At 37.3% G+C, this 60,948-nt stretch overlaps 1 protein-coding gene across 3 annotated transcripts; it reads right to left on the bottom strand.

Moving 5' to 3' along the window:
* Nucleotides 1-470: 470 nt before the first annotated feature.
* Nucleotides 471-16,175, bottom strand: AADAT (aminoadipate aminotransferase). Of its 3 annotated transcripts, XM_032187263.1 has the most exons (14): nucleotides 16,144-16,175; nucleotides 15,072-15,140; nucleotides 13,276-13,444; nucleotides 12,183-12,315; nucleotides 11,508-11,582; nucleotides 10,123-10,332; nucleotides 9,554-9,619; nucleotides 8,717-8,799; nucleotides 7,421-7,517; nucleotides 6,547-6,608; nucleotides 4,161-4,225; nucleotides 2,584-2,690; nucleotides 1,833-1,934; nucleotides 471-646 (listed from the first exon to the last, which is right to left on the bottom strand). In XM_032187263.1, the coding sequence occupies exons 2-14, from the start codon at nucleotides 15,136-15,138 to the stop codon at nucleotides 608-610; spliced, it is 1,275 nt and encodes a 424-aa protein (XP_032043154.1). In that variant the 5' UTR covers nucleotides 15,139-15,140; nucleotides 16,144-16,175; the 3' UTR covers nucleotides 471-607. The 3 variants fall into 3 exon arrangements, with proteins under 3 accessions (XP_032043154.1, XP_032043155.1, XP_032043156.1); XM_032187264.1 differs by lacking the exon at nucleotides 1,833-1,934; XM_032187265.1 differs by lacking the exons at nucleotides 7,421-7,517; nucleotides 8,717-8,799.
* Between the last annotated feature and the right edge of the window lie 44,773 nt (nucleotides 16,176-60,948).

The raw sequence follows: 60,948 nt of genomic DNA, 5'->3' as shown, positions 1-60,948 counted from the left end.
CTTACACCTTGATTTTGTCAGTTTCAAATTTAAAACATCCTTACATCATTTTTATCTGACAAAACTTTAGTAAAAGTAAATATTGATCTTCAAATCTTCAAAACCAGATACTGTACAGCGAGCCAAGAAGGAAAGTGGCACACAAAAACAATTCCAACTTAAGGTGTTGCAGGAATGTATCAGCTAGGATTAAGAAATAATGCTTAAGACCACCTCAGGTGTAACTTCCTAAGTAACTGATTTCCCTGCTTCCCAACCCAAACAGAAAACAAAAGCAAAAAAACAAAAACAAACAAACAAAAAAACAACAAATAAAATCTAACAGTACTATGGATTTGACAGGAAAAAAAAAAAACAGAACATTTTGTTCTTAACTATATAAAATGCTTTTGAATTGGAATAAAGTTAGTAATGTAATGTCCTGTCAAAAAAAGGCAAATTATTTCAGCTAAAAAATAGAAATAAAAATGAAAGAATGAAAAGCAATCCAAAGGAAACAACCACAGTGTTGTACTTGTTTTTAAAGTATTCTGATGAAATACAAGTGTTAACAAGTATTTTCTGGAGATATTTTTGATTGCTGTATGAGCTCTGTTCAGCTTTTCCATCAAGCTTCTTTTATAAGGTCAGCCAGTCTCCTGAAAGCCTGCAATGATACAAAGATAGTTCTCATTCATATTCCAGCATTACTTAAATAAACAGTAAATCTGTAAAGCTACTAAAACTACCCTAACAATATATGAACTCACAGTTTTATACTGCCAAATTCTGCTGATATTCTGTTTTACTTTTTTAACAATGCATATGGGCCTTGAATCATATTGTGACTAGATAAAGCTTCTACTAATCTGCTAGAAAATAAAAGGTAGGGCTTTCTGAAAAAAAAAAAAAAAAGACTATGTATAGTGATATTCAATGATTATGCAGAGTTCACCTGCAGCTAATGAGTTGTACTTTTAATATAACTAGTGATCCTTAGAAGTGTATCTCTTTTAAGGCAGTATAAGAGCCTAGAGGCTCCAAAGGTAAGAGAAAAAGAACAGTTTAGTGGGGAAACATGCAGTACAATGTCAGCAAGATACAATCTGACTGTCAGTAGTATGGTTATGAATTACTTTCATCAAGAAGAAGGAATAAATACAGAAGAAGAAAGAAAAGGAAAATAGAAACACCCTTCTGTTACAAGTGTTTGTAACTGAATGAAAATGAAACTCCAAATACTGAACTTGCAAGCACCTGAATCAAAGGAGTATTAAATCTGCACAAATAAATATATCCTAGTCTTTCTCTCCACTGATTTTACAGATAGAGCCAAATAACATCCAAAACATTTGTAAAATACATAGATTCCTGAGAAATGAAATGCAACATGTATGTGAATTGTAGGAAAGAAAAACAATATTCTTTCGTGTGAAGGACTGACAACATATACAAAAAAGGTAATTCAGTCTCAAGAATGGACAACCTGGAAAATAAAGAAACATGATGCTTCCTAGTGCTAAGACAAACAGCAAAACTTACTCTGACTTCATTAAAGCCTTTCTGAATAATATCTGGGTTGATTAAGTGTGAGAATCTGCATGTATAAGATACATAGAAAAAAATCAAGTGGTCATAAAAATTTAGTACCTTTCAGGCAATTTCCACATAAGTATCTTGCATAAGAAGTACTGCTTTAGAAGTACTGGCTTACTGTATAAGTACTAAAACAACTACATTAGGCAAATAAGAATATGCATAAGAAGTAAGTACTTAAAAATAAGGGAACATCGTTAATGTGAGAAACTGTTCTTGAAAAGAAAGTAAAAAAAAATAAAAATCCTCTCACTTACCAGATCCATCTGGGCTGGAGAAGATAGAGAGAAGGAAGCTCTGACATAAGAACTAGGCTCTGAACTATTGATATTGAATGCTCTTCCAGGAACAAGTAACACCTAAGTAAAAGTGATTAGACACCTAGGTACAACCACTTGTATGGTTTTAAAACAGTATATTATATTAAATTTTAGAAGGCTCACTGTTGAAACACCGATATCAGAACGTGGCTAAATATATTCTGCCTCTTCAAAACAGGAAGCTAAAAATATGGAAACTGGCATCAGACTTTCATAAAAAAAAACAAAACAAAACAAAAAAAAACCAACAGAGAGCTCTTAGGCTGGTTGGTAACAAGGTCTGGCTTGTTATCACGTTTAGATGTACCAGTGTGGTGAGATCTAGTTTACTCAGTGCACGGTGTGATTGTAGAAACAAAATCACACTTAATTTCTCTTATTAAGAAGATATATTTCTGTATTAATGATGGCTGCCCACTATGTTAGTATTATATATATATCATATATATTATATATATAGTTATATATGATTTAAATTTAAGCTGATTAAATATCAACATTTGAATACAGACAAGAAAATACTTTATTGAGTCACTACATTATTTGACAGTTGTGACTCAGAGACAGTGATGATTGGGCACTCAAGTTCCTTTACTTTTATGTGTGTGCATATGTGCAGATAGATATGGTAAATTTATTTTATCCTTTCCTCATTTAACATCATAAACCATTAAGCCATAAATCATACTTCTTTCTGCAAGGCTTTTTCCATGATCAACTGCTCTGTATCAGAAACTCCCTTAATTTTGATCCATAAGAACATGCCAGCAGCAGGAGGATACCATTCTGCCAAGCCTATAGAAAGAAAAAAGAACTGAATCAAAAAAAGAAACTTCTGCTCCACCTGTAATAAATACATTATAGATTCAGGGATGCGGATCTGTTGCTCCAATGAACTCAAAGGGAATTTGGCCACAGATCCAGAATGCCACTTGCTAAATTTATGATAATAATGAAATCTGTGTGCGCTTACTGCACTCATGCTGGTATTTTCAGAACTTTTTGCGAAAGAGATTACTTTGAATTTTGAAAAACCCAACTATTAAGAAATTAAATTTCTTGATTACATTGAGATCAAGTAAACACCCTCTCCAAGCAATCTAAAATATTTTTTCTGGTGCAGTTTATTCTAGTACTACAGTGACTATCAATGTAATTTAAGTGTAGCAAAGCAGAAAAATGTTTTCCTTTAAATTGGTTATAGATTTTTGCCCAAAGAACATGGGAGTCTAGGAATTATGAGGAGGATGAGAGGGCTTAGAGAGGGTTTATGTTTTAAATCGTATATGCAGACTTACTGTGTACCTTTGTTTACCTAGTAACAATTCTTTACCTGTTTTAGGATGTGTTTTTTGAAAAAAATACTTATTTGACTTATCATCTTCATCTCTTCCTTGATGTATTTAACCATTACGTATCTACAAAATAAAGGTCTGTTTTCTGTAATAATACGGCTCCTGTTTCTAAAAAAATGTGAAGACCCTATAATCTTACATATGAGTATATTTTCACAACACACCATAAGAGAACACGGTGCTATCATACTGTTTTGATATTTGGGAAACTGGGACAAAGGGGGTCCAAATTCAATAACCCATGATCATACAGATCCACGTAGAAAAAGAGGAAATACTTATCTAAAAAACATGAATTAGCAAGAGTAAGTACATTAGTGACATATGGTATTCAAGTACCTAGGTCCCACGGAAGTGTCTCAGCTAAGTGGGCAGTTCTTAAATAATTATTGCTGTTTCTACTTCAGACTGACTAAACGCGGTAAGTCACTAAAGGTAATTGCATTGGTGTTGATAAGTTTCTTTCTGTGCTCTGATCAACCACAGAAGTGGACATCTAAAATTCATTTCTGAAAGAAGGACCATCACTAGTACTGTATCAGTTGTTTGTATCTTCTTTTAAATTTAGGCCACTGAATCTGGGTATTTCAAACGGAGATTTTAAAGACAGAAATTTTAAACACTAGTATAAAAATACAGTGGAGTGAAATACATGCTTTTTGTAAAACTGCTTTATACAGTAATGCAGTGAGCTTTTTACTCATCTTCATCTCGTCCCCCACCAGAAAAGCATGAAAACAGCAGCTTTAGATAATTTGTCCTAAGCTTAATATTTAATGTCATTGATTTGCTTATAGTGCTTACCTATCACTTCAGTCAAGAGATGACCTTTACTGATTTTTCTTGAACACGAAGATGATAAATAGCTAGAGAAAAAGTCTAAGTAATTAGCTGTGTTGCACTCACTGACCTTTTAACCACTTGTCAGCAGCAACAAGCATTGCATCCCGCTGGGTCTTGTAGAACTCCACAACTCTGAAAGTAAATTATCAATTCCAAGTCATGATCCCATAGTGCTTCAGAGTCTATTTGTTTCCAAAAGCAGAAACAAGGCTTTTCTACTTTAACAAATAAAATGCACACTTGGTGGAAATATGAGTATATCCTAGATCAGCACAATACAATAATGTGTATATGAAACTTTGTATATGTATCAGAAAGGTCTTGAATGCTTCAGTGTCTCTCCAGCAATGCACAGATCAATCGGATAAAGGACGTGCCTTTGTAGTTGCTTCTTAATATTTACAGGTCAGGGAAAATTCAGTACTAAACAATACATGATATCCATTCTATCATATCAGTGGATACAAGCCGTGTTAGCAATGGTAATCGCACAAAAGAAGCATGTAGAAGAAAATGAAAGACGTGTACATCTGTAAAGGCACATACTTGATATTGGTGCATTTGGGTTGAATTTCTGTAATAGGTACACAAGGAAACGATATTTCATAAAGTAAAAAGCAAATCACATGATAAACTTGTCATGACTATCTGACAGCTTCCCCTTTGAAGCTATTGCCTTTACACTTTAACTAAAACTTCCAAATAATTCAATGTCTTACTTGGGAAAATGACCTGAACCTAAGTTCCAATAGGGACAAGTCTTGTACAGTTACTACTTCTGTTGGCATAAAATTAGAGAGCTGTGATTCTGCAATGGTAGACACGAAAAATGTTTGATACAGATTTCATAAATCTGGTGTAAAGGGGTTTCCTTCCCTGGGGATAAACTGTACTTAGTAATTTTATATGTACATTTTTGATACTCTTTGAACCCGGAGCTTTGATTTCTGCATGTATTTTATTGAACCTGATAGACAAACAACATGTATCTCAAGGACACGGATTATATCAATTGCCACACTCTGCAAGAAATGGTAAATCTTCTGCAATTTTTACTGCATCATAAATTCTGTCGTAACTTCTCTACCTTTTTGTGATGTTCTTTCACTTTCATATTGGAATGAAATTATAAGCATGAGACAAGACTTCCATAGAAATTTAACTGCTCCAAACCACAGCCTAGCTACTAGTCAGGAACATGATCTGACAAGTCAACTGACCCCAATGAAATCACAAGGAAATTGTACTCAGTTGTTGGGCCTAATCAATAAGTCACCTGACAGTGGGGTCTAGAAGGTTATAAAGGGCTGTAGCTAGCCTACTATAACACTGCTTTCATTAGGTCAAGAGGAAGAACAGCTTTCTGGGTTGAATAAGGTTGCCTCACTGTTGGGAAGAAGGTAAGTGAAAAGATGTTTAAGATGTATCTTCTAGTTGCTGAAAGTAGAGCTGAAGCGTGGCCCAAGTTCCCCTACAAAATCTATCATTATGCTCTTATTTCTTATACATATCCCATGGAACCTAAAACAAGGCAAAGCTAGGGCTGTTTTTTTTTCTTTTTTTTTCTTTTTAGCTAGTGGTAGTTACAGTATAGTTAACAGTTAGATGCTCAGGGCACAGAAGTGGCTGTTGCAGTCAGACATAAGAAACTTTTTCATGCTTTTCTCACATTCCAGTTACAAGGCTTTAAGATGCATAACATACTACCCCTTGATGCAGAAACCTGGAGTTCTAAGGGTATTTAAGTATTTTTGAAATATATTTGAAATATATATTTGAAATGAAGTATGGATACTCCCAGGAAAACAACTGAAAAATAAATGCTTGTTGGTCACTGTAAGAAATGCCTCACTGAGTTAGACCCTGAACCCTCTGTCACCAAATATGGTGATAGAGGAAATGTTTAGTGAGTCTAGGTGAACCTTGATGTTTTCTGTAGTGCTTTCTGTTCTTATTTCTCCAGCATCCCCAATAATTGGATTAAGGCTGTTAGAGGATGAATCACTGAGCTAGGGAGGGAAGAATTCCCATATAGAAGCCATGCTGACTCCTGTGTAAGACTATCTTAGTGATCTTAGTCTCTGTTATAGACGCTATCTAGCAGTGATGATATCTTCATTTACTGCCCTGTAGCTCCCAGGATCCTCTTCAGTTCTTTTCAGATTGGAGTTGCATAGTTGCTATGCTAGGGGACCAACAGATTTCCAGCCTGTAGTGGTAGTTTGCATGCCTTGACCTGCATTTCTGCAGTTTGTTCACAGAGTTCCTTCAGCACTTTCATAGGAATACTGCCAGTCTTGCTGACCTGGCTTACCCCATTGGCCTAGGACTGCTCATCTGTTTACCTCAAACTGATACATCTCCTCTGGCCTGTTCGCTGTAAGGAGTATTTTGTGTAGGTAACAAGAAGCAGCATGACAGATGATGGGATTCAGCACGTGACATGATCCTACCTGTCTATATGCTCCAAAAAGCCCTTTTCTCCCCATTGCTGAAGAAGCTGTGATATCATAATCTAAAGAAATAAAGCACACCATCAATACCATATTTTAAACAGGACTTTTCCACAATCATCAAAAGACATGTAGTCATATCTTATTCAGAATTCCACATGGGCAAGCAATTGCATGCGTGGTCTCTTGGAGTCCTTTACAGACAGATGTAGCAGCAGCAACAGACAGTTTTATTCCATGTTACATCTGTCTCCAAGGTTCCTTAAGTATTTAGATGCTGGGGCAGGAGGAAGAAAGTCAAGTGGAGAGCTAAAGGAAGGCAATGTGTGTTGCTTTACAGGAGTTTCTTCCACCCCATCAGTCTCTCTGCTTCAATACTGCCTCTATGATGAATTAGCAGAGCTAGAAGATGAAGGTCATATCTAGATGTGCTTGATGTCTCTCTCCTTTACTTATTACTAATTATAAAAGGGCTGTAGATGGCTGACTGTGTTGTGATGCCTGTGTGCTGCCAGTAGTCTTTTAGCTACTGACTAATGAAAAATGGAGGGGGGAGTACTTCCAATGTATGCTTTATGTTGAGGTTTTTCAAGTGAACCTACTGTCAAGAGAAAATTTAAATCTTGGTTCTTGAAATCTGATGGCTAAGGGCATGTTAGCTGAAGCAGTGGTGCTTTCCATGCACTAAGATACCCTCAAGGCCTGGTTGTAATTTCTTTGGTGGTCTCTCTTCTTTGGCAAAAATGACAATGCAGGTTTTTATAACTAAAACTGACAACTGCAGAGCAGCTATAAAATGTTTGTTCTTGGTTTCCTGTACCATGAAGTATGTTATCTTTTCTCAATACAATTCAGTTAGCAGTTTAGTACTTGCCTGTGTGAAAGTGCTGGTGTGCATTGTTGAAACCTGAATGTGTAGAATAACTCTGTCGATAAGAGGCTTAGGACCTGTCAGAAAACCTATTCTCAACCTAGAAGAAATAAAAAAAAAAATACTACAGGAAATGCAATATGCTAATCTTTGTGTAAGTTATTGTTTAACTTATAACTGGAAAACCTGTAACCATTTCACTTACACTGTAAGGATCTTTTATGCATTTATATCTTCATACTGCTGTAAGTCCCAGCTTTAACCAACTTGTGAGCTAAGTATTGGTCATGAGAAAAAATAAATAAAAATGGCTTTTAATGCTTACAGTTGCTTCCTGGTTCTGGGACTTCAGGACCTATCCCAAATTTGTAGGATTTTCTCTGCAACCATAAGGATTACATGAATCAAAGGGAAGGAAAGGTGGATTATTCACATAACTGAAATCACGAATGCTCATGTTTTATGGAAAAACAGATAGGAACTAACAAACAGGCTTGCTCTTTTTGCTTGCTTTCAGCACTGCAGAATAAACAGAATCTACACTGATAAACTAGGCTCTTATTCATTTCAAGGCTTATGACCCATCTTTACTCAGATTGTCTGGAGCAGTTATTTGAAGAAAAATAGAATCAGTAAGCTCAGATGTGTTGTTGACAAAGATAAGATTGCATCATGCCTTTTTGTAGTTTCACTTCTCAAAGTGTAATCACACTTAGCATCATGTTGTCTCCCCGCTTCCTTGGGGATGGAGTTACAATCCACTAGCTGCCAGTGCAGAATTCACATTATTTCATGTCTATCAGAATAGTAAGCAGAAGTGAGTTAAAAATCAAACAAGTCAATCTGTGTAATTGAAAACAGCCAGCCTAATTTTTCAGATGGAGACAATCGGTAAGAACTGAAGAGATCAGTATAATGCTATGCTTGTTAAGAATGATGCCATCATTTCTCTTTTATATTGGAAGCGCAGGGAGTCTGCAGGAATGGTAAGAGAAGAAATGGAAAAAATTTCTTAGGAGTTGCAGGAACAGAGCTGTAGCCCAGCATCTTGGTCTTTCTGCCTGTATGGTGCCTGGAAGACTGGGCTGCCTGGGTCAAATGGCCTATCAGTATCAGGAGGGAAACTGAATTTGAAGTAAAATAACTGTGAAGATATTACAAGAAAAGCGAGCAAGCTGAAGAAAAGTACTTTCGAGAAAAAAGTACTAGATAAAAAAGTTGACATGTCTGATCATGTCAGAGGTAGTATTAGTATTAGGACTTAACACACAATGCTGAGCGGTCTGGAGCTGGCCTTACCCAGATGAGAGAATTTTAGAGAAAGAGTCAGTCCTGATAACTCGGCCATCCAAATCCATTGAGAGGAAAGTTGGAGCCCATGGCTTGGAAGAAAAAAAAAATATTGAAGTTGCTAGTATGAATTATGGAAGAATTACTTTCTTTGCTAAGAAGACATAATTATTTCTTAAAAATTTTGCTAGCAAATATTTTAGATGGATATTCAAAGGACAAAATGCAGTAACTTGCTTGCAAATGATTGTTTAGATGAGCTGTCTGAGATGTGATAACTTTCTATGAAAGTCATCAAGAATCAATGTTGTCACTTCTTGATGCTTAGCCCATTGCTCTGCATACAAGTGTTCAGTTCAAGTTTTGGTATGGTGCCATAAGTAGGGGAGATAAATAATGGATTCTCTGACAAGGTGTTTTGGGAAATCTCCCTTGGAGTCTCTAAAAGGCAAAGGGGTAGAAATTAGCTGCACTAGATTGGAAGTAGGTGGTCTTCCATTGAATGGAGAAGTGACTGGGCTGAAAGGAACATTAAGAGGCTGCTATTTTTACAAGGCTGCCTCAGTGGCATATTTGTTCTGCTCTGCGGGAAAAGCCTTTGCCACTTTCTTAATACTGAAAGAAATTCTGTCCTTTTTAAAGCTTAAGGAATTTAAACCACCATGATTAACTGGCTGATGCAATAAAATACCATAAAGGGGACAAATACTCAAACTAGTAATAGACTGCTAGGCCTGCAACTAATTTGGAAGGACATGAAAAAGAGCATGCAGGAAGATTCATGGCTCAAACCTTAGTTCTGCTTGGGACAAAAAAATGCGCTACTTAGTATAAAAGACAGATTACCTTTTCAAACTGAAGGAAGTAGTAAGGATCATCTTCTATTATAAGGAAATCATATTTTCTTGCAAGCTAAAGAAAGAAATTAATACAGAGAAAAGATTGATTAAAATGTCAAGACTGTAAATTCAGTTATTTGTATACTGTGGGTCTATTACCAGGACCACACCATGATCCCACGCATTCACTATGTACAAGGTCCAGAAGGTTTTACATGCCCAGTCTGGAGCAATTTAAACAGTAGACATAGTACTTGCAGTGGAAGGACAGGTATGTAACTGAAGGTCTACTCCATGTAGTGTTTAAACTGTACAGTACACTTGCAGTAAACACACTCTGAAGCCCATGGCAAAAGTAGCAGTCAGCAATGGGCTACTACTGAAAAAAAAATTACCTAATGCATAGTCTACTTCTGCAGAATTGTCATGAAAGATTTTACTTTGAATCAAGTTATGGGAAGAATGTCCACTAGAGCAATAATGAGCCCAATGCCACACATGAGGTATCCTTAACTGAAACAAGACTGACATTTATCCATTTCTACCAACAAGTTTCATAAAGCCCCAGCTATGTACCTGGTAGATCTCCTTCTTGCGCTCTGCAGTCAGAGAGTTGCCAGTTGGGTTGCAGCCATTCGGAATAGTATATAGGAATTTTGGGAGACTGTGACGATGACTTTTTATATCTTCTGGACTCCAAGCAGATAGAATTTCTTTTAGAGCGTTTGGAATAATGCCATGTTGGTCACTAGGAACGTTAATAATGTTACAACCCAAAGGTCTCAGCTGTTGATAGGAGGAACAAAACTGTTATAATACTGTAATTCTTAAGTCTTTCTTCTGTCATTTTATCATAGAAGCTTTATAATACCAGTCTTTATATCTATCTCAAACTCTGCTTCCTTGTGATTCCAAGGAAAGCTTGCCTCAGCTTGCTGTGCAGCTTGTCAAACTTGGTGTGTAACTCTTAATTTGCTCTGTTAAGCCACCTGAGGAAAAGCAGGTAACTAATGTGTAATTGGTCCTCTTCTATAGGAGATGTCATGATTTTGCAAGCAGAAAGGTATTTCAGGAGTTGTGCTCTCATACTCTCAACACAGAGTAAGTACTGAAACTTCATTTCCTGCTGACAATTTGCATTCTACTTAAGTGGAAGTGCCAGAACTGTAAGCTACTCCCCACTGACAAAGGGCAAAGAATCTGTTCTCAGTAGATATATTCAGCAATACAAGGGAAAAGATGCTACTGTAATGACATGTTGACAGCAGTATGAAAAGATATAGGAAATACACTAACAAAAAAGTACACTGTCTCCCCTCTGTGGAATTTGAGTTTGTACCATGTAGCTAAGCATTTCAATGTAAAAATTGAAGTTGCTGCCAAAGTATCTTTGATTAGCCAAACATGTTCTCAAATTTAGCATAGTCAACAATATCAAAATTCCTGTTGATGCAAAGGGAAACTAGACTGGAGTGGTATATCATCCATCCTAACTTCTCTTACAGTTCTTATGCATTTTTAGTTGATGTTAAATTATGTACTGATTATTTTTTCAGAGGTAAACTTATTTTTGTACAGTTATTAATATTTTAAAACTCATGGATGTTCCATGCCTATTCCAACTTATGGGACTTACAGGTACAGTATCAGTGTAAACAGACTATAAAATACTTCAGTTATAAACATGCTGACATGTTGAAATTACCTACTTATAAATTTGTTTCCAACTGAGTAGGCTGTGACAGCTTTCTTCCCAATCTCAAACATGACCTTTGTCCTAGGATTTAGAAAAGGATATTTTGTCCTGGCAATAGTTTTTATAAATTAATGTTTATGAACTTAATCAGACTGACAGTAAAAACTCAATTCTTAAATGTTTTTGCAGTAAATACAGGTCAAATAAGCCTGCAGATGTAATATATTGCTGTTCAAATTCATAGCTTTGTTGCTTAAATACTTACAGCTGCTAGTGTCCCAGCATATGTAGGTGCATCCAAAAGGATGTTGTCTCCAGGATTAATGAGCATTTCAAATACCTGTGAAAGAAAACAGTGTATTTTGGAAAGATTTTACATGTACTTCATAGTTCCAACTTTAGTGGGATTATAAATCTTGATTACATTTCAGTAATTCCCTAACAATTTAACTAAGCTGTGTAGAAAACAGATGAAGAATCTGCTTTCGAAACCAAATCAAGCAAGGTAATCAGTTAGGGAATAACAATTTGCAATGAAAGCAGTTCTCTATACAAATGAAATGGTGCTTCAGTTACAGAAAGGATCAACTAAGCAGCAGTGGACTGAAAAGGCTAAGTATTTAAGTCTAACACAATTATAATTGAGCTACAGCAAAGCAAATAATGCATCAATTACTGCACTGCTTGAGTAATGTGAAATGTTATACTAGATTTTCTGACAGACTTCTTGGTTTTTCCAAACTCAGGTATTTTTGATATGAGACTGCCCAATGTTCTTTATGGTCTATTATCTTGTGTTGATAATATGCTGAGATGTGCATTTAACAAACTACTCTGTGTATTGTTATATACTGACACTTAATGCTGAGTATAACTGAACTGATAGAAGAAAAAACATCTCTTTGAAAGTACTTCTTACATATGGAGTTTTTGGTCTTACTTTGCACAAGCCTTCCTGGCTGCCAGTTGTGACACACACTTCCATTTGTCCTTGCTCAGGACTATAGTTGGCTGTTGGTGGATTGTGTAGATTTCTCTGAAAGTTCTTTAACCAAGACAACAGTTCTGGAATCCTGAAACATGAATAAGATAAGGTGCATCTACTATCTTATATAGGCCAAAGATGGGCTGCTCCTCTAAATCAGTGTCAAATCTTGCACAGTTCAGAGTCTGATTTAACCATCACTTGCTTTATCAAATGATGAAATATACTTTTTTATGGAAGAGCAGAAGAGATGAATGGTTATGGTCTACAGACCAAACTACCTTGGTAGAAATGACTTAGCAATGATGAAATACGGATGGAGGCTAAACAGCATCTTTTCCTAGGAATGGTTTTTCCATACTCAAATGTGGCAATGTGACAAAGCTTGCAACGCTTCTGGAAACAGGCTGTAGGTAGTAAGAAACCTGGAAATGGGCTCTTCAAAAATGCCTTAGGGTTCTGCAGGATGTTCATAACTGTCTGCATACTTAAGTTGTGACTTTTCCTAATATTAAAGTGAACACATTACTCTATGTCCTGTGTGCCTATGTAGGTACATAAGTATTTTTGCAAGTGTCAAAAACCTAATTTGGTGCTAGCTGTTAGTTTGAGTGCTAAACTAACTTAATATAAGCATTGTTTATACTAAAAATGTCAATACTATAAATACTTCAATTCAACTACCACAAGAAGTATGGGTTGACTTCTTTAATACATGGTACCAAGTAAGAGCAAAACAAACACTTCAAGATGTAGAAACTGTGCACTGCAGTGCAGTATCATTTAATGAGTATCTTATTGCAAAATGAGTTCTTTTAGTGATTTAGGATTTGGATTCTCAAACACCAGCAGCAAGAAAATGCTCTGGCTTATGAATTTTGAATATTAAAAAATTATTCATCTACTCAGAAATTTCCACTGAAATGTAAATACTGAGGAAAACTGAAAAGTTAAAGCTGTTTTTGTGAAGATCAATTAATACAATAAAAAAGGATTTAATGACCCTTTGATTCCAGTATCTTTAAGTGCAAGCAGCCTTCATAGATACCCTGCTGAGGCGGAGTACTGAAGAGCCCTCTTCATCAAATCTTCCCCAATCTCAACAGCATTTCCATGTCCAATGGCAACAGTAGCCTTCTTAAATGGAAAAACATTAGGGTTTGGTGCCCCTCCAGCCAGAGAGATGAGAGATGGAGGAGACCTTTGCATCAATTCAGCTAGAGTAAAAGGAAAAAAACTTGATTACAATCTGATTATTGCAAGAGCTGCTCACACAATTTAGTTAGTATCTAATAACAGACTATAGAAGTTTGTTCTGTTTTTCACTTCATTGTTTAACAATTCATGAATTGAGAAAGATGGTAACTCATTTTAACCTCTCCTTTCTCTGTGGTTTAAAAAGATGGGGGGGGGGGAGGAACAACACCAAAATTCTCTTTAAAGTAAAAATAGTTTTTTCTTGCCTCATCTAGACTGTTTTTATGTTATTAGAAAACCTTTTTGACTGATACCTCTAAGCTTGCGGAATTTAAAATCTTAATGTCCTTCTGTTTAGACTGATTTTGAATGACTTTTATGTTCTGCCTCATTTTAGTTAACATGGCAGTACACTGCTACCAGTGTACTACATCTATGATGACAGTGTTTCCATAAGGGAGTGGGAATTGTTCTGGCAGCACAGCTTTAGTGGCAGAGGCACTGTGTAAATAAGGCAGTATGAAGAAAATGTTGACAATTCTTGCTTTAAAGTCAATTTCACAATCATTCAGATCCAATCTATGCTCTGCTTGCAGCAGAGACTGGACTGCATTTGGCAATTGCACTTGACTGCGTTCAGTCTAAGAGCTCAGAGTATGGCATTCACGCTGGCTTGATGCTTTTACATCAGATATGAGGGGAAAGAGGATACCAAATCTGGTGTTGAGCTTCCTGATATCAGGTTTATTCTTTACTACTTATTAGCAAACTTGAGCAGGGGGAGTTAATTCTTATCAGTTCAGCAGTATGATTCAAGTCTCTGACTTGTGGTTTTATAAGAAGATTTAATTTATCAAAACTGCAGTGCTGATGTCTTTTTATACAAGCCATGCTACTTAATATTTGTGTTATCACGCGTATCAATGTATCACTTAAAAGGTGAATAGAGAGTAACTAGAGTGAATTAGTTGACTTAGCTGTACCTGCATTAAATAATTTAAGCAGAGCAGTAAATGCCAACCCCTTGCCAGGAGAGGAAATTGACCCCTGAAGGCTTAACTACTGATATATGTCTCATGCTCTGATTCTGTCAGGTCCCCATAGGTTTCAACTGAGTAAGCAAGTAGGCAGTTAACCTTTTCTATTTGTCACCCAGAAGACTATGTAACACAGTAGCCTAAAGATAGCAGTGTAACATAGAAAAGGAAAATGTAGTAACAATGAGCTGGGGTTGGGGAATCTATTAGTAGGATACAGGAAAGTTCGGTGGAGACATGCTGGGACTGAATTTCAAGACATTAGCAGTTTTGTTCCTGGGCAATGAGTGTAAATTGAGTAACAAGCTCTGCCAAAAGCTTTGCTTCAGAAGCAGTAGCAGAGACTTTCAGGCACATGTTTAAGTGACAGAACAATGCTATTTCTTCTGTCCAGATGGGTTTCTGAAATGGTTTGAGGCAATTTACTTTTCTTTACGCCTGTCTAACATCTCCAGTTTAAAAAGAGCAGTTAGCTGGCCTTGCAAATACTTGTCAGCTTATAGCACAATATTCTCTTAAGCCGTTTCAAGCTGTTAGCCACGATAACTCAGAAAAGTCCAGAACGCAAAGATATTCTTCCAGAGTCCCTACAAAGAAGGTGTATACTCACTCAGAAGTCTTATTGGAGATTCCTTTCTTGCTGCACTCACAGTCGTGATAAACCGAGAATAATTCATATCTGTGGGGAAAGCAGATAGTTGGACATAACGCTGGGAGGAAAGTGCTTCTGGTATGGACATCTGCCACAAGTGAAGCCTCCAATTTGCCATCTCCATAGCTGTGGCCTTTTGTAAATCAATTGTCAATTCATCCATGTTGAAATCAGTGTTGGATTTCTGTTTGGAATTATTTTTTTTTCCCTTTATGCCCAGTGGTTACTGGGAGGCTGTGACGTGAGGCTGGCACAGGGAGATTAGGCCATGTGCTGCTGGTCAGATAGCAGCACTGTGGCATTGATCTGGGAATTTGGTGCTTGGCTACTGAACAGAAAGTCTTTCCCCTCCCTTTACTTTCCATGTATTTTAAAGACCAGCTTACAAATGTATAAGTGTTGACAAGACCTTCAACACCCATCAGCTTTTTGAAAATGAGAATCCAGCTGAATAAAGCTGGATTCAGTATTGCGTTTAATGTGCTTTAATGATTGCAAGCCAGCATAGAGTCACAACACTTCTCAAGCTGGAGGTGGTTGTCCTCAGGAAGGGTAATTCAGGATGTCTTTTAGACTGCTACAGACGTGTGTGTTCCTCCCTTTTGCTGGCGCCAGATTCAGCTGATAGCAGAAAGCATTCCTGCAGGGGGCTTCACGGCCCGCTCTCGCGGGTAAGCTATCGGCTTTCTAGGGAAGCATAGCAAGCGAGTGAAGGGCGGAAAGATCTTGTGATTTTCAACAATATTTCAAAGCGTGCTTTCACCGAGCTCGCAGAAAAACAACTCTGTAGCAACCCGAACAACATCTTTGTGATTAGAAACGGCCCGTCAGGCAAGAATGGTTAAAGAAGTCACGCTTTGTGCAAACACCGCTTCCAACCTCACCCCCAGCAGCAGCAGCACACCCTCCCTGCGCAGCCGCTTGTGCCTTAGCTTGGGGCACGGCTCCGGCGCCCCCCCCACTCCCATTTCGCGGCTCGGGGGCGGCACCGTCGACCCCCGTCCCCCTCCCCGCTGGGGCAGGCACCTACCGGCGGGACGGGGACGGGGACAGGGCCGGGGCTGGCACCGGGCGGGTGGCGGCGGCGGCTGCCCGCGGTGCTGGGCATGTGCGGGACCGCCCGGGGGCGGGACGGGGCTGGAGGGGGCCGGAGGCGGCATCGGGGCATGGGGGGAGGAGGGAGAGGGCAGGGAGCGGGGGGGTCTGTCTGGGGCCGGGAGGTGTTGGTGAACGTGGAGCCCCGGGGGCAGACTGCTGCCGCTGGTCGCTGCGGCCTCTCCTGGGGCTGCACGGCGAGAAGGAACGCGATGTGTTAAAACACGGCAGAAAGGGTTTCCTTCTCCAACCAGTTCATGCTCTATTTCACTTATGTTAAAGTGTCTTCTGGTAAAAGGGAGGGCGACAGATCAGAACTTGAAGCAGGACATGTAAAAGTAAATTCCTCCCTCCCCTCCAGTTAAGCAGGATCTCAACAGGTGCTGCACACCGATCCTGCACCGTGTGTAGCTACTGCTACAGAGAGGCTCAGAAACACAGCCTCATCTAGTCACAGCTTTGGGCGTTGCTCTTCAGCACGGTCTGCAAGCACTAATGCTGCTGAGCGTGTAATGGAAGAGAAGGAACTAGCTCTAAATTATGGTCTGAAGAACCAATGCCAAAGACATGTGAGATCAGGCATGCTTTGTAATGTGCAGGTCTACCTGCTTAACTTGGAGGCAAGAGTAAAAATGTTGAAAGAGGTGAGTACTGGGGCATCTGATGCTTTAAATCAGTATATCAGCAGGCCTTAAGGTGCCCTGTGTTTAAAACGTGTTTTAGCTGGCACCTCCCAAAACGTGCTCTAGGGGAGGCTGAGATGTGTGTGAAATATCCCTAGCCAAAAGAAGGTGCCATTGCAAGATACCATTTTTCCTCCTTTTGGGGTGACTTCCTAGTGTTTGGATCAACTGACAGGCTTCCTAATTAGATGGAGTAGAGTGATATATAAATGTGGTTCCCTCCTAGTTTCTGTAAAGTGGGTGAGGAAGTGTTGTTTGCTTAACTGGTATGTGAATGCCGTCACACTGAAAATCATTTCTGATTTTGATGGCCTGAAGATTTCATGTTCAAGTTTGGGTAATTCCTTTCTAATAGTATGAAAGAGTAAAGACAAAAATAAAGGAAAAGGACATATAACTATAAATTAACATATAGATTGACAACCTGTAAGAAAATGAAAGGGTATATCAATTACTACTTTAAGCAACCCCGAACAGAATGACACCAGACCTCTGTGGGGAGCTGGCTGTGAAAAGACTAATTTAATCTGAGCTACTTGTTGTGTAATCTTGTTGTTCTGTTTCCAGGCTGTCAGTGGTGCAGTTCATGGTGCAGACCAAAGCCCAGAGAAGTCCAAATAAAGACTTCCATTGGTTTCTGTGGGCTTTGTTTGGTTGCTTAGTCAATTACAGTATCATCATACTGAGACAAATAAAAGTTATGTGTACAAATGTTTGGATGCTTATCCCCTCTGAATTCATCTGGCAGATCTCTGCATTGCTGTTGGTATTCCTTAGCAACCACAGATCAAGTGCTCCGTTTTCCTACTGTGTAAGAATAGTAATTTCCTTGCTGTCTTTGTGTCTTACATGCACACAGAGAACAATGGCTATTTGGTGCAAGTCTTAAGGAATTGGCTCCACATCAGTTAGGCCCCCAAATGGATGTTTCTAGTGGGCAACATATCCTGTCCTCCTAACTGTACTCTGCATCTCCCCAGGATCACTACATGCTGAGGCTTAACTAGGTCCAGTTACACTTTTTTTTTTTTTTTTTAAAAAAGGGTGGGGAGACAGGACACAACCTAAAGCATTTTGAGTTGAGAACAAGGATGTTTGGTAAATAATGTTATTGCAATTTCTTCCCTAAGGATTTAAGTACCAACGGTATTCCTTTTAAGAGGACAAAGAAGGGAGCTGCTTTGAGACAAACACCAAAATTCAGCGAAAATGCTGTCTTTTCAAACATACCAATTTTACTATAAAGTGTAAAAAAACATAAGCTGAGGTTTCTGTAGCTTCTTAAAAACGCATGCAGTTTTAAAGCACTTATATTCTATTCTGGTTTGTGGCTTATTTGAAGTGATAACGTCATATATGTTGAAAATGATTCTGTGAAATTCTGTGAAAAATAGTGCCTACAGAGGATTTCATCAGCGATAAAGCTTCGGGAAGCTTTAAAACCTGTGTTGGCATTCACAGTGACACAAACGTTGCCCTCGGAACCCTGGTGTGTGGGCTCGCACCGACCGCCACTGACCATGAGATGGCGCATAGGCACTTCATTTCCAGATCGTGAACTCCAACTAAATAAAAATTTCAGATAAAATCATATTGGCATATTTTATTTGATTGTAATTGCTTCACTGCGGGCGGTCTCTACCACTCGAAATTGAGTCCCACCTGAACAGCTTTGCTGTCTGCATTTCAATTAATGGGTTAATTTTTGGCCAATAATGCTTATTGCAAGATGGACACAATAGAATTAGAAAGTACAGAGTGAAGGTGAAAATTCTACTATGATGAATTGGTATAGCTGCTTGTGTAAAAATCACATATGACCAGAAAATGGTGAAATGCGGGAACAGCCATTTTAAATATCAGAAATGAATTGTTACTGCCAAAAGCTTCCTTCCACAGGGAAAATGCTGACTTTAGCAATGCTTCTGCATTGCAGAAAGGCCTGTATACAGCAAACTGTCAGGTGCCTGGTAGCTACTCTTGTAGCTTCACACCAGCACAAAAGATCAGGAAGATTTCTTCAGCAGTGCACAACAGTAAATCCAGGATGTGAACAGCTCTTGACACAGTTATTACAAAGATCAGGGATACCTCTCTTTCCTGTGGGAAGTTAAAGTTACTGGGAGAGTAACCTCTGCCTGGAGGGAACTCATGGAGGAGATGTGACATGTTGTCCTTTGGCTTGCAGATTACTTGGGTAATTTCCCTACTATTTCTCGGACTTCACCATAAGCTCTTGAGAAAGTAACCTTTTTATTCTTCCTTATGTAGTGCCTATACAGTGGGACCCTGATTTTCCTGGCACCTAACCGAAGCTACTGTGTTTTTAGTATAACACTGTGATTTGCTCCTCTGCCTCTCTTTTGAAGCAACCCCATTGTAAAACTTAAAGTATCTTTTATCCAGGTTTTGAGAACTCAGTGCATCCTAAAAATGGGAAGGGACTTAGTTATAAATCCTACTGCCTATTCAAATGCTATTGAACAGTAGCCTAGGCTCACCTGTATGCTATTACTGCCAGTTTACCTCCTTACAGTTAGGAGGACTTTATTATTGTCTCAGTGTGCTTTCTGTTTGTGCTCATTTTGCTATATTTTCTTTTTTTTTTTTTTTTTTTTAACTGCTGGCTCCTTATTACACTCCACAGGCTGTCAGATGGAAGTAACAGGACATCCATGGTATTCAAAATATTCATAGCAGCTGTCAAATTATACTGTCTTAGTAAGACTCAAGGTTCTGCAGATTGACAGCTGGGGCTTGTCTGTTTCAAGCAGCCCTCTGTGCTTGAAAGGTCATTGCACCCAGTTGTGAAGCAGTCTTACTCTTGGACTACTGATCTATTTTTCTGTACTGGGGCTGTTTTTGTTGCTTCCATCTTTGCCTTTTTCTAGGCAAGCAGAGGAGAAAGCACATTCTAGAGGCAGTTCTAGATATTCTAGTACAGATTCTAGAGAAGCTGGCTTTCACAGTAAGGTCTTCAAAAGGACTTGCTTGTTCTAGAATGTATTTCTCTGATTGGATGTCTAATAAAATTCAATGGTTTTCCTAGGCATGCAATGGACACTTCTGTGCTTAAAAGAGGAGAAAAAAGACGGGTGATATTTTTCAGATCACTTTGCCCATGTTGTATAAACTGAAATTGAACAGAACAACAATCAATAATGCATCCAGCTAATACATTGCAATATAAATGAAATGAATCATAAGAAATGAAATGACTTTGCCTGACAATCTTGAGATAAATGCTGTTCCATAAAACCTCAGTCTTGTCAATTTGAATCTATATTATGGTGAAACAGCTGCTGATGTGAACTCTATTGTGTAAATCTCCCAGAAAGTAGATATTCCGTATTGCTTGTGACATATGGCATTCCCTGGGTTAAGCCTTTATTGCATGTTTTCATTTAGTAGTGAAAATTTTTCTAAGATCATATGTTTTCTTTTGAATCAAGCAAGAGTGGCATGGAATAAGGAGTGATCCTAAAGGCAGGAATGAGATTGTGGAAAAGCAATATTGTTGCTTCATTCTTTTCATTGCCTGGAGAAAAGATATTTTGTAGGTGTGGTAGTAACTGTTGTGTTGTATTTGTGTTTCGAAGTTTGTCTATTCTAGTCACCACTGAGTACTCTTCTTTCACATATTTAGTCTAGTCTTCTTCAGACTGCCAAAGGTACCTTTTCATTGCTGTTTATTCTTGATAAAAATTCAGCCTTTTGCAAGAATGTTTATCTTGGGCGTTTATCTATTCAATTTGAACTTCTGGGTTTTGCTTCTAGAAGAAAATAATTCAGATTATTCTTCATTCTACAAGCCAAATTTGACATTCAACATGTATATATTTTACCATTATGTATTTTTGGAATGTGTTACATTTAACATACCATATTTACCTCTCTGTTAGCCAGTGCCTGTAAGATTCAAACATAAAATGGATGAGAAGCTGCAGAAGATGAGTCCGTCCTTTGAGATAAATTTCTATAGATTACATGTCAACTTCATCTCCAATGAAGGTTAAATGTTCTTCAACATACTTGAAGAAAGAAGGAAAAATGACTACGGAGGATTGGACAGAACTGAGGTGGTGAATGCTGTCCATCTATAGGAGCTTCAGGGATACTTTGTCTAATCTAAGGCTATCAGCGTTTTCCTCAGACCATCTATTATTTTGTCCTCCTTTTCTTTATACTTGAAAACATCTGTTTGTCAAAATATGCTCACAGTACTGGACACCCTTCTGTGGAAAATAGCTACATCTTGCTGCTCCCTTCCTAATGAGATTTTTAAATGCTCAGTTCTGGTAATGCTAATCTGTTAATTCAGGTTGAAGGAAGATTTAATTATGGTGTCTTTCTTTACTCCACAATTTGTATTTTAAAAAATGCTGAGCCCTGCGATTATGGGAGTGGAAAATGTGCACTGTTGCTCAGATTTCTGGGCTTCTGTCATTGTAAGTGGTCAAGGTGATCCTTTTTCATGAGGTATGTTCATGTCTGCCTGAACTCTGTAATGCTGTAAGATTCTTGTTCGCACATCTCACTTTTCCCTTTTAAACTGTTCATTCCTCAGTCTTGTTTCTCTACCTGTCCTGCTTTTCTATTGTACCTATAGCTGTCCTTGGTTCCTTGAACTGCATTTTCATTTTGCTTTCTTACATACCACTCTTTTATATTACTTGTTACAGCTTCCTAGTTAAAGCAAATTCAATTTCCTTTGTCTGGTTTCAGAGGAGATCCTTTGCCAGCCTCTTTGGGTTATAACCAGAGTATGTTCTGTTGTCTACACAGTACTTTGTACCAAATGTGATCTGTTTTAAACTGCACTTTTCTTAGATGGTGACCAACTCCATTTTGCTGCTGCTATGCCTAATGATGTAGTTAGTGTACAATGTAACTTTTGTAGGATGACCAGTATGTATGTTTGTTAGAACAGCAGGACAGATGGAAGCAAAGTTGTGAGGTGCACAGATTTAGTACATGCTGGAAAGCACCTGAATGATAAATACAGATAAGTTTAACTTCTTTATTATTTAGTAAATTAAAATATAGGAGGAATAACTATATCACTTTTAAATAGCATTTTTTTCTGATGTTGAACACATTGGTCTCTCCCTTCTTAAAGCAACTTTATTCCAGAATCCTGACTGTGAAAACAACTTTGTTCTGGAATCTTAATTGTGCTATCATTGCTTAATGTATTTTGTATTTGTGTTTGTCCTAAGCAGGTTCTTCATCCTTTTGCTTTCTGGTTTATCAAGGGCATCATTCAAAATTCACAGACAATTTCAGCCAAGTTCATTTTTATGATCTTGATTTGTAAAGCATTCTATCTTTCTGTATCTTTTCCTGTCACTGAATTTAAAAAATGATAAACAGTTCTGCAAGCACCAGCAATCTATGGGTTCATACCTCTGTCAACATATTCAAAGGATGCAATTGCATTCACAGAATAACAAACTCTGTCATGTAGACTATGAACAGCATTTTAGCATTCTTCAAAAGCTCTTAGCTCTGTAGTTGCTTTTGTTTTGCTCTGTTTGCAGTCATGTTATAAATCCCTACCTTTAAAATGGATTTAGAAAGTGTTTTTCTAGCACTTAATACTTAAATGGTGAAAGTTAATTTCTCAGGATGTTAAGTTTCTTATACGAGTCCAATTAATTAGTAGAACTAAGGCAGAGATTGGTGTAAGATCTGTAGAATGATGGAAGTAAACACAAAATAAGAGTATTGACAAGGCAAACTCAATGGGTGACATAATGAACCAGTTTATTTTCACATAAAGAACGTCTGAATTTTCTCAGTATTGCTGAACGAATATTATTTTCCTTTCAGGATGGCTGCATATTGCCCATGTGGGTACTTCAGGCTGAAAAATGCAGTCCTTAATTTATTTTTTTTAGAAAACTAGACTTGTGTTACGCCATGTCTACTATTAATTCCTAACCAGATTCTGGCTTTTATGACAACACCTACCATACATAGATATGGGGGGCAAAACATAAGTAAACATGTTATTTAGAAAACTAATTGCCTTATTATGCAGGTCTTGGGATTTCCCCACACATTTTTGAGTTGTATTGTACTCTTTAGTGTTACTGATGCGTATTACCAAGGAGCCTAATATACATGTATGTGTGATTGTCAATATAAAACTAAACTCTGATACTGAAGGTGCTTTGAAGTTATCTCCACTTTATGCTGCAAGAAAGCCACGGTTCAAAAAGAGCCATGTGTCAGTTTCCTGTCTACATCTTCATGAAAGACTAAGGTGTTGTCCCAGGTACTTGCTATTGGACCTTAGACTTGTCATGCTTGGTAAAATATCAGGGTTTCTGTTTCTGCTATCTTGATGAAGACTATCATAGCTTGTGAGGTGTGTTAGACAATTTTGAGGATTTCCCAGCAAACTGAATGCTTTAGCCTTCTCTAGCTATCAGTCAGGTTGATGGTTCTGACTTAAGATATTAGTATCTTGACACCAAAACACCTGGAGGTTGTGAAATACTATGGGTAAGGTTTTGTAGCTGAGCTTTACTTTCGGTGCTGGAGGAAGGGGAGAAGAATGCTATAAATACAAAGCTGTGACCCTTGAGAGTTGAAGGAGTGAGACTCAAATGGAAGAATAAATGTTACATAGATGAAGGCCTATTAACAACTTTCAGTATTTGGGCTGCAGCCTATGTCTTCCTCTAATTGAAGGAGGAAGCTTCTTTCCCCAAACTGCAAGTAACAGTTTCAGGGTAGAGAACATCATAGTGTGAGATACTGAGAGGTGAGGTCCTACCTACCCATTTACCCCTATAATTTGCATTTACAACACTTAGCCCACCAAAAGAAATTGCATTTGCAGAATCAAGCCTCTTGACTCTCCATGTTTCCATAGATAGAAAAAGGGTGCTGAGATTTAGCATTGGAAGCTAAATTGCAATTTAAAAGTCAATTGTCATGAAGTGTTTTTGAAAATTTGATCTGATAACTCATGAAGATTTTTGGTTGCTAAATAGGATGCATGCAGATCATAGGAATAATATTTTCATAGAATCATTAAAGTTGGAAGAAACCTCCCAGGATCATCTGGTCCAACCATCCCCACACCAATGTCACCCACTAAACCATGTCCCTTAGCTCCAGGTCCAGCCTTTCCTTGAACGCCCCCAGGGATGGTGACTCTACCACCTCCCTGGGCAACCTGTTCCAATAACTAACTAGTCTTTCTGAGAAGAAATGTCTCCTCACTTCCAACCTGAACCTCCTCTGGTGCAACTTGAGGCCATTTCCTCTAGTCCTGTCACTAGTTAACTATGACTGAGAAGAGGCTGACCCCCAGCTCCCCACACCTTCCTTTCAGGTAGCTGCAGAGAGCAATGAGGTCTCCCCTGAGCCTCCCCTTCTCCTGACCAAACAACCTCAGTTCCCTCAGGTGTAGTTCACTTGTGTTCCAAGGATTTCTGGGCTTAATAAGAATTGTTTGTAAACTGGTTAAGGATTTATGAAGGAACTTGCATCAGGTTAAGTGGATTGATAAACTGATTATAATTTGAGCATTTTAGGCAAGACTTGTGCAACAAGAAAGTGAATTTTTATTACTGCCATGTCAGTTTTAGTTCTATTTCTCTATTCTTCAAAGTCTCTACAAGCTGGACTAGCTATAACCCAACATATTTTATAAACCATATTAGCCTCTTTGCTTTGAACAGAGAAATGCTTATTTGCATGGTGGCCAAATGATTCTTCTCTATCGAGGTATAATTTTGGTTTTTACAAGTTCCTGTAAAACTGCCAGTAAGCTTTCAATAAATACAATTGTTAAAATTATGGGTTAATGTCTGTTGCTAGGTGGAGAACACATTAAATTTAATGAAAGATTTTGAAGGTTTGAGTGAAGTATAAGAGTATTTTGAAAATTTCCAGGCGAGGATAAACACCCTCATCTTGATTGAAATATTTTTTTATAACTCCTGTTTCAAATTCTTCCCCATTATCCTCAGATTTCAGACTTTTCCCCTCAACAGTGTGCCATTGACAAAACTGATGTTCATTTTATGAATCTTTGATTTTGATATAACTGCATCTCCTGATAATGACTCTCTCAAAGCTTTGCTATCTATTTCTATTGCATTTGTCAGCTTTATGAGATAACTCTGAATTTTCATAAACTGAGGTGCTGAGGAAAGTCACCTAAGAAGCTGTTAAGGTTTTGGAATAGTCGGAAAGCAGTTTTGCTCCTTTTTTTGCTGATACTAACTTTACTGCATCTGACAGTTTAAATTAAACACAACGTGAGTAACATTTCTTTTCCTCCCTCTAGGTTTACACTGCTTCCATTCACCAGGTAATTGTTGGCTGTACTGTGGTCATAGGCATTATATAAGTCAGCTTCCAGAGTAGACTGAACCAGAAATGCTGCATTTTCAAGTTTGAAGCTCTTTTATAAATTGTACTGTAGTCCACAAAAGAATAAACCTAAAATCCTATAAGCTTCTTCAATCTTCAGAACTCAAAGATCTGAAATGGTCTTATGTCCTTATGTCATTTCTCTATTGAGGAGTGAATGATGTCTGCAGTAGCTAGAACCGAGTATGTAGAGTACTGAATGTTATTTGGAATACATATTTTACCTCATTTTCCATTTGCTGTGGTATATGAAGTACGAAGCACTGCTAAGTGTTGATGACAGCATGCCAGAGGGTGGGAGTCAGTTCCTGAGTTCCAAGTCATGCTTTATAACTCACTTTCTCTAAGTTCTTGATGTCACTTCTTGCATGTAAGGTCTTTCATATGAGACATGAGTAATAATGCTACAAGAATAATTAAAGTATGCCTAAGCTGGAAAGGTTGAATTTCAAACTGTTGGGACTCCAATGTTTGCTTCCAATAAAATAACATAAAATGAGAAGGCTCAGTTATTAGACTCATGAAATCGGAATTATTTAACATTTTCTCTCATCCCTGACTGCTATGAAGCACTGTGGTTCAGTGACCAGAAAACAATTTTTAAGGTCATCTTTGAAACAGATTAACGTAGGCTTTAGTGGCACATAAAAGCGCCCTCCCTACTATTTTATTTTCTATTTTAGTTTGTTAACAGTTAAAATTAAATTTCTGAGGTAGGAGAACTTGCACAAAATGGCAAATGGAGAAGAAAATGTTCTTTTATCATACTTTACATCCAGATCACACTTCTCTTCATGTCATCTGAAGATGCAGCTGTTCTTTCAGATAGTTGATTCATGCCACCCACAATTAAAATGTCCTTTCTATTTAAAAAATGCTTCTCAGCATGTCTAAAAAGGTTGTCTAAACAATGGCTTGTTCACAGTGAGAGAAAAGCTCTTAATGCTTTATAGAAGACTGATGCAATGACTTGATTAGCAAAATCTGTCTGATTTCCAAGTCATGTATTGTCTTGAGTCTTGGCAGTTAGTTAAAAACCACATCTCCCTGCTTTGAAGACAGGGATGGTAAGTTACACTGCAGTTGGGATTTCTGGACTATACAACATTTACAAGTACATTCATAGCGATCTCATTAAACACTACTGTTTCTGTCCAACACTTTCTTACACCAAATTACTTCTTTTGTTATAGGTACTCAGGGATAAGCAGTCCAAAGTTTCTGGTTTTGAACTTCAGTTATCCATAAAAGGGGAAGTTGTACTGCTGAGTCCTTTTAAGGAAAGCATTGTCACAAGACTTGTTTTAGTAGTGGTTGGGCACTTGGAAAATAATGAAAAATACTTTTTTGTTCTTTAAAGTTGATGAAAAGACTGAGTTGTCACAACTCTAATGACAGCATCTCATTTTAACCTGGCTGCATTCTGGAATTTACTGTCCCAGGTTAGACACCTAGGTCAAGGTGTCTTGCTGTTCAGACTGGATGATAATTATTGCTTGTGGAGGGAGGGTTATTTCAGTCCCTGTTCAGTGAAATATGGAAACATGCACTGGAGCAGGAGCCTTGATCAGTAGGTCTGTGATGTGTAATTCCAGGCTTTGGCTCACAGAGGCCATTATTCCCTTCTGAACTGCCAGAAGTTCAGAAGTTCAACTGAAGGGTTTTGTATGTCATAGTGTGAAAGTTGGTTCAGTTAGTAGATGTCTGCTGTCTGGGTTGTTTTGCAGCAGTTTAGTAGCTAAAGCAATGCCCAGCCATAGCTTCTGAACTATTTTAAAGCACTGTTTACAATTAAGTGTTGTGAATTTCAAGTAGGGGGCTACCTTTTTGCAGTACAGAAGCAAGACATCTGAATGGCACTGCTAGTTGAGTTTAGGGTAAAGGTGTTTATTATCTTTTTTCTGTGATTTGGTCAGTGTGAGGACACCTGTCAATTCTTCCCATATATTCTTAATTACCTTGTGTTAAGTGAGTAAAAAAACCCTCAGAGCTTGTGGGGTTTATTGTACTTTCAAGATGCTTAAGAATTGAGTACCACTGTTCCAAACATTGTGTCTGGACCCTTTTGAAAGACCAGAGCACCTAATTTCAGTGAACTTGATCTGGTGCACCTGTGGTGCTTAAGCCTAAACATTTTTCTACTTTGAAAGGGCAAAGCCTTTCATCCCTTTCCCATTATCAGTTCTGTGCACAGATATGCTCAGTGCAATTGTCATCATATTCCTTAGAGATGGCTGCAAGTGTGCATGGCAAAGGGCTTATGACATTGATGTGAGTTTTACATGAGGGCTGCTAGCAGCTGAATGCTCTTGTTATACTTTGAATCCTGATGACTCCACTACTATCATGTTGCATAGGGAAGGAAGTTTATTCCTACAAAAACTATTAATGACTGTTTATCTTGTCTCTTTCCTTATCTACTGCTTGTTAATAAAAGCATCCCTTTCATGTAGCTTGAATGTTTTTTGAGGGAGGTACCGTGGTGGTAAAATGTCTGCCACACTGAAACCAATAAGAATTGACTTAGTAATAAATATGTTGGGCTAAATGTGAAATCCTATTTGTTACTTTGGGAAAAATATGTATCTCATTTAGGAAGACCTATCTGCGTGCCAATCTCCATGCCCCTTTTCCACAGCTATTTTCACCCTCATTCAAAACCAAGATGCCTATTGTCTCATTATACTAAATGTTTAAATTGATCATTTTCCTATTTTGTGATGTGCAATAGCAACAAAAATATCCCCCTTCCTGGGAGCTATATTTGAGGCATACTGCAGGTTGCTGAAGGAAAAATGAATTTGCACTATAGAGGAGTAAATGTGGTGTAGTCATGAAAACAATGGAGATGTTTCATCTCTTTCTATAAAAAGTAAAGCAGCCTGGATTCTATCAAGCTTGTCTCCCTGTGTCCTGGGGTGGCAATTTCCTGGACTCCTGTGCTTCATGTCTGTCATGAGATTAAGGAAGCAGTGAAGAATCACGGTACAAACAAAATCAGCATCTAGCAGGACAAATAGCAATCTATTCAGAGCTCATCACTGTACAATTTAGGATTCATTGCATTTTGCTACTATATTTAATTTAATGAGGGTAGCAGCTGCTCTGCTATTTCTTATAGAAGTCACAGTATTATAACACCACACAGAGGGGCTTTGTTTATTTTTATCAGCACAGAAGACTGTGTATTCAGCAAGTAGTATTTCGGGGAAAAAAAATGCCGATGTTAAGAGAGTCTTCAATTATTCCTCCAGCTCCATATGACTTCCACCCTTATCTCTCCACTAGTCTTCATTATTCAAAAACTCATTTTACCATTAAATTATAAGAAAATATTTTCCACAGATAATGGAAATAAACAAGTCAGGGACAAGTCAATAAACCATTATGAGGATCATAAACACAATTTTACAAAAATGGCATATGGATGGCATATGGCCTGCTCAGAGCTACAGTTGTATTGCTTTGGTCCACAAGAAGATTAATGATTTAGCAGTTCTTATTTTTTGGTTTCACAGAACAGTAACTTTTGAGTTGATTACTACTATTTTTTTCCTTAAGCCCTATGAAAGGAGGGTTTGGGCTGGTCAGGTGAAGTCTAATATGACTAGTGTTTGTTAATTCTCAATAACTAGCAGAGACTGGTTCTTTCTGGTAATGGTTTAAAGGGCTTAATCAGAAGTTCTGTTCCAAATCTAGAAGTTCTGTTCCAAATTTAGAGTAGGGAGACTCTTGCTCCCTTTTTGGAAGCCTTAAGTTTGGAAGCCTTAAGTTTCAGGGATTCATGCAGATTGTTGCTTGGGGTACTAACTTTGACATCAAGCACAGAAGAGTATTGGTTCAATTGTGAGAATGACAGTAATACTGTGAATGGGGCAAAAATTGACTTTTAAGGCTCTGCTAATGTTGGAAGCTGGCTGGGGTGTGTGTGGGGACTGAATTTGGATCAAATGGAAACTTTCCTCAAAAGTTCGAGCTAATTAGACTGGAAGACAAACTACAGTGTGAAGATGAGCATGATGTTTAATTTAGCATGAGGTTTGAGGACTGTTTTGGTGCCAGATGTTGCTTAGTGTGTATTTTATATATAACTTTATATGTAAGAATTATATTTATATTTTAAGAACTTAAGGTTAGGGAAATATGCTTTCAATGTGCTAGAATGTTCTTTTCAAAGTCTTTTTGTAGGTTGAAGACTCAAAGTAGTTGACAAGTTTGCAGGACGCTTTATAGGTCATTAAAGATGCATGTTTTGCTGAAAGTTTGGGTAAATTTTTACATTGTCTAACTTGTTATTAGGTCTGTTAGTTTGTAATCTTCAGTGTGTAGTGTCATGAAAGTGTAGATATACTCTTATACTGTAAAGGGAAGGTGTAATCTACTGACATCAACTTACTTTGTGTACATTGCAATAAAATGTATCAAATGAGCCGATTCTATTCAGTATGTATGGTTTATAGGACATGGTTAAGGAGTGGCTACTTCAAGAAGAACTGTGTCTACAGGTTTAAAATAACACAAATAGAAAGCTTGAAAGGCTGGCTACTGTCTCAGAAAAATGCACTCTGAAATGAGCAGAAATTGCCAAGACAGGGGTATGTCATAGTCCATTGGAGTGCCTTGAGAATTTCAGCCTGACCCACCCTCACCCTGTGGTGTTGCAGGTGTGGTTCAGGCTTGGAGAGGTTATAATGAATTGGTGGGCTCACTTATGAGTAGGTTTTTATCTCAAAAGGAGCACCTGTGGGGACAGGTGTCTGGGCTTTGGTTTGTGTGGTTCAGAGAACCCCATGTGCAGGCTGTTGTGGGCAGGTGGTTTGAGCCTGGGTGTTTTTGCTTTCCTCTTTTTTTTTGTGTGTTCTTTTGTTGAAGTCACCACAAAATGAGGGAAATTGTTGAACCATCATGGTGTTGAAGATGCAGCTTTGTATGAGGCCTAGTATCGACTATACTGACTGGAGCAAGCTGGAGGGGTAGGTTTGTTAACGTGTTTTTCTGTCCTGGTCTGTCTGGTCCTTGCCTTTGGGGACCTGTCTGACTCATACTGTTTCTTCTCATCTGTATGCTCACATTTCTTTTCCTGTGAAATGGTGATTGCAGGAGCAGTGTGAAGTGGGGTTTCATTGAGAAGTACTCCAAGGTTGTACCCTAGGCTGTGGTCAGAAGGAAAGAAATGGTGGGCCTACGGATTCCCATAGGTGTGAAAATCTGTTACTCAATATGTAGCAAATCCTTTCTGGATTCAGAGTTAGTAGGACTATTTTGTATATAATATTTGAATAAAGGCATGGGTAAAATATGCTGTTTTTATCATTTAAGTATTGCTTCAGTATTAAATGACAGAACACCTAACTAGAGCATAATAGGGGTTAAACATTTTTTAACATGATAAAAAGTTGTGTTGGATGTGTTTCTACTTGCTTCTCCTCTGTTGAGCAAGTCACTGTTCTGATCACTTGTTTAACTGTAGCTTTTTAAGTCTAAAATGGACTATATAACACAGACTATCTGACCCCTGGAGTAGTTTCAATTTCCTCTTGAAAATAAATTTCTCCTGTTCTATTCCATTGTCTTAACCATAATAGCACTTGTTCTCAGATCATAGTTCTTGTAGCTAGTCACATGGTCAAGTGAGTCTCTTCTGTCCTTGAAATTAAAATGTCAGCATACTCCAAGCTCTCTTCCACTTGTATTACAAATGGTAGTTTGTTTCTTGAATCTGTCCTTTCTGTTTAGAAATATTTTTTTAATGTGGTTTTATATTGTGGGATTGCACCTCCTTGAAAATTTTTATCAGAGTTGAGGAATATCCTGAAATTTCTCCAGGCATGTAGCTTACAGAATTGTATGTGACTAGGGTCCAGCAACCATGTGTTTGGTAATAGGAAAAAAAACAACAAGTTTTGAATTAGTATAATTCTATTTGCATGTATAATACATGCAGTTCTATTCACGTAGTTCATATTATGATCGTACTTGCTTGATGAGAATGGGACTTCATGTAAGGATTTTGCAAGTTTTATGGGCTTCTTGTGAATTTTTGAACTCTCCAAAAATAAATGTATCAAACTTATTTGAAGTAACTTAAATATCATAAACATGGCTTTCCCTTAAATATTTTTGAAGTCATGCAGGAATCTTTGTGTTATTCCTTGTAAATCTTAGTCTTAAGAGAATTGAATCATTAAACAGTGAGCTTCACACTGCACTGCAGAAGTTAATGGGAGGTTTGTAGTTTATAGCAATGGGTTTGCAGGATCAGTAGTCACTCAAGTACTTTTAAATAAGGTCCTAATTACAAATAGAAACATATTGACTACATTTAGAAATGTTCATCTCTGCTTGAGTAGAGCATTGGTGCTTATTCATTTTGTTTGATAACCATCCTCCCACCCTGTTGTCTTACATTAGTGCAACAACAGCATTGCAGAGAAGGCTGGCATGTCAGGCCAGTGAAGTATGTTAGGGAGTCTCTATCTTTAATAATGAAATTAAGGACAATTTTTATTAAAGGAACAACTGTTAAAACACGCTTTCTTGGGTGATGGAGAGGAAGAGACTAGCTTCGGGCATTCTTTGTCATTCTCTGAAGGCTATTTGTCAGTGTAATGCTGTCTGCCTTCTAGGAGCTGTGAAGATGATCTTTCAAAAAGATTGCAGTCTAATACCTTAAACCAGCACTGGATTTCAAGGAGCAAAAGACTGCAGGCTTTTGTATTAATTTGGTATGTGTTTGCGTAGATATCCGTATAGGTCAGACTTTCCATGCTGATTACAGCATAAGAAGAAATTAGTGCTTTTAAATGTGGTAGTGCTTTTACATGTGACAGTTCTTTAACACCTCAGTAGCATTGTCACTTCCTCCTACACGGTTCTTTCCAGTAGGCAGAGGGTTGATGATCTGTTTTTGCAGTCCTCCCTGAAAGTGAGATAGTTCAAAACAAATTTCACATCATGAGAAGACAGAGGACCTCTAATGATACATAGTTATACAGCAGTGGTGTTCTTTGGAATGGTGGAACTGTATGAAGGACCTACCTGTTGCAGGTTATTGCATGAAAGTTCTGTGGTGTCTTGTACCACTTTGGTCAGTTTTGCCAGGCAGCTGACATTGCCTACATAATCATTCTGAGGACTAACAAAAGTTGCATTGTGCATCTAAACTGGAAGTCCATTACGTGACTCCTTGTGAAGGACTTGCAGTAGAATTGGCTGGCTTCTTCATTTTGTTTCTTAGCACAGCAGAGGTCCAGAGAATGTTAGTTGAATCTGCAGTTTATTTCCTGTTACAAGAGGTAAGACCTGTGACTACAGTGAGAAGAGAAAAGGACAAAGTAAAACAGGTTAGGCAAAGTTATTGAGAACTAAAATTGGCTGATGTTCTAGTGGGAGATGTTTGGTTCTTTACCAGGGACTTCAGTATTTTCTGGACTTGTAGGAGGATTTAAAGACTGGGGGGAAAAAATCATATGCCACTGTTATATTTGACTCAGATAATTGTGAAGAAATTTTAACCAAAACACATCAGTCAGTGGAAGATGTTCCTGACATTGTAATTCTCTAACTATTCAATGACACTTATTCATGCAAGTCCTACTCACCTGAAACATCTTGCAGTGAATTTAGGTAACAGAGCTGAGCTTTTAAAGAAATGAGTTAATTTGACATTTAAAGTGCTGTTTCTGTTATGATTAAAGTTTTTGGTGATAACACTGACACCAGTGATTTCATGGGTATTTTTTGAGTAATGCTGTTAACACATGTTGACTGAATACTTGAATAATGAATAATTACTTGAAAGTACTTGAATAATACTTGAATTGAGATAGCGTACACACATTTGTAGCTTATCCCACATATTGGTAACTTGGGTTTTGGAAGGAAAAATCTTTTTGCCAAGAAATGAGGAATATTGTCAGTTTCCCTGTATAATCTTGGAAAACTGCATTCAGTCTGTTATAACGCTGTTTACCTATTCATGCTTAATATGAACTTGTGTAAAATACTAGTTTTACATTTGGTATTCCAGGTAGATTCCAAGACTTGTCTTAGGTTTCACTAAACCTTCTGACCTGCTGCTCCCTAACCATTAGGTTTATCCAAGAACATCCTTGGTACTGCTGTTTTTTTGATGTGACCCCTGCATCTGCAAATTTGCACACTGTATAAATAGCCACAGTCATGCAGAAGTGGAGATATTCTTTGCTCTCTTCCCCTAGGCAAATCAGAAACTGAGGTTCTCAACGTGATTTTTATTTGCCCATAGTAAGAATTCATTATGAAATCCTGCCAGCAGGATTTCAATTTCAGCATGGCAAAGTGTTGAAAACCAAGGGATTGTCTTCCAGTGACACCTGCTTTCCCCTTCACACTTTAATTTCTGGAAAAGTAAAAATAAAAAAAACACTATATTCTTCCCTTCCTGTTTTTGACCTTCGATGTTCTGTGTAAAAGAATTATCAAGAGTAGGCTCAGCAATAAACAAAAGAGTAGGGCTCTTCTGGTGGGATGTGCTTAGCAGTTGCTTACCATAGGAGCTTCTGAGGAAAGCCTCTTTACCTGTAATAATTCATTTACTTTTCTGGTCCTTATAATGCAGCTCTTAAGTAAAATGACATGTATTTCATAAGATTTTTTTTTGATCTGAGACTTAAAGCATCTGGCTTAGTTCTTATAGCTTTATTCTTTCAGCTGTATGTAGACAGTGTTATTCTTGGGCTGAACATGTTATCCTCTGCACAAGTTTTATAGAGGGTCTCTACAGACATCTAATCATATTCATATACATTTTTCTTGAGTTTTACTGGGTTATTCACTTCATTGAACTACAGCAATTTTAAGTCTCATGAATTTATTTTTCAGGACATAAAAATCTAGCCCTTTTAATATCTCTAATATATGTTGTAACTTTGTTTCACTGAATTGGTATAGTACTCTAGCAGGCTTACACAGTGGGGCTCAGTAGGTTTTCCAGTGTTTTGTATGTTGTGTGCATAGCTGTTGTTTGGTATCAGTGTGAAACTTAATGAGTTTGAAGCAGACAAATACTTTCAAAATGGTTTTGTTTTTTCTCCCTTTGACATGCTGAGATTTTCCTTTTTTTGATATTTTTGTTTATAAACTACCTGTTTTTCATAAGTCTCCATAGGTAATCTGTTTTAATGAAATGTATTGTAGAATAATGCATGAATTCTGTACTGAATTCCGTATGCTGTACCAACATCTGTTTTCATTGTTTATGCATTTATATACAGGATAGAAGCAGCAGCTGTGCACTTAAATAGGGGGTAAGCAAGGAAAACAACTGAGATGGTTGGATAAGTATGTAGGGAGTGAGTGGTTAGGACAGGAAGGGTAAGAAGACAGCAGAATAGGTAATGGCTCACTTGCCTTGACCCATCAGCTGTTGGCTTGTCCTTCCAAACTTAAGCAGAGTTATCAACAGGGTTAGGTAAAAATGACTAATTAGTCTGTAACACCATCAGAGTGAAGTTGTTCTCTGTAGCATCCTTTAAAACCTATCTGTGATAGCCTGAAACATGAAGTGATTTTACAGTGTAATTGCAAAATTAAAATTAGTGTTACTGATAGAACATCTCAGTAAGGAAGCTTGTATCAAATTTCTCTTCTGTAGTATTCATTGCTTTCCTTTTATTCCTTGTGTGTCACACGAGGTAGATCTTAAAAGAAGATCTTAGATCTTAGAAATCTACCAGGTATTCATGGGTACTCATGCTCACTCTTCACCTTTAATAAGCAAAGATGTTTAATCTTTCCTGTAAATCAGCTTCTCAGCCTTACCACTCATGTTACTCCTCACAGCAGCTCAAGCAGAATCGGAAGAAGCCAGCAAAGATATTTCATTCTCTTTGCGTACTTTGCACTTTTAGTGCATGACAAGTACATTGTTTGAAATAATTAACAGCTTGTTTTGATAACACTTTGCAACGTGTGTATTGCTAGCAACTTTTACCTTCTATAGGTGTTTTGGTATATTTGTCACTAATCTCCAGATTTTTCAACAAGTGTAAAGAATAAAGCACTAAAAGAGGAACAGAGCAAGTCTTTGAGCTAACTAGTGTTTTTGGCTTGGACAGACCAAAATCTGTAGTGAGCAGGGGATGCTTATCTGGTTGAGGAAGAGGTATGTAAAGTGAAGCATCATTGTAATAAAACACATGTCTATCTGCAGATCTTACTTTCAGAAATCTTGAATTCCCCTTCATCAATTTCAGAAGTCATGTGCATATTAGCAAAGCTTGCATACCACTAAGAAAATATAAAATACTCAAAAGTCAATGCTCAATGCTCTATAGTGCAGAGTGCTGCTACAGCATTAGTTGTGCTCTAGAAATTGTCAAAGTATCACAGTATAATTTGGTTTGGAAATATTTTTTTTTTTTTAACATATGTCAAAAGAGTTAATGGAACCGAGGCTGTGTTTTTGCCTGGTACCGAAGCCTTATGTGTACCATATACAGAAATTTAATGAGAAAGTACCTTCTAGAGAACTGCTTCATAGCTACAAGAATTGTGTATAGAGGTATGCCAATTTCAGTTAGTATCTAGGCCATATCAAATTGACACAGTGCCTTTGGGAGCTTTTTCCCACGTAGTATGCAGTTTTTTCGAAGCTGTACACTGCTGACTCTGAAAGATGCAGTTTTCAACTGTCTTCAATCATATAAGCAGAAGGACTTGGGCATGACCTTTGAGAGTGATTGCCTTTCTCTTGACATCTTACAAGTGGGACTGTTGAAGATAGATTTCCTTCAATAAAAAAAAAAAAAAAAAAAAAAAAAAAAAAAAAAAAACAAAAAAAACAGATGACGGGATTCTCAGCTTCAGAATTCTGTGCTCGCCTCCCTTGGCATAAAAACTGTGACCTTTCAGATGCTTCTAAAAAGCGGAGGATGTTTTTGTTTATTCAGATAGCAAATCCTAAGCTCGCACGTTTATTCCACAGCAGGAGTATGTGTGGAAGTGATTTTTTAAGTGCTATTTCAATTCATTCCTATGAATGCAATGTTAAAGTTCTCGGTTCTGGTTCTTGGCTTCACTACAGCTTCCAGCTACAATTATAAAGAGATTCCTCGCTGGCTGAACTATGCTGAACTATGATCAATGCAAGTGGTAGCTGCGAAAGTTGTAGCACTGAATCTCTGGCAAATCTTTGTCTTGAAATTGTGCAAAGTGCAGAGTGATGGAGGTGAAATCTGTATACTGAACAGCCCGTTGCTGTGTTTGGCAAGTCTTGCCTCCAGTTCAGGGGAGCGTTTGAGATCTTGGGTATTCATGTGTTGATTTTTTGATGCAGAGAAGGCATCCTTTGCAGACTTAAACCTGAGTAGTTCAAGTATGTTCAAAGTTACAAGCAACTGAAAAAATCTTAGAGTGAAGGGAAAGGAAGATCTTAAATATAGCCTTTTAAGTATGCTCCTTGCATGCAAACAAACTGGAAGCAACAATCAGGTATGCTGTTACCTTGGAAGCTGGCAGAGCTTTACCAGAAGCTCTGGTTTTGGCTACATAAATGTACATTACTGAGACCTTTCTTTTACAAGGTACTCTCACAAATGCTTATAAGAAATGCTGATTACAAGACAAGATGTAAAGGGATCTTGCAGACTTCAGTGGTGTATAGGCATGGTTTGAATCTGAGGTTTGTTTAGTTATTTAAAAAAAAAAAAAAAAAAAAAAAAACAGAAATAACTTACTCCATAAATATCCAAGGAGGTCAGGTAATCTGCTTAATATATTTGCTGAGTTTGAAACTTACCAACTGTTAGCAATACAATAATGCCTAAATACTACATCAAATTTTCTTGTAAGACACTGAGCATCTGTAGGAAAAACTTGACTTCAGTAGCATGTGGTAAAGATGAGTAGGAGTTTATCTGGCTGTCTAAATGTGGAAAAACATGCTGGCCAGCTCATTTTTCTTGATTTAGCCTTAGTATTAAAAGAAATTTGTTTTGCATTACAAAGTTTGCTGATTTAAAAAAAAAAAAAAAAAAAAAAGCCTGGATGGCATGATGTTAAATAAAGCTGAGTACTAAAGCATATGTGTAAAGAGGCCACTCAGTTTGTGCTGATCTGTTGTGTGAGGAGGAAGAAAAATATTTGCTTTTCAATTCCTCTTCCTTACCTGCATGACCCAAACCTGTATGACAATAGCCTCTCACTTAAGTGGTAGAGTTTTTAAAAGGACAGTTCTGTCATTAGTTACCAGATTTCCTTTAACTAATTTCTCCTTTATGTTTCAAAACTGGTTGTTGTCTGGAAGCTTAATTTCATAGGTGAAATGATCAGCTCTACAGAGATTGGGGGTGGGAAGGGAATCAGCTAATATAGTAATTGCTCTGACAATTTATGGGTGGGAAAAAAAGTGTGCTTTCATTGTACATTTGAGTAGTTGGTTGCTAATTCAGCTTGAAAGGGGACAAACATGACCAAATTTGTAACCTGACTAGAAATTGATATGACTACTGGAAGACTTACTTTAGAGAAAGAACTGTTGATGCACGTAAAAATAATTTGTAAAAGGTTCAAGGAAGAAAAGCTTTATTTTTCTTGCCTTTAAAGTAGGAATACCAGGTGCTTTTTCTGTTTTCATCAGTAATAATTTACTTCAAGTTGGGAATAAAAATGGCTTATATGGAGCTAAGCTTGATTTCATTTATGCCACTTATTCTGAGATACCAGAAGCTAATCTAGATATATCAGAATACAAAATAAAAATCAGACTTGCTTTCTTGTCCAGTTACAGGCTGCTCATGTAGCTTTTTGCAGGCTTCCATGTGCAGTAGTTCTGTGCATTGGTACACTCACATTGGTGTATGAGTTTATATTGTCCCATGGCTGTAGCAAGAGCTACATTTTTCTTAATTTGGATAAAAAAAAAATAATTTACAAAAGTTTTTGATTCTTTTGATAGAAAATTACATCCTTGTGTAGCAGGCTTTTTAATGTAAACTTGTTTCAGTTATCCTGTTCTTAAAAAAATAACCTAAAATAATTCTGCATACAAGTTGGCTGCCCTTGAAGTTTATTGCTTTTTTAATGAAAGGTGTTTTATCTTCAACAGAAATGCATACACACCCTGCCCCCCCCCCAAAAAAAAAAAAAAAAAAAAAAACACCACACCAAACAGCACTGCTTTATTAGTCATCTTTGTGTGCCTCTTCTTTTATCTTTGTATCAATGGTGTGATATTGGTCCTTTCTGATAATATCCAGGGATATACTTGTGTTTTAAATGGTATTTTCGAAATAGTACATGGCATCAAGGTTGCTGTAGTCTGAGACTTGCCCTGCCCCTACCCTGAACAAGGTACTAAATTACAATTTTTGTCCAACAGGAAAAATTTATGCTATAGGAGGAGGAAGCCTCCACACAAATGAAGATGACAAATTCTTTCAAGCATCCTATCTATCTATATATATATGCTTCTTCATTTTATTTAGTGTTTTATAGTTTATCTGGAAGCTGAAGAAGTAAAAAGCAAAAAAAAAAAAAAAGTGAACTTTACAAGATATCTGTAAAACAGAGGATTTGAAGATTCAGAAACCTCCATGTGTTTTGTTTAAAAATCTATCTGTAGCCCCTATGTTCCTTAAGTTTCAATGTGGGGAATAAATGTGGGAATAGTATTTATCCTATGCCTCCATTCTCAGTAGCCGCAGATAGCCCCATTGCTCTATAAGCTTTTTCCCCCAGGTGATAAAGACTTATGTTAATTGCCACTCAGTAGAAAAAAAAATATTGAAATATCACCTTAAAATATCACCATTCTAGTAATTTTTCTCTTTGTTCCTTGGAGCTTATTCCAAAGAAAGAGTAAGCTGAACCTCATACTCTAGTGTTCACTTAAATGAGAAGGTGAGCAAAAAGCCCAGAAAAGTTGTTTTTGTCTGGTGTAGTGTTTGCATTTATCTGGAAAGTCCACTTAGGTCTGGAAACAGATGCTGAAGCTTTTAAAGTCATGACAGCTGACTTTCATGTGAGCTGGTGTTAATTCAATATGCCATAACTTTGGGGATCTTTAATTGTTCTGGTACTTGAACGTTCTTCAGTGGGATAAATTTTCCCTCCTCATTGCTCCTCTTTATTCCCCTCATTGCTCCTCTTCATTCCCCTTATTGTTCCCCCCACCGACAAAATTGGTAGTGTTTAGAAAACTGCATGTACCATGTGTTACCTAGGTTAGTTTTGAAACCTGTTCGCTCTGCTGTAGGATGGGATGGGAGTCTAAGGAAATATTCTGTATAATACAGTGGAAAAAAATAGATTTTGTTGTGACCTTTAGGTTGAGCTTTTCTGTTCTGAACCATATTATTTTGTTAAATACAAGGGAACTGGAGCCAGCCTGTGACCTTTTGTTATCATGCAGTTTTGAGAAATGGCAAAAGTCATTCTGATGCTCAGAAGCTCTATTATGGAGAGATTTGTTCTTTAAAGGAGGGAAAAAAAAAAAAAAAAAAAAAACAACCTTGAAAATCAGAAATGTAAACCTATACCAGAACAATACAAGTTTTCAATGTTGGCATCAATTAAAGCCTTTTCTACAGAGACAGTAATGTCTGAAGCTAGCTGCAATCCACTTTGTCCTCAGCCCCTTTTGATCCCAGAGATGCTCAATACCAGCTATAGATTTTCACCTCATAAATCCTTTCAAGTGAAGTAGTAGCAGAGAACCGATGAGATGACATATCCTTACTGTTCTGTGAATTTGCATTTGTGACTCTGTATCTTTGCTATCATAGTTTGCTTTTAACTGGTGTCCCGTTGGTAGCTTGCTAATGGGGAGAGAGTGATTGTGCAGAAGTAGGCTTTATTTTAATTATTGATGTTGCAATGTAATACTCTTCCTTAATCCCTCTTCCCACTCTGTGCTGAAGTTCATTGGATCCTGATGCTGAAGCATGTCTTTCTCTGGTCTTTGCAGTGCAGGGTTGCCACTGAATGATGCTGACAACCTTCCTTGGCATGCCAGACCCTACAAATGCAGCACCTGCTCAAGATTGCTCTTCCTCAGGAATGAAGTATTTGGGAGTTTGTCTGCAATTCTGTAGTGCTTTGCAAAGCTCTTCACAGTCACTGTGTTGGGATAGATTCAGGCCACTAGAAAATACTTGGTCTTGAAGCTACCTGTGACTCTGGATAAAATCAAAAATATTCCTTTTGTTTCATCCTGCAGGCTGCTAAACCAAGCTCCTTCCAGGTTGTCTCCCATGTTTCTCCAAAGCTGAGGTACCACCTCCTAAACAAGCTTGGTCCTTAGGTGTGTCTTTCTAAAATTAATGCTGAAGATTCTTCAGATAAGTATTCCCATCCTCAGCTTTACCAGAGAAGATTCCATCCTTTGTGCTTCTGACATTCTTCAGTTATCATGGATCCAGTTAAGAGGATCTCTCTTCAAGCCCGTTTCTTTGTCGTGCATCATAATGAACTGATAAGTGACACTTTGGGAATGCTTGGGCACATGCAACACAAATAATACTGGATTTCTAAAGCTGTATCCTGAAAATGCCCGAGTGATTATGGGGCTGGGCAGCCTCATAGCAGCTGTATGAGGGGAATGAGAGCAGTATGGTGGTGCTGAGCTGCCCATTGGTGTCAAACCACCATGACTGTGAAGCACTGCTCCTTATTAGTTTTTATTTAGACAACTGACTGGTAGCAATGTGTTGCTCTTAGACTGATACAGGTCCAGCCAGGCCTCAATGTGTCACAGCTTTTGGTTCATCATTTAGCAGAGCTGCTTCGGTCTGTATGCATTTACCAGTTCATTCAGCTGAAACATTATTTTAAGACAGCATGAGATACTTGTCTACTGATCTACTTGAATGCAGCTGATCTCCAATATGGAGAGGAGGCCTAATTTCTCTTATGTGCCATTGTCAACTCTGAATGTGACGCTAAAAAGTGGCATGAAATCTCTAGTCCTGAAACGTGGAAGAACAGAAACCTATTTTCACTCGTCCTTTTCTGTCTGCTTGCTTATCTTTGCCATGTTGGGGGGGAGCGGGAGGAGCATCTTTACATTGTCACTTGCATTGAACTGTAAGATGTAACATAGAAAGGCTTAAGCGACACTCTGAATAGTGAAGGTCTCTTGGCCTAAATGGTCTCTTGTCTAGAATTAACAATTTTGGTGCTTTTTTTTTTTTTTTGTGAGACCACTGGAGGTACAACTTAATCCTATTGCAATACATGGAGACATTAAAAAAAATAATCTGGTGACAGAAGAATGCTTGGTATAATAATACTATAGCAATTTGTTTTTTATAGCTGAATTATAAATCCAAGAACTGCAGCTCATAATTCATGTAATTAATAAGGTATAGTTTTGTTCTTGTTTTAATTTTGCTTAGCATCTAATAGCAAATCTGAATTGTCTATTTAATTGCTGTGAAACCAGTGAGGCAAATGAAAGTCCTTTATTCACTGAAGGGTAGTTAAAGTACTGAGAAAATGCGGACAATAGAAGTTCCACTGCACTTCAGAACAGGTCTTGTTTTTGGAATGTTTTTAGGAGCAATGTATCATACCTTAGATTTTTAGTCCTGTTTGAGAAACTTGGATAACTGTTTTCACTCACCAGGATTAGGTGGAAGTGATCAGAACACTAAAAATACTGGGTAAACATTAGCTGATTGCTTCTTAGTTTTGCAGAATCATTGACTGGCTTAGGTTGGAAAGGACCTTAATGATGATCCAGTTCCAACCCCCCTGCCATGGGCAAGGACACCTCCCTCTAGACCAGATTGTTTAAAGCCCCATACAACCTGGCCTTGAACACCTCCAGGGATTCACATTCACAGCTTCTCAAGTTTCTGCTGGTCAATCTATTTCTCTGTAAATCTAACTTGTCTATAGTCTGGATATGCAGACTTGGTCTGTACCAGAGCTTCCGTTTTTCTTTCAGCCCTAAGTATAAATGTGTTCACTGGTATTTTTGCCTTTATGCGTTGTTTTATGCCCTACTGATACCCTTCGGTTTCAAGACCATTCTCCTTGTTTGTGCTTTGGTACGAAGGCTGCTGCATTTATCTGAGTGTCTACTGATGGTAGTGAAATCTATAACATGAGAAGATAGATAAAAGGTGAGAAATCCACCTGTTTGCTTATCTGAATTGCTTGCTTGATTCAGGTGGTAGCTTTGGAAGTTGTGGACATGTTTCACGTACTTTTTCTTGAAGGGTCAATCATGTTGCAGCTTCTCTATCTAGCATTGTGATTTAGGGACACACCTACATTTATAGATGGGAGATTATTAGTTTTTTATTATTATTAGGATATTAGTTACTCTACTCAAGAATATTAAGTTTTGTATTTTATTTCTAGAGCCAATAACTACTGGGACTGAAAGGGTTCGACCGTTTTATCAGAGCAGGCAGTTAATCAGTCATGGACTACAGGGGCTTCTTTTGCTCTTTGTTTGCACCTGTGCCATTTCTTGTTGTTTGGGTTGTTTCAGCACATTACATCATCCTGTCCAGAGCTCATGCAGAAATGTTAGCAATTCATCTTAGCATTTTCCTGATGTCAGCTGAGGTTGCAAATGAAACTAACATCATTTTTCAAAATGCCACTTCAGGTGGCAAAGAACTGTATCCTGTAGTCCTTATTCAGACAAAAAAACCACACTTGTTTGCCAATTTAATGATACAGAATCAGACTCAACTGTCCATAAAATTATTTGTTTCCAAAGACTACAACTAATTTTAGTTTACTATTTTCTGCCAATATTAAAAACAAATTGCATTGCCTTGTAGATCTTTTTTTGTATGCTTATAAGTATCTAAATGGTAATATGAGATGTGAAATTGTTTAGGTGCAGATTTTAATTACACAACTGACTTCAGGAATAACAATTCTGATTTATATTTGTGGTAATGAATCCAGACTTGTCTACTTTTTTCTGTTTATTCAGGTTTGTATAGGATTTTTCAACCTGTAGGCTAACGTAATCAGAACTCTGACTACATTGTCTGATTCAACCAAATTTGACAGCAGGGTAAGGAGCTAGAAGATGATTGCCTTCAGATTTCATGAAAGAAGATAGCTAAGTAGAGAAAACATTTTATGTCCAAGCAAACCGATAGTTTGCAGTGCAAATTCAAACCTGTTTAACAATCTCCTTTTGAGAATTGTGATAATGACCTAAGATTGTTAGATACTGTGCTGTATTAGAAGCCAGATAATATAATGCCCTATTAAGCATGCTTTTCTCTTTCTGTTCTCCAATGTCTAATAAGGAGTGAACTTAAGCCTTTTTTGAGATCTCCATAATTTTAAAAAGTTTATGTGCTCAAAACTCTTCTGCTTCAAGTGGTGTCAGTTGATCTAATAAGGTATTACTTCTCTATACAAACTTTGTCTTGTCTTGTAATGCAGGTAAAAACATCAATTAGCTGCGAGACATTTACAGAAGAAACAGGTGTCATTTGTTTCTGTTCAAATTTGTTTGTTTTATGGTCAGGACTGGCTTCCTTAGGGAGAAGAATGACTGCTTCTCTTTAAAACAAAAACAACAATGAAAAACACATCTTAGAAGAGCTATAACTTAGTAGCTATTAAAACTGGTATGACAAAAAGTCATACTTGTCATTAGGTACTGCAGCTTATAGCTTCCTTTATAATGAAATAAGGTATGAGAATGTAGGAAATACCCCCATGTTGATGGGTAAAACCCATGTCTCTTCTGAGTTTGTTTTCCACTCACAAGCATTAATTTAATCTTTCCTCATAGGTTGGAAAAAATGATCACTGACATTTTGTATATTAGTGTAATGGAGAGTGCAAAAAAAAAAGCAAAATCTGGCAGGTTGTATTTACAACATCACTTTTGTTTGGAGAAAGTGATTTTGGAAGTGAATCTCCTGGCTATTCTCACAGTTGTGGGTTAGGTTTGCACAATGGTTTTGGGGTGCACAAACCAGACAGCTTCCAGGATGGTCCCTTCTGAAAGGAGTCTTCTGAATATCTCATGGAAATCAGACTCGTGTATGACTGAATATCTTGTTGAAATTAATTGGAACAGCCAGATCTGTAAATGTACTTGGTTATCAAGAGACCATCACAGAGGTACTATTGCTTAGCTGCCATCTTGCTCTGCTGGGTCTTGTTTCTACAGTCAGTCATGTCTGAAGGGCTGATTAAACTCCTCAGGCCTCAAAGCTATGTACCACTATAGTTGAGACTGAAGCCTGGTCTTTCATGAAATTGGATTATTGAACTCAGTATATTTTGGCTGAATGCCCAACCATAGAGGAGTGTAAAGATTGTAACATCCACATTTGATGTGTGATCCTGTCATTTGAGGGCCAAAAACAGCTATGTAGTATGCGAAACTGACTTCCGCTGTATTTCCTACATTCCAGGTGAACCTTAAACCCATGCAAGACATAGGGATGTGTTTGCTTATTCCTTATTAGCTTTCCTTTTGTTTTAAAAATATTTAGGATACAGTATTGAGTCAGTTTTTATGGCTTAGGCAGTTGCTGGCTATGAAATTAGTCTAGCAGAATCTATATATAGTGACTGAAGGGACTAGGGGGTTGTGCTTTTTTGCTTACAATTCTGTAGTATCTTTGATCTTTGTGTAGTTTTGGGACAAGCTGATGACTCATAATATTCACAGGGCATTATAATTTTCCCCTAACCTAATAGTTACAACTGAACTGAAGAGTTAAAACTGAGAAACTGAAAGTGTTGTCTACTGACTCTGTAGAGTGGAATCTGTATTAGGTGGTTTCAATTGGCAAGTGGTGAACAATGGGAAAACACCTCATGACCGAAATTATCCACATATATCCAGTCTGTTGTACTGAATACAATTTTGATAACATAATTGCTGGGCACAGTAATGCTGAATCTATGCCTAAGGTGCAAAAAGGAGGCGTTCTTATGAAGGCTTTGTGACATGTCTCTGAGAGAAGCCTTGTATCTAGGGGCAGTTTGGAAGCGCACCATTTTTTCCACTGAAAAAAATATCTATTGAAGCAGAGCAAATTTTGTTTTTATGTTTTGGTAAAAGAACAAAAAGTCTTAATGCTTCAGGGCAGTCTAATCAATGTAGCTGTTCAGCTTGAATAAATTAGCATGAAGCAATGTCAATCTCCTGTCCAAGACTGCATGTCTGATAACAGTTAATTGCTTAGACTGTAAGAGCCTGTAACATCAGGAAGTGTAACATTCAAGGAAGTGTATTTGGTCCAACAGTTGTAATACTGAAAAACTCAAGATCAGGACACTGGTTCAAAAAACTCTTAAGTTACAGCACAAAAAAAGGGGGGTTCTCAAAGTTTACGGTAGTAACTTAGTAAACTATGACATTACAGAAATGGTTCATGTTGTCCTAGTATTTGAAGCTTGGAGTGGATTGCAAGAGACTTTTTCTGAGCTTTTCTAAGTAGGCAGAACTTCTTGGCTCACTTAAATGTCCAAAGGGTTCAGTGTTCTAAAAGTCCCTGTATTCCATAGATGTCCTCTTCCACTTTATGGAAAGAGGGCAGTTAGCTGTCCTTTAAATTCTACTGTCACGTATGCTATCATTTCTTTCTATAGTGTATTTGAGGAAAGCGCTCATTTGAGGATTGTAAGTGACTGACTACAGCTTTGTATTGGTGGCATTATGTAATTGACATCTAGGATAATTTTATATCTGTTGCTGACCTTTTCCAAAGGTATTTAAAGTGTATGACTACTGGAGTAATTCCTTGATTAATGTCATGCAGATATTTAAATTGATGAATCAGGGCCTAAGGGAGATGTTTAGAAACTGATCAGCAGGTGCGTGTAAGCCTGAATAAGTTCAGTTTAGATTACTACTTGAAAAATAGAGGATTAGTTAAAAGAAGACACATCTCCATGTAGAGTGCTGTTTTGCTTTGCTTGTCTGCTTCTATCCATTGTTGCCATTCTAATTCTTCAATGCTTCAGATCCTTTTAGTTCCCCAAAGTAGAGACTTTGCTCCACTGACCTGCACTGTATTTAGTAAAATTTGATGTTCTATGCTAATTAAGTAGTAACAATTTATTTAAAGAAAAAAGGACACAATTGTTCATTCACATTGGCCACAAGACTGTGACTCACATATGTTGTATTGTTTCTGTAGCTAGAGTTACATGTATTGCAGAATTAGATGGTCATGTCTATTGCATCTGGCAATAATAATTAAAATTACAGATAAAGGTTTTACTTTCTGTCTTAAGAATAGAGGCATTTTCTGATTTCCTGCTCATCTTCTCCACAGGATGAACAGATGATCTGTGCTGGCCTTATATGAATCCAAGTGCTGTGGCTCCAAGCTACTACAATTGAAGTTGCTCTTGGCTTTCTGCCAGTTTCAGGTCTTTTGAGGATTTAATTTTGTAGTGAAGAAAAGAATAGAAGACAGGGTAATGATAATCTGTCATGCTTTATGATGGCTGCTGCTTTCAGGTATGCTCAGAAAAGTTTCGGCCGTTTGAATTGCAGTAGCTGTTTCCTTTGGTGCCATATAATGATGTGAACTCTTTACCTGAAGATACTGTCTTGGGTACCTCTCTGACATGAGTTCTTATTCAAGATTCTGATTCTTCTCTTCAAAGGACCTAATAGAAACAAATCCAAGAGGCACTTCTTTGCTGTAGGATCCAACTGTCATGATCTATTGTGCAACTTTGTCAAAAGCATGGAATCTTTTAAAAGGACAGTGAATGTGTTTTAGGGCTGACATGGTTTAGGACAGCTGCAGATATAACTGCCTTCAGGATCTAGTACAAAACTTGCCTCTTCTAATTTTTTTTCCAAAGTCATAGTATAAAAAAAAGAGAAATTCTAGATGTACTCCTGTCTTACCTATAAGCAAGGGAATAGCAACATGTCAACATTACTACTGTGTGGAGGTGCATACTGATGAACCTGGCGCCATACCTGAACAGGCAAAACACAAAATGCATGGAAATCATCCAGGATATAAAGCAACCCCAGAGCTATTTCAGCACTTCCAAAAGAAAGATCATCTAGTCCAACCAACAACCTACATGTAAATACGACTCTGTACATAACTCAATCATTTCCCTCAGTGCTACATCCACAAGTCTCTGAAGTACCTCTGGGGCTGGCAGCCCCATCACTTCCCTAGGTAGCCTGTTCTAATGCCTAACCACTCTTTCTGTGCAGAAATTATTCTGGATATCTGGTTTTCATTTTCTAAATAGCTCTGTACTGATAACACAACCTATGTTCTGGTAAAGCACCTCTAGCCTAATATTTAGAGTTGCTTGCCTTTGGTCCATGAGTCTATCTACCCTTTCAATCCATTTATTATGAACAATTGAAGCTTTGCATGGCACATGCTCCAGAAGGAAGAAAATTCATTACTGGTATTAAACGGATACAGCTGTACTGCTGTCACTGAAATAACACCTGCTTATGTGGGGCAAACTTTGGTCCAATATTTTTTCCTACATCAGTTCAATGAGATTAGGAAGCATCATTTTTTCTACATGATAATGGTAAATATTCTCAGCAATTGAAAATCAGTAATGTTTTACAAATGAGCATATAAACTCAAATGTGTGTTCCTTTGGACCTTTAAATCCTGCTTTCAGCACAAAGACAGATTGTTGATGTAGTAAATTAAAGCTGCCTTACTGCAGCTATTTTGTTCACTGTTCTATCACAGTCCCATATTAATATTTTATCCCCTTTAATATTATTACATGATGCAGGCTTTATTTAAATGGATTTGACGGGCCTCTTGGTTGGCTTGACAACCAGAGGGAAAAATTAATGTTCTGCATTTAATCTCAGCTCTAGGCGCTAAATTATTTTGGAGGTCGAAGCTGTCATGCATATCACGCTAAATTATTGAATGTAATAACTATTAGCCTGATGTCTATTTATAGATTTTGAAAAGTTGTTTACCTCATGCATCTTCAGCTAATTTTGAAGGGAATATCTCAAATTTTTCTGATCTGGTACAGTACTACTGTATCTTTCACAGATACAGCACTGGAGGGTATTTAACCAGCAGTAGAAGAGAAGATGATGGACTCAGCAATCTTCAAAGCTGTGGAAGTAAAATGCATTTCATGCTGATAAATTACATAGTACACAGCATGCATGTCATACAGTCTTAACTACTTCAACTCAAATATATTTAACTTTAAAAGTTTATAAAGGAATTACTTTCTTGTTTTCAGTACTGTTGAAGAGATGCAGATCCAAAAGGGGAATTGAACCACTAAGCATGGAACTTAGGAACAGATTTAAAGCTCAAGGACAGTGGCTTCTTACCTTAAGAATACAGTATGCTGTAGGAAGAATGTAATGCGGAATAGACTGAACTATAAAATGTTACTAGCAGTTCAAGGAACAGTACAATAGCAACTGTCACATTAAAATCTGATATAATACATTCACACTGCTACAGGTACATGTTTTCCTAGCTTTGCATCTCCCCTGCTGTCTTAATCTGCCTTGCTAAATAAAGTGGAGAAGTGTGATAACATGCAATAAAGAACACTGTTAGGCTTTCATGTCTGCTGGTAGTGTGAGGACTCTGATGAAAGCCACTCTCTGGAAGTGGTCACATGTGTCACATGTTCTGGTACAAGCATGAATTTAACTATCTTCTTGTTTTTACTTTCATAGTAACAAAGATCAAAGAATACTTTATTGTTTTAGTTATGGGCTCTATATGATGCTTTCTGAAATCAGACTTATGTAACTGTTTCTGTAAAAACAGTTTCCCTTAAAACACTCAGTTGTGACTGGATTGTGAGGAAGCACTTCTGGTGATTTTAACCATGCTAGGCAGCTAAACACCACAACTATTCTCTCACTCCCCCTCCTTAGATGAGGAAGGGAAGAAGTAAAGAACAACTCATGGGCTGAGATAAGGATAATTTAATTAAAGGGAAAAAGGTTATTAACACCTAAACAATTTAACTAAGGGGGAAAGGGAAAAAAGAAAAAACAAAGACTATGTGGAAATGCAGAGGAAAGAAATTACTCTATATTTCCCACAAATGACTGATGCTTGACCACATCCTTGAAGCACGGCATCAATGCACATAGCCGGTGTTTGGGAGGAGGACTGATGTTTTCACAACGAGAGCCCACTTCTCCCCTCTTCTTCCTGTTTCCACCTTTTATTGCTGAGTGTGACACCACATGGTATGGAATATCCCATTGGTTGGTTTAGGTCAGCTACCCTGGTGATGTTTCTCTTCTCACTATTTTGCCCACCCCCTAGGAGGGTTAGAGAGAGTCCCGATGCTGTGCCAGCACTGCTCAGCAGTAGACACAACACTGGTGTGATACCACTGCTGTTCCAGCTACAAGTGCAGAGCACAGCACTGTATGGGCTGCTGCAGGAAAAGTTAATATCCCAGCCAGACCCAGTACAGCACTGAAATTTGGAAGGCTGTTTGTCTTCCTTACAGTGAGTAGTGGTCCAAAAATATTTGTCTTATCAAACAACAAATACTTGTCAGGGAGGTGGAGATGACTGTACTGGCAGTATGCGAGTTGACACATTTTTTTGTTAGATGTATAACAAGTAATCTCAAGGTATGTCTGGTAGGATCTGCTAATATATCAGAGCAGTTAACACAACAAGCACTGATAAAACTGGAGTAATTGCAGCATTGTCTTGTCATTCTAACAAAACACAATGAAATGCATCCTCGTACAAAAGCCCACATAAAAATGACAAGTCTAGAAATATATTGTGAAGCAAGGCAGGCCTGTTAGACACCAATTTGAAGATGAGTCATCAATGTGCCCTTGCCCCTAAAAAGGCTAATTGTGTTCTTCCTTGCATTAGGTGAAGTATCACCAGCAGGTCAAGAGAGGTGGTCCTTCCATTCTCTTCATAACCTGTGAGGCTTCACCTGGAGTACTTTGTCCAGTACTGGGTCTTCCAGAAGGAGAGAGACATGGACGTGCTGTGAAGAGTGCAGGGGAAGGTGACCAAGATGATCAAGGGACTGCAGCAGCTCTCCTGTGAGGAGAGGCTGAAAGCTGGGCATGTTCAGCCTGGGGAGGAGGCCCAGAGGGGATCCCAGCAATGTCTATAAACACCTGAAGGGAGGGTATAATAAAGGTGTAGCCAGGCTATTTCAAGTGGTGGTCAGTGCTAGGACAAGAGGCAGAGGGCACAAACTGGAACACACGAGGTTCCATCTAAACATCAGGAAGCATGTATTTATTGTGTGGGCTGTCCAGAGAGGCTGTGGGGTCTCCTCCTTGATCTTCAGAAGTTGCCTGGACACAGTCCCGGGCAGCCTGCTCTGGGTGGCCCTGCTTGAGCAGGGGTTGGACCAGATGGCCTCCTGAGCTTCCTGCCAACCTCAACCATTCTGGGATTCTGAACAAAGAATTTTCATTATTATTTTATTTTTTTAATGCAGAAATGACTTATTTAAATAATTCTCCTGCTCACTGTTTTGAGTGCAGTGGAATGACATATGGGTTTCTGAATGAGGTATGCTTTCCTTTCTGTCTTTTGTTGTGCCCTCTAAACACCAACCCACGTTTATCTCATGGTCTAACTCTTCCACTGTTGAAAGTTCCTTATTGTAATATAGGGCCTGAAACTTCACTGTACAAGATTATTGAATAGTTTGAATTATAAATAAGAATTGATAGATGAAGTAAGTGCCTTGGCATTAGTGCACAAATGTCAAGAGCAAAGTCACAGATAAAGCCTTATGTGGTTCAGATCTCACTGTGTGCCCTGACCATGGTGTTTCTTGACACTAGGGAAAAGAGTTGCTTCCCTTTACTTCTTAATGAGCCAGATTTTTCTAAAACATTTTCCTTCCAAACATGTGTCCTTCAATTTCAGTCTTAGAAATAAAGAAGAGACTATTTTCTATGATTTTTCATGAGTTTTGTCTTTTCCACCTAAACTTTAAGTTCAAAATCTTTAAGTGAACTGGTCTATTTTTTTTTTTTTTTTCCCCACACAAGGTATTTACCAGTCTTGAACTTGAATGTCCACGTTGTAAGCTTCTTGTAGGAGGCATTTTGTCTCCTACATCAGTAAGGAAATGGAGTGTCATATACATGTATAACTGCTCAGGCTTCTAGGACCAGTGCTGATGCTTCAGTGTCTCTGTTTCTAAAGCAGGCTGTTCTCCAGAGCTTTCCAGAGCTTTTGCTTGCTATTTTATGTACTACTTGGTGGACTAGAGAAAATTGAACATAACTATTTGTGATTACTTTTTGCAAAAAGATACCCTGAACAAGTACAGTTGGTAGAAGATACATGTAGATCCTGACAAATGATAGAAGTCTCTGTATGCTTGATTCTTCACTTTTTTTTTTTTTCATTCTGAATTACCCAGAATATTTCCTAGTGTTTTTTTTTTTTTTTTTTTTTTTTTTTTTTTTTCTCCTTATATTTGCTTTATCTGAGTCAGGTAGCTTTTCTGCTAAAATTGCAGGGTATTTGAAAGTAAATAGAACAACACTGAGTCTAAGTTACCTGCTGGGGTGTATTACAACTAATTTTACAATATTACTTATTTGTATGTTATTATATTACTTATTCACTGTTTTCTGAACCTTCAAATTCCCGATTAAAAGTGGAAATAGAAAAGACAGTCCACAACATTTGTGACTGAAGTAGTATTTGTAGTTTTAAAAGTGCAGGAATACAGTTTCAAACCAAAATCATAAATAGTCCATAGACTCCCTTCTTTATCACAGCTTGCATTTTGCTGTGAATTGTGAAATGCTGATAGAAAATGTATGGCTCTATAAAAGCCTAGTTTTCTGGATACAGTATATAAGTCATAACTTTGCACGCAATGTTTCTGTTACTTTTTCTGCTAGCAAATCAATATGATGTGCCACTGCTAAAATAGTTAGGGTATGTGTTCATAAGCAAATAGGTGTCTTTCAATCTTGTTTGCTCAGTTAAATTAACTTAATGTGAATAACATATCTTTAAATTGGTCAGTTATCATGGCTTTAGATTTCATAGCCAGCTCCTAAACTGAACTTTTCAGTCATATTGAGCTCATTCAGTTGAGTAAACATGGCTGAAAAACACATCAATTTTTTTGCTCATTTTGAGACCCAGCCCTCGAGAAATGAGTTGGAAAAAGGTCTGAGGATGCTAAATTTAACTGTTTGCTTTAAAGTCTATGGTAGCTTTGCTATGAAATTTCACAGGATCAGAAACATAGTATGGGAACATGATTTCTTAAGCTATTTCACTAATTACAATTTGATTTTTGGCTTCATGTGGATTAAAGCTGCTAGATCCACAGTTGTGGGATTTTTACTTTCACACCTGGTAAGCCCAGTTGTCATATAGCCCATACAAGAACTGAGGTGGAAATGGTGGTAAATCTGATTCTGCTTAAAAAAAACAACAACATACTCAAAACTGTACAACAACTAAGTACACAGATGTCTGTTGCCAGCAGAATTTCACTGACTTTAGTATAAAGCAGTTGTAGAACTGTCAAAATCAAGGTTAGTTACTTTTTCAAGGCAGAATCTGAATTCTGACTGTATCTCAATTCTTTAACTAAAATTCTATATCTCAAGTTCTTTTTGGACTGCCAGTTTTCACTGTCCATGGTGTGACTTAAATTTAGTTATTCCTTAAGGGAACCAATAAACACCTGCTGAATTTGATTGCATGTTTTTTTCTCCTCACAAGTTAAAACCCCTTGCAGCTGACAGCACTCTACTTTCCAGGAACACTGATAAGATGTCTCTTGCTGCATCTGTCTAGCAGTGTTTGAAGTCTGAGTGGATTCCTTCTGATTCTGAGCTTCCCCAGTAAAAAAAAAAAAAAAAAAAAAAAAAAAAAAAAAAAAAAAAAAAAAAAATTGAAAGTGAATAATTTTTTTTCACAACCTATTTTCAATTTGATCGATGTGTTGAAGGTCATAGCTCAACTCAGAGGAAAGTCTCTCCGGACCTTGAATTTGTATTACCATTCAACAATTGTAGTGATTTCTCTTATAGGTTCTCAGGAGTAAATTCTCTTCATGACCTGGTTTTTGTTTGGTTGGTTCAGTTTTATTTTGGTCAGGTAAGTGCAGGCTGTTAAATATATAAGCAGTCTACAAATCTGCTGCAGTATTGCATGCTGAAGCCGGTTGTGTGTATGACTTGGATGCAGCGACTAAAGGCCCTTAAACTACATTGAAAGGACTTTTCATTTTGACTTAAGTGAGAAATTCTAAGCCAAGCACTCAGAACTTCATCCACTTTATCATTTAACGTTGCACTCTTTTTCCTCATTGTGACTGATGCTGCAGTAAGGAGAATTAGACACGTTGTTAGACAACAGGGTGAGTTTTCTGGTTTTAGGCTTGAAGCAAATGGATAGACTGTCTGGGGAAGTTCTGGACCCTCAATCAAGGGATGTAAAAAGAGGTTAGACATGCATTTCATACATCTCAGATTAGTTCAGGCTTTCTTGATCCTGGATTAGGATAGGGAATATCTAGGCCACAACCCTATAAAGCCCTGCCAATACTATTTTCTGACTTAGCTACATTATACTTAATAGTGTTCTGACTTAGCTATGTTATACCTAACAGTGCATTAGTATAGGTGATGTAATACAACAAAGAAGAGAAGTTAAATAATAGAACATGCTTAAATTGGTCAATATATTTATTTGCTTTGTACTTTAGAGGTAGAAAATCCAATCCTTTTTAAACTTTCTACTGTTGTAGGTACATAATAAGAGGTTGTACTTTGATTATAAGCTTCACCTGGACAAACAAAACAATCTGGGAGGAAGGTACTGTGGCCTTCTTTTAACACATAAATAGCTGGTTCATAATGAGGCTTGGAGTTACTCCGTGAGCCTCAAGTGATCCTTGAATATAAACCAATGTTGTTAGTCATTGACCGTTAGCAGTGTTTGCTTAGCTGTGTGTCCTTGGTAGCAGTGAAATGCGTGGGCATCCAGGAATATATCAGAGTAATTTCACTGTTTTAGAGATATGGAACATACTATCCCTTCAAGCATTTAACTTTTAATAATTTTTTTTTAAAAAAAAAAAAAAAAAAAAAAAAAAGAAAAAAGATTCTGTGCTTAGAAAGTGAGGAAGCACTGGGTTTCTTTCAGCAGGGCTCCATTTCAGGGCATTTTAGGTGAAGCTGATGAGAATTCTCATTTTGAAAATTTTACTGGTGAAAAGGACATTTTTCATATTTCTGAAAAGATTTTTGTATTTCAGAGGCAGAGCATACTGTCTTTTCTCTGGTGTTGTTTAATTAGATGAACAAAGCTCTTTGAGATCAGCAAAAAACGGTGTCTGAATGACAGTGGACTATTAAGGAGGATTAAGAAAGTAGCTATCTACGCATTTTAGAGTGGATATTTCCATGATGAAACACTCCTGTATAAGCAATTCTATTGCTGAAAGTCCACAACCTTTCAATGCTCCTTTCATCATTTTCTATAATTTTGCGTTGTATTTACAGTTACCTAAAATTCAAAAATCCTAATGAATAATATCTGGTTGGCTTTCATTTCTTAGCAATGATCCTTTTATGCAGTCTTACCTTCTGTTGACCTACATTTGAAATGCAGCTCTGTGCCGTAAAGCTGCAACCGTTTGTTGAAAAGCATTGTGTAAAATGGACTTCACTGTGCAACATCCCTTCTTAGAATGAAAAGTCAGCAAAAAAAAATGACATTACTTTTTTTCATTTTTTTTTTTTCTTGTGAGCAACTCCTAGGCAGTAACCTTAGAGAAGCACATCAGATGCATGGCTAAAGATACTACTTCTGGTTTTCTTTCTGAGTGTTAAGTTTCCTATAGGCAGAATAAAGGCTTGCCTTTGGTATTAGTTCTGGCTTGGAATTTTCTTTAATCATTATCAAGGCTGGAAGTAGAAATAGAGTGGTAGATGGGAAAGGCAATTGAATAACAAACTTTGGACAGTCTTAATCACTCAAGAACCATTGCAGACAATTTGGGCAGGATCAAGGATAAAAGTTTTCTTGTAAATCAGTGAAGTTACAGAAATGCATGTATTTAATAAGTGACATGTAATCCAGTTATCAAAGTGGGCTAAAGGAAGAGGAATGGTAGTACGCTTTGTGGAAAGAATTTTTGAGAGATTTCAAAGCGAAACAAGATCAATAAACTTTAGAAATGTTTTGAAAGATTTGAGACTTAAGCAGGTTTTGAAACTGGTGACAACTCTATTGTAAAACTATTATAATGGAGGACTGTGGTTAAAAAAAAAAAAATAAAAAATCAAAAAATTTGCCAGAATATCCTGACTGGCTGTGGAAACTTCAGTGAGAAGTTGTCTGCTGCAGAGAATGAGATCAGACTAAAACTGGACAAAATAGAGGGCAAGGTTAGCCTTGAATCTAAGGGGCAGTTTAGAATATAATCAAATTAAGTTTATATAAGAAAAAAAAAAAAGGAGGAAAATTTCACAAATCATGAAACAAAACTCTGTCTTAATCTGCCCAGTTTCTGGAAAAGTGGTTGTGAGAAGTGAGTTCAGGTGTGCTGAAGTCTGGAAGTAAAAATGGAAAATATGTGAGAAGAAACAAAACGTATTTTTTTGCAGCAGAGGAAAGTAATTGTGAGAAGTTTTCTATAGACAGTTCTATCTAGTGACTACATTATCACCTTCAAGACAAATGAATCTTACATGCTTATAAATTTGCCCAGTCATGCAGAAACCAGTACACTGTAAGTAAAGTTCCAATAAAGGATATACAACCTAGTCACATTGAATGTACACAGGTGTTTGTGTCTCAGCTTGCACAGCGGGGGAATGTGCTTACTAAATATGCCTGTAAACTAGATGGGATTGCTTAAGGAAATGAAATTACATATTCTAGGGCTGAAAATATGCCAGGAAATAAAACTATCATATCATCAGACATGCTATCATAGAATAACAGGAACTGCTGTAGATAAAATAAACTGTAGAGGAAAAAAAAAAAAAAACCAAACTGTGAAAATATAGAAACAATCTAGCGAAGGCCAGATTCCCTGAAAGGACGTAAGTGATGCTATTAAGCAAATGTTAAAATTAATATTGGACATCATTCAGTATATGAAAAAGAATGTTATGCATGTTAACATACTTAAAGAAATTTAAGGGCCTTGGTCTGAAACTGAAGTATTTGTGTATCCTGTAAAATAATTACCATGTGATCATTCATATGGGTATTATTTCCACAGTCCTGAAATAAGATGTCAGATTGCCACTCCTGAACATGTAGTTTGCTGCATAAATTTTCTATTCAATATTAAGTGTACTAAGTACAGATAAGTTTGATCCTTACGAATTGCCAAACCGAAGTACAGGCCATCCAGGGACTGTTCTAGCATGTGGTATTGTCAGCTGAAACTCTGCTTAGAAAACAGAACAAGGTACTTGGTTGCGTGGTCACTCTTCTTAAAATAGAAGAAATCACAACCAGATTGTATGCTACAATTCATGTTGACATGACCTAAAACTTTTGTAGCTACAAGACAGTGTATATAATTGTCTAGATGTATAACAACATAGGCAGGAGATGCTAGTTTTTCTTGGATTTAATTACCTTTATGAGGTACTTAACCGAATCTGAGGTCACCAGATAGATTAGGACATGTTAGTTTCACAACTGGAGATATTACAGAGGTATATTTGGAATTTCAGCAGCCCAAAAGAGCATTAATTGTGGAGGAAACAAATAGCACCAATATGAAGAGCTGAGCAAAACAGCATAGACCAGAACTGCCAAGCTACATCCTTTGGTATGGACGGTGCTGTCACTGACTATGTGATAACTTTGATTTGCATGTTGTTTTAGGAACATATCTTTTTCTTTACAAGAAGGGAATGATGAGAACTAGATTAGAGTTAGACCCTGACAGATGGAGATACGTTTCTGCCTCTCATGTGTTGCCTTTTGTTTAAGCAATTTTCTTTTATGTACCCAATAAAGATATACAAAAATCATAGCTACAAGCTCATTCTCAGGATTTTCCTTGGTACCTTCAGCTAAAGAAGTGCAGGATGTTGTTTGTAGGCTACCATCTAATATTGCAGCGCTAATTGGATACATTCTTTTCTCATCTGTATTTTTTCTTGGATGTAAAGGAATGAAAAGCTTTTAAAATGTAAGATGTTAAATGCCACAATTCTTCTTCCATACTTTTTTTTTTTCTTTCTTAAAAACAAAACAAAACCCCCAAACTATACTCCTTGCTGTATCTGCTGGTTCTAAATCAGCTGACTGTTTCTGCTCCTATAAACAGGATAGATGAAAGCAAATGATCAAGAGACAGATGTGAAATCACTTTCCTCCTTGTGGTTAGTCCTCTCTTCAGTATTGTTAATTACCATGACAGTTCCATGGACAGGACCAGAAGGCTTTTCTCACCTCAGGTTAATTTGGTCTGTGAGTTGCTCCACTTAAGAACAAAAATGAAGCAAATCTATTGGAGTGAATTTTGAAGCTGTGCAGTTTAGGATGCATTTTCAGTTGCTCAGTGCAAACATTTCAAGGTCTCCACTTTGGAATCAAATTTGTCCTAGTGCATGAGGAGAAGCCAAGGGATCTTGAATTTTATACCTTTGTTTCCTTCATCCACTAGCATGATAAATTCATACCAAAGTTCTGAACCAGGCTTATCAAATGTTCTTTGTCAGAGCCAGTATACACAAATGCAGAATCCCACAAATACAAACTCATTTAACTCTGCTGAAGTTTAACCTTCTCCTTTACAGCTTTTCTGTGCCAGTTTTTCACATTCTGATGAGGAGCATCTCATTATCAACTTCGTATTTGAAATAATCTACATCAAGACACATTAAAAATCCACACAAGGATATAAAGCTTCTCATATTTCTACCATTATTATTTCTGGATTTTTGAAAACAAAATCCTGACTTGTCAAAAGGAATTTTGGAATTTTCCATCCCATTGTGGTGGCAGAGCAAGAAAACTGGAATTTTCCCACAAATTCTGAACTATGATAAATTGGTTTTGTAGAGGAAGCATCTTTAGGTTCTGTGGGTATTTCCCTTAGTGTTTTTACATGCTGAAGCAATGTTTTATTCTGTGAGAAGTTCTGTGAAGAAATGTTAATAGAACATTCCAACATTTGGGGGAGAAAATGTAAGAAATGATGATTTTAGAGGGTAGAAACCTCAAGGACTTGATCTAACTGTATTTGAGCCTCTGGATGCATGATCCTGTTGTGCAGCCATGAATGCAACAGAACTAGTATCTCCAGGGTAAAAGAATGCAAGATGATGGTTCACTCACTTTGGGACAATGGATGTGACAGATATTGGAGTGTTTCCTTACAGCTGATTCATATTAGCTGATAGCTTGTTTTCAGTAGCAATGGTCGAGTCATATCCTTTGATCATGCTTCTAAGTCAGTGATCTATGAAATCAGAAATGTCATAAAAATACATATCTTATGAGTGCATGTTACAGTTGATAGTACTCAGTTCAAGCTGAAAATAAAACTGAATTTCATCTCGAAAGTAGTGCTTGAAAGGATGTTTTAGGAAAAATGATATGCAAATATGATTGAGGTTGGTAATTAACTATAAATGCTTGTCTTCTAGGAAGCTGAACTAGAGCAGCAACCAGAATGCCAAAGGCTGCCCCCCTCTGACCTCTCCCAAAAGGTTACAGAATATCAGTATTCTGAGGTTCTAATTGCTAGTATTTTTGCCTTTCATGAGATTAGTTGATTTAATTATATTTAATTTATTGATTGAGATCAATTTAGTTGATTTAATTATATTTAATGATAGTACTCAGAGTCTTCTTCAGATGACTTTTGATTTGTTAACAATTGTTAAAAAAATAAAATAAAATTGTCATATTCAAGATGCAATACTGTCCATAGAAATCAGTGGCAGTATTGCTATGGACTTCAAACAAAAAGTGATGTTATCTACCAGACCCTCCTCTAAGTAGTGATTATATTGTATTAAAGCAAGAAGTCAATAGTGAACCAAATTTTATTTGGAAGGGTGAAATACTATTTAAATCAGGTCTCAGCTCATTAATATGTAATCTGCAAGGCTGGCTTTAAAGTAGTGTTATATTTGCTCAGTTAAGCGCTCAGACACCAGGAAATGGCAAATCTTGGTCTTGTAGATCTGTAACATCAAAGTTCCTATTTAGATTAATGTGCAGTCTTCTCAGATATTGCGTTATGATATTTAACTGTTTTACTTATTCATTAAGTTGTGTTTTCAAACCTTTATTATTCTTCTTATTTAGAATCTATGGTTACATACAAAAATAATTTGTATAACATAAAGAATTCAAATAGTGTAAGAAGACAAATTTTTTCACACAGTGGAAAAAATGTAGCATGTTTCCAGCACTATCTTTTATAATCTCCCTGCAAATGAATCTTTCTTTCCCAAACACTGCATAATGATGTTACATATTGTGCTATGCTCTTTAGTCTTGTACAGGAAATGACCCTTTGATTAAAGAAGACTGAGATTAAGTTACGAATATTCTTGGTATCATACACTCGAAATATGTAAGGTGGATTTATTTTTGATATTTTTTTTTCCTGCAGTTTTTCACTATTGTTTTTGGTGATCTCAAGCATCTCTAAGGGGGGGGGGAGAGGTAAAGGTGGGAGTAATTCCTTTGCTAACAAAGTGGAATTGATATCTAGTGTTCCTGCAGTATACAATCCCTCCCCTTCAAAGCAGAGTTAAGTAGTAAAGGTAGGCAGTAATGGTCATTGTACAGGAATGGGATAGAAGAAATAGTAAGAAGAGAAGACATTGATTCTATTATACGTAACCTATATTTTACAGTTATTTTAACCCCACAGTGACAATGGCAGAGCATAAATACACTCTATATAATGGCTGACTGCTTATCACAGTTTGATTAGTGCATAACTGCTGGTTCTTTGGTGCTTGCATTTCTAGTTTGTTTATTTTTTTTTGTTTAAAACAGAGCCAGAATTCAGATTTTCTTACTCAGTAGTTTAGAAAATTTAAAATGTCTGATGTGGAGCCATAGACACCTTATTTGGAAGAAGAATGACACTGCTGCTTTAGGTATGTTCATGCCTGTGATTAAAAGCTCTTTACGTATTCATCCATCTCCTTTAGTTGTTCTGCTGCTTCTGTTTGAGAATAACAGTGCTATCAAAGTGACAAAAGGCTGGGTTGTGCTCCTAAGGGAAGTAATTATAGCAATACAGAGCAGAAGGTAAAATTATCATTTGTTTGCTATTTTATAATGCAGTACCAAATATTTATCATAGTTTTAGAAAAAAAGCCATAAACTTTATGTAGATTGTAGAATGTAACAATAAATGAACTCATACTGCAATTAAAAAGCTAGTTTTTCACAAGGCCCAAAAGAAATCTGTTCTGACAATAGTTTAGTCACTGTACAAAATATTCATGATACAGCATTGTGCTAATCTTGACTTTTTTAACATAGAAAAGTTTTATTTGCGTGTATTGCTACAAGTTTGGATAAACTGTTCTCAGGCTAAGCTTTAATTGTTAGGGCTCACTGTATCAGAAGAGAGGTGTCACATACATGTCTAATGTAGGAAATGTTCTTCACACTTTAGAAAAAGGATAGCATCAAAATCTGGATGGCTACTTGAGGTAGCAGTGTAAAGGAATATTTTTCTAATCTAAAAAAATT

This window comes from Aythya fuligula, chromosome 4 (genome assembly GCF_009819795.1).
Source record: "Aythya fuligula isolate bAytFul2 chromosome 4, bAytFul2.pri, whole genome shotgun sequence".
NCBI classification, from domain to species: Eukaryota; Metazoa; Chordata; class Aves; order Anseriformes; family Anatidae; genus Aythya; species Aythya fuligula.
The sequence above is the reverse complement of the archived record's forward strand: the minus strand, read 5'-3'. Positions and strand labels throughout refer to the sequence as shown.

Coding starts and splice junctions, on each gene's coding strand:
- AADAT (XM_032187263.1), bottom strand. CDS start 15,138: ATGAATTATTCTCGGTTTATCACGACTGTGAGTGCAGCAAGAAAGGAA. Junction 11,583..12,182: donor GCCAGGAAGGCTTGTGCAAA/GTAAGACCAAAA, acceptor TTTCTTTCACAG/GTATTTGAAATGCTCATTAA. Junction 9,620..10,122: donor GCAAGAAGGAGATCTACCAG/GTACATAGCTGG, acceptor TTCTTTCTTTAG/CTTGCAAGAAAATATGATTT.